Genomic DNA, 72,089 nt, shown 5'->3' on the forward strand with positions numbered 1-72,089 from the left:
AATATCACGCATTCCAAGGAAGAAGGTACGTCATTATCTACAGTATTCTAACCAGCCGAATACGATACCCCACTGACTTGAGCGTCGGAGTGCCATCTGCAGGTACCCCACCAGCCTGAGGAGTCGTTCAACGAGAAGGACCGAAGGAGGAAGTGAGACACGACCGATTGAGTGACATCCGAAGACAATAGTTCTCCCAGTCCCCGACCTAGTTCGAGAACACAAATAACCAAATAAACAATGTTAAAAATTAATAACATAAAAAAATTCAATGTGATTATGTTATTTCACTAAAATTAAAAAAAAAATAGAAAAAAATGTAAGTGGTGCTAATAATAAATCATATTTTGTATTGGACCAAAGCACTGGGCTCAGTGTTCGATGATCGGACATCGACGCCTGTGTCAAGTAGATCAGGTTGGTAGTTTGGTCGAGTTGATGGCCATTGAAGTGGGTCTCAGGTATGTGTGCGTTGAGGTTCATTTATATACTTAACGCGTATAAGGCCCGGTTAGCGAAAGAATGTGGATGATGTGTTTAGTATATTCGGGTCTAGAATAGTAAAACATTCTTTATAACACCTAAGCCTGAGAGTGCTAGTGTTTTGGGGAATACCATTTCTAAGACTGAAAGTACTTACTTATTGTTTCTATGAGCCATGTACTAACTTCATCGTTGGAGTGCAATCAACAAGTAGGATCCCTTTTGTTTCAACGGAGCCGCATTCAAAGGGAAACACATAATCCACCACAAATAGGAGGAGTCACCGCTTGTTTTTGAAGTCAACCGACAATAACATATTCAATTATTTAAATGAATTAAATATTTATTTAAATTAAATAATAAATTATATTCAATTAAAAATAACTAAATAAACAATTTTAAAAATAAATAACATAAAAATTAAATGTGATTTATGTTATTTGACTTGTTCTCGAACGAGGTTGGGGACTTGGAGAACTATTATCTTCGAACGTCACTCGGTCGGTCGCGCTTCACTTCCTCCTCCGGTTCTTCTTGCTGGATGATCCTTCAGGCGGGTGGGGTACCTGCAGATGGCACTCCAACGCTCAAGTCAGTGGGGTATCGTATTCGGCTGGCTGGAATACTGTAGATAATGACGTACCTTATTCCTTGGAATGCGTGATATTTATATTACCTTGATGGGCCCTCGCTGTTGGGCCGGATTAGGGGGTTGTTTAGCAATTAGGGTTGGATTAGGCCGTTTCCTAACCATGGGTTAACCTTCGTTAATTGGGTCAACCTTTGACTTGAGCACTCGGTGTCGGTCGGCCACGTGTGACACATGGTCGACCTCGTACCTTAAGTATGGTCCTGGCACATGGGTTGACCGGGTCAAGGGACCGGTCGGTCATCCCAGTACAGTTGCCTCCCAGGCTCGAGAGGTGGTACAGCCGAAGAGTCTGAAGAATGGGCCTCGGGCGGTTTGTGTAATGATGAATGAAGTGATGTTTGGGGGCGTCTGAGCGATTGACATGACGCGCATTAATGAGGGGTTTTTCTGAGCGCGAAGCGATGCGAACCGTTGGATTAAACGAATCCAACGGTTGGGATTCTTGTGACGTTTGGAATTCCGAGGCCCTCCCGGGCTATAAATAGGGGCTGGGAATAGTAGCGTTCCACGCGTTATCTTTGCTTGAGCTCCGACACCTATTACCAATCCGACCGTCTTCTGTTGCTTCCCTCGTCCATCTTCAAGTTTAGTTATGTCTGTCCTTGCCGAGTCTCCCCCGGCTTGTTCGTCTTCGTCTTCTTCCTTTTCTTCTTCTTCTTCTTCTGGCCAGGCTTCCCCGGTCGGGGAAGTGGAGAGGGTCCCCTCTCCAGGCTTGGTGAGGGAGGACGCTGGTAATGCGTCCGACCGCTCGGCCCCTTTTGAGGGGCCACGCCCCCATGTAGGGCCGGCCTGGGTAGATCCCCGGGTATGTGAGGTGTCGTCCTCCTTTCTTACTGACGCCTCTGTTGGCGCATTTTTGGATGAGGTTCTTGTTTTGAAGGCTTCGGCCGAGGAATCTTTGATGGCGTTCGGTCCTTGCTCTTTGGAGGACCGTGTGTATCGGGAGCGGTCATCTACCGAGCCTCCTTTTTTCTTCATGTATGCTTGTCTTTTTTCAGACTTGCATGCGTCTCTGCCCTTTGATGCCTTTACGGTCGGGGTTCTGAAGGAGCTGAACGTGGCTCCGACTCAGCTTCACCCCAACTCGTGGGCGTCGATGCAAGCGTTCCGCATTGTTTGCCGGACGTTTGGGTTGCGCCCTCTTCCTTCCTGCTTTCTTCATTTCTACTCGTCATACCCGGCCAAGCTTGCCAGTTGGCAATCGTTGGTCAGCCGGGCGGGTAGTGTTTTGTTTAAGCCCTTCACGGCCTCTTATAAAAACTTCAAGGAGAAGTTCTTTAAAGTGTACGTGGAGCCGGCCGGGACACGCTATTTTTTTGATGAGGTTGACCGGTCCCGCTTCCCCCTTTTTTGGTCGAGGAGTCCGACAAAGATAACGGATTGGCCGAGGCCGGCGCATCCGAGCGAGCATGAGCGGCTCGTTTTTTCTTTATTTGATAGTCTCCCCAGGAAGCTCCCCGCACGACCGCTCATGTCGCTGTACAATGCGACCGATCGCGCGGAGGCTTTCGAGGGTATGTTCTTTTTCATGCACTTGGTCTTATTGTTTTTTTTTTTTTTTTTTTTTTTTTTACTATGTTCCGACTGACCGTTCGTCGTTTGTTTGTAGAAATCGCCAAGAGAGAAGCCCCCCAGGCCGTCGGGATGCTGCACTCATTCAAAAATAAGCTGAACGAGAAAAGAGGGGCCACCAGTGCTAGGCCCCGGGCGGAGGAGGCTGGCCCCTCCAAGAAGCGTAACCGCGAGGGCGGCAACATTGCCCGAACGGTTAGGGCGGCGGGTCAGATGCCCACCCCCCCTCCTGCAAGGTCCGCTAGGCCGACTCCCCCACCGACTGATGATTTTAACCGCCCCATTCCGACGGGGGTGGCGATCCCCTTGGCCACTACGGGCGGCCCGATGCTCGCGCTCGGGGATGACCGGTCCTTCTCCAGGGCCGTGAGCTTTAAACTGCCCTCCAACATTGAGGGTGAGATCCGGTCGGTCCCTGACGACGACCTCCTGGACGGCGGCATCGAGATGATCTGCCGGGGTCTATTCTTGGCCCGCCGGGGTGCAGACGCTCGGAGGAGCCGGGTCGAGGACATATCGCGCCTCGAACACGAACTCCAGGAGGCCGGCCATAATCTGAAGCAGGCCATGGAGGCCAACACAACTTACGAAAAGAAGTTGTGTGCTCAGGGGGCCGAGCTGGAGCTGCATCAACAGAGGGTGGTCGAGCTGGAGAGGGCCGACGCCGAGAAGACTGCGGAGGTTATACTCCTTCGCAAGGCGTTGGAAGATGCCGACCGTCGGGCCCGCTTGAAGGAGGAGGAAGCTGTGGCCGAAAGCGAGGCCAGGAGGGTGGCAGAGGCCGAAGTTCTGAAGACCATGGAGGACATCATGGTGCTCATAGGCCAGAGCTTCGATCTCGCCGTCCGACAGGCTGAGGTGCTGTATGGCGGTCCACCTCCATCTGGTCAATTTGACCAAGACATTGAGGTGGTGGATGGCCGTATGGTCCCTGCAGCGGCCGGTCCTCCTCAAGTTGAAGAAGTTGAAGCTGACCCCTCTAATGAGGTGTTGAATATCGTAGATTAGGCGGTCAGCTTTACTTTTAGACCCTTGGGGCCGGGGTGTGGCCCCCACCTTTCTTCAAGTTTAATATAAGTTCTTTTCTTTAATTGTTTCTTCATTTTCTGGCCGAATGGTATTGAACCTTTAAACTTAACTCGTAACATTAACGGAGTAAAAAGAACGGGGCAACCGGTCGGTGTGCGTAACCAATTAACTTGATAACTAAAATCAACCAAGTGATTGTAAAGTTCGGTAGGCGGACTTGTGCCGATCGTTGTGTATGTCTCGGGAGGTATGCCGATTAGGGCTACATCCTGGCCGAGCGAGTTCGGGAGGGTATGCCGGTTAAGGCTACATCCTGGCCGAGCGAGTTCGGGAGGGTATGCCGGTTAAGGCTACGTCCTGGCCGAGTGGGTACGGGTTCGGGAGGGTATGCCGGTTAAGGCTACGTCCTGGCCGAGTGGGTACGGGTTCGGGAGGGTATGCCGGTTAAGGCTACATCCTGGCCGAACCGTTATTGTCGTTCATTGTATACACTTGTATATGAAACGCCTCGTTAAAACCTCTCCGACCGATAGACAGGCCGGGCGAGGAAAGAGTGCGTACATTTTATTCATGTTTAGCTGAAATAAAATTTTAGGTGCGTGGCATTCCACGTCCTAGGTACAATTTTTCCCGATAGGTGCTCTAAATGGTAAGCTCCCCCTTCTCCCACTTCTCGGATTCGGAATGGTCCCTCCCAATTTGATGAGAACTTGCCGTCCGACTTCCTAGCGTTGCTGCGCATTCTCCAGACGAGGTCACCTTGCTGAAAGCTTCTGGGCTGGACCTTCGAGTTGTATCTCCTTGCCGCTCGGAGCTTGCACACCGCTTCTCGTATCTTGCTCTTATCTCGAAGCTCGTTCAAGAGGTCGAGGCCGACCGCCAGACTTTCCTTGTTGAGGGATAAGTCGAAGAGTTGGCGTCGGATGGATGGCTCCCTGACTTCTACTGGTATCATGGCCTCGGTGCCGTACGTGAGGCTGTAAGGGGTTTCTTGTGTGGTGGATTGTGGGGTGCAGCGGTATGCCTATAAGACCTCGGGCAGTTCCTCCGTCCATCTTCCCTTGGCCGTGCCGAGCCTCTTTCTTAGCTCGTTCAACAGAACCTTGTTGGCCGCTTCAGCTTGTCCGTTCGTCTGTGGGTGCTCGACTGAGCTTGTGAGGGATTTGATGCCGAGGTCGTCGTAGAAAGTCATGAGGCCTTGATCAATGAACTGCCGGCCGTTATCGGATACTATTGAGTGTGGTATGCCAAATCGGCATACTATGTTTTTCCACACGAAGTTTTAGACGTTTCGGGCGGTGATCGTGGCTAGCGGTTCGACCTCTATCCACTTGGTGAAGTAATCCACCGCGACCAGCAGATGCTTTGTCTGGCCTTTGCCTGGTGAGAATGGGCTGATGATGTCCATTCCCCACATAGCGAACGGCCAGGGTGACGTTATGCTGTGCAGTTCCTCTGGTTTTCGGTGGTGGAGGGGGCCAAACTCTTGGCATTTTTGGCAATTCTTGACGTAGTCGGCACTGTCTCCGTGGACGGTCGGCCAATAATACCCTGCGCGGATTATTTTGGCTGCCATCGTTCGGGCTCCGGAGTGGCTCCCGCATGTCCCTTCGTGGATCTCTTGCAGCACATATTGGGATTGCTCCTTGGTGAGGCACTTTAGGAGTGGCGTGGAGTACCCCCTTCGGTATAGATCCTGACCGATCATGGTGTACCGGGCGCACTGCCGTCTGATATTCTTCTCTTCCCCCGGCTGGCATGTCCCATGCTCCAAGTACTGATTGGGGTCATCCATGTGTGGGTCTCGGTGACTGTCATGCACTCGGCGTCGCCCACACTCGGCTGTGCTAGTCGCACCTGGACGACCGATCGATGGTGGCTTTGTTTTTTCGTGGATGCCAGGCGAGAGAGTGCATCGGCTCGCTCGTTTTCCTCTCGTGGTATGCGTTGGACCGCCACCGCGTCGAACTTGGCCATGACGTTACGGACGGTGTGGTAATATCGTTGGAGGAGGGGCTCCTTGACTTCGAATTCTCCTTTGATTTGGCCGACGACCAGCTGGGAGTCGCTTTTGCATGCGACCTCTCGCGCGCCCAGGTCGTTTGCCAAGTTGAGGCCGGCCAGTATGGCCTCGTATTCTGCCTGGTTGTTCGTTGCCTTGAAGGAGAACTGGAGGGCTTGCTCAATCAGTAAATCCCCAGGCCCTTCGAGGACGACCCCGGCCCCGCAGGCCGTTTTATTGGAAGAGCCGTCCACGTAGAGGACCCATTTGGTTGAGACTTCTGTGTTCTTGGGGAGCTCGGCTGCGAAATCCGCTAGGCATTGGGATTTGATGGCGCCCCTCGGTTCGTACTTGATGTCGAACTCTGAAAGCTCGACCGACCACCCTATCATTCGTCCTGCAAGATCGGGTTTAGATAAAATTTTATATATTGGATAGTTGGTCTTTACCCTGATTTCGTGGTTCTGGAAGTATGGGCGCATTCTCCTTGCTGTCAGCACTAGGGCCAGTGCCACTTTCTCTATCATTTGGTATCTGGTCTCGGCTGCATGGAGCGTCCGGCTGACAAAGTATACCGGGTGTTCTTCGCGGTCTACCTCCTGGACAAGGGCGGCACTAACCGCCTCCTCCGATACCGCTAAGTAGACTACTATGGGTAGGTCTAGGCGGGGCTTTTGGATGACGGTCGGCGAGGACAGGAATTCTTTGAGCTGGCCGAAGATTTGCTCGCACTCCTCGTTCCAGCTGAATTTCGAAGTTTTGCGGAGCATAGCGGCTATCGGTCTGATCCGTTCGGCGAGGCGGGGTACGAATCTGGACAGTGCTGTGAGTCGGCCAAGCAGCTGTTGGATTTCCTTCAAGTTTTTTGGGCTCCTCATCTCCGTTATGGCTTTGCACTTGTCGGGGTTTGCTTCGATTCCTCTGTGGGTCAGCATGAAGCCGAGGAACTTGCCGCCTTCGACGCCGAATGCGCACTTCTCGGGGTTAAGGCGCATGTTGACCTTTCTTAAAGCGTCGAAGACTTCTTGTAGATCTTTGATGTGTTGGCCGCACGAGTCGGACTTCACCACGATGTCGTCCACGTAGACTTCTACGCTTCGGCCAATCATCCCCTTGAAAATTTTGTCCATGAGCCTCTGGTAGGTAGCTCCGGCGTTTTTTAGGCCGAACGGCATCACCTTGTAGAAGTAGTTTGCACCGTCCGTCGTGAAGGCCGTTTTACCTCTATCGCTATGGTGCATGCTGATCTGGTTGTAGCCGGAGTAGGCGTCCAAGAAGCTCAATATCTTGTGGCCGGCCGCTCCGTCTACGAGCCGGTCGATGTTGGGAAGGGGATATGAGTCCTTGGGGCACGCCTTGTTGAGGTCCTTGTAGTCTACGCACATTCGCCATTTGCCGCTCGGCTTTTTAACCATCACGACGTTGGCTAGCCAAGTGGAGTATCGTGCCTCGGCTATGAAGCCGGCTTTCAAGAGCTTCTCGGCCTCACTTCTGGCGGCCAGCCGCTTGTCTTCTCCATGGTTCCTCTTCTTTTGTGCGACCGGTCGAGCTTCTTTATATACAGAGAGGCGATGGGTGATGATGTCCGGGTGGACGCCAGGTACATTGGCCGTCGTCCACGCAAAAAGGTCTACGTTTCTCTTGAGGGTTTGGTGAACGAAGTCTGCATCGGCGGCGGCCATTGTCGTGCCTATGCTTATATACCGATCCTTCCCATCGAGTTCGGCTTGTCGTAGCTCGTCCTTGGCCTCAAGTCTCGGCTCAATCTCCCTGGGATCCAGGTCTGCCATGGTGATGCCTTTCTTGGGTTGGGGTGAGTGTCGGCGGGGGCTCCTACCACGGCCGGCTATCTTTCGCCTGGGCGAGCGGCTGCCGCTGGGCCCCTGTTGTGTGGGCTCGACCCGCAGGCTTTCGGCGTAACATTCTCGGGCGACCTTTTGATCTACATGTATGGTCAGGATGTCGCCCGAGAGGGAAGGGAACTTCATTGCCAGATGGGGTGTGGAGACGATCGCTCCAAGTTTGTTGAGGGACGACCTGCCGAGGAGGATGTTGTAAGACGTGTTGGCGTTTATGACCAGGTATCTGATTTTGAGGGTTTTGCTGGCCCCTTCCATGCCGAACGTCGTGTACAACTCTATGTACCCCCTTGTCCCCACGCGCTCCCCTGAGAAGCCGACCACATGATCGTTGTAGGGCATCATTTCCTCCTTCGGTATTCTCATGGCTTTGAAGGTCTTCCAGTATAGTATGTCGACCGAGCTCCCCTGGTCCACGAGGGTCTTTTTGATCGTGAAGTTATCGATGTCGACCGATATCACCATGGGGTCGTCCTGGGTTGGGTCTATCCCCTTGAAATCTTCATCTGTGAACGTGATTGGTGGCATCCTTGGTCGGACGGAGACAAGATTTACTTGGTGGACGGCGCGGAGGTGCTTCTTGCGCGCGCTGTTGGTACTGCCTCCGCCACCGAACCCTCCGGCTATGGTATTAATCACTTATAGGCCGCTGCGGGTGTCAGTTTGTGGGCGGTCGTCTCTTCGTCCCCTTCGGTCACCTCGCCTCTCGCCATCTCGTGGGCCTGGGGGGGTTCGGTCTCGTCTCCTGACCGTTTGCTCCTTGCATGGGGAGTGGCGCGTTTCTCGGGTTCCGCGCACGAAGCGCCTGAGGTGCCGACTTGGATAAGTTCCTCAATTTTGTCCTTCAGGGCTTGGCACTCCTCGGTTGAATGGCCGGTATTCTTATGGTACCGGCATCGTTTGTTGCGGTCGGCATTTTCTGGGCTCAAGGCCCTTCGGGGCGGTGGTATTAACTCGGCGCTCAGGGCCTCTTGTAAAATTTTGCTCCTCTCCGCGTTCAAAGGTGTGTAGCGGGAGAAACGGGGTCCGCGACTGTCCCTTTTCTGGTCCCGACCGGTTCGGGACCTTCCTGGCCGCTCTCTATCTTCTTTCTTTTCCCCGCTTGCCTCGGCTCGGGCGTTGTTTCTGAATTCACGAAGTTCCTCCAGCTGCATGAACTTGGCCGCTCGGCGTCTAAGGTCATCTAGATTGATAGCGAGCTGCATGCACAGGATGTCAGCGAACGGGCTGGGTCTGAGGGCGGTCAGCATGTGGTGCATCGCCACCTCAGGGCTGAGGTTGCGAATGCTCATAGCGGTCTTGCTGAACCGGTCGATGAACGTTCGGAGGGACTCTCCCCTCTCTTGACGAATGCCGACCAGGGCTATGGATGTTAGATGGTGGGGGCGGCTGGTTGCGAACTGGATGTCAAACTTAGCTACCAGTGTCTCGAAGCAATCTATTGAGTGTGCTGGGAGTTTGGTGAACCAGCTCAGAGCGCTGCCCTTCAGTGAGGTTGGAAAGACTCGGCAGAATACTGCGTCGTCCGTGGTGTACAGGCTCATATGGGTCGTGTACGCGTCCACATGTTCATCTGGATCGGTCGTCCCATCGTAACGGTCCCTGTTAAAGCCTTTCCATTTGTCTGGCAAGGGGGTTTCCATGACACGGTCAGTGAAGGGATGGCGTCGGTCCGGGCCCGCTGGGGCGGTGGTGTTGATGGTCTTGCTGGGGTGGGATTCCCCATCCATCTCCAGGGTGAAATCATTCTTGGTGTCTTTCTCGACCTGGACGCCGGCCCCGGTAGCGTGGGACCTGCCGGCCTGATTAGTCACAGCGAGGGATGGCACCCCTTCGACCAATCTTTTCATTCGCTTGTTTTCTTCTTGGAGGTTTTTGATCTCCTCTTCATTCTTCTTAGCCGTCTCCTCATGTGCCTTCTTCATCTCTGCTAGCTCCTTCTGAAGGGCCATCATCATTGCTGTTTGGTCTGCTTCGGTCATGCTTGCCATGCTGCGGGTTGATACCATCTACTGCTGTGGTTGTTGCTGGCTCTCCTCGGCCCCACGGTGGGCGCCAATTGTTCTCAAACGAGGTTGGGGACTTGGAGAACTATTATCTTCGAACGTCACTCGGTCGGTCGCGCTTCACTTCCTCCTTCGGTTCTTCTTGCTGGATGATCCTTCAGGCGGGTGGGGTACCTGCAGATGGCACTCCAACGCTCAAGTCTGTGGGGTATCGTATTCGGCTGGCTGGAATACTGTAGATAATGACGTACCTTATTCCTTGGAATGCATGATATTTATATTACCTTGATGGGCCCTCGCTGTTGGGCCGGATTAGGGGGTTGTTTAGCAATTAGGGTTGGATTAGGCCGTTTCCTAACCATGGGTTAACCTTCGTTAATTGGGTCAACCTTTGACTTGAGCACTCGGTGTCGGTCGGCCACATGTGACACATGGTCGACCTCGTACCTTAAGTATGGTCCTGGCACATGGGTTGACCGGGTCAAGGGACAGGTCGGTCATCCCAGTACATGACTAAAATTAAAAAACACTAAAATTGAAAAACAAAAAACAATAAAAAAATAAAAATATATTGAAAATAGAAAAAATATAAGTGGTGCTTAATGTGTGGTATATTTTTATATATTATATGAGCTGGTGTATATTTTTATGTTTCTGTTATTGTGGTTTAGTGAACTTTTGTATGAATTTATTAGCTATAAAACTTGATAATTTTAAAATAATGATAGCAGTGAACTTTTTTTGATGGCTCGCTTCCTCATCTGAGTCAATGTAGGCATAAGTGATAAATTCATAATTTAAAATGTCAATACAATCCAATATCTTGTCATTGGGTAAATTCTCATTACGATTTCTGATGTGTAAAATTCTGTAATTTAATGCATGAAAAATATTTTTTTATTACTAATTATAATACCTAAAGACGATTTAGGTAGAGTTTGTAACACAAAACAAACTCTTACATGTTCGTTTCTAACACGAACTCTTAAATGTTCGTTTATAGCACGATCTTTGAAAAAATTATTGACTTTTTGTCAGTTACTTTATGAACAGAACATGGATCAGTTTCCATCAAATCGTGGATGGATGTATGATAGGTGTTATAGAGGAAGAGGTGCTTTGAAAGAGTCTTTTATATTGGGAGTTGAAGAGTTTATAACCAAAGCTTGCCAACAAGAATGTTATATGAATGATGGGGGAATACGATGTCCATGTACTAAGTGTGATTGTACAAGAATTTTGGAGGAAAGACTTGTGAAGGTTCATCTCTACAAACATGGTTTCAAATATAATTATTGGATTTGGAGTGATCATGGTGAAGACATGGTAGAAGGTGACTTGGATAATAACGATAATTGCATGCCTTTGGGAATAATTGGAGGTGCACACCTTCAGTCACAAGATGACCAAGTTAGGTTGATGGAAGACATGGTGTATGATGCTCTTAGACAACAAGAGTCATTTCGAGTACCAAATGTAGATTACATGGAAGAGCCTCCGAACGAAGAAACTCAAAGATTTTATGACCTTTTGTTGGATGCAAATGCGCCATTATATAAAGGGTCATCTGACTCCAAATTATCAATGTGTGTCCAACTATTAGCTTGCAAATCAAATTGGAATATTCCTAACCAATGCTTAGAGTTTATTTCAAAAATTCTTTTAGATGCAACACCTACCAAAATAGGTTTGCCTAAAAGTTATTATGATGCAAAAAGGCTAGTGTCGAAATTAGGATTACAGGCCAAGAGGATTGATTGTTGTGTGGATGGTTGCATGTTCTTCTATGATAACGAATACGGTAAAAATGATGGAGCGTTGCTTCAATGCAAATTTTGTCACAAGTCAAGGTATCATCACCAGAACACCGAAGCAAGTAACCAAAAACCAGTTCCTGTAAAGGCAATGTTCTATTTGCCAATAATTCTAAGGTTGCAAAGAATGTATGCTTCAACACAGACTGCGGGACAAATGACATGGCACTATGATAACAGAAGCAGTAATGGTGTTTTGCGTCATCCATGTGATGGCGAGGCTTGGAGGAACTTTGATACAATATATCCCGATTTTTCTGTGGAGGCACGCAATGTGCGATTAGGTTTATGCTCTGATGGTTTTAATCCATATGTGCAAGCATCAAATGCACCCTATTCATGTTGGCCAATAATTGTGACCCCGTATAATCTTCCTCCCGAAATTTGCATGTCTAAACCTTATATGTTTTTGAGTTGTCTCATACCAGGCCCATTCAATCCAAAGGCTGGTATTAATGTATTTTTGGAGCCCTTGATAGACGACTTGAAGAAATTGTGGAGTGGTGTCCCAACATACGATATTTCAAGGAAAGAGAACTTCATGATGAGGGCAGTGTTAATGTGGATGATTAATGATTTTCCTGCATACGATGTGTTGTCTGGTTGGGGAACTCATGGTAAATTAGCATGCCCACATTACATGGAGCATTCAAAGGCATTTAGATTACATCATGGGGGAAATTTTTTTTGGTTTGACTCGCATCGTAGATTTTTACCGAATGATCATGCATTTAGGAGGAACAAGAATGCGTTCAAGAATGGGGAAGTTGACATGGATCCTCCACCACCTAAGTTCACACCTACACAAGTTTGGAATAGAGTAAAGGCTTATCCTAAAGTAACTGAAAGTGGTGTGCAAAGAATACATGGTTACGGGGAGTGGCATAACTGGACAAAAAGAAGCATCTTTTGGGATCTTCCATACTGGAAAGACAATATATTAAGACATAATCTTGATGTTATGCATATTGAAAAAAAACTTCTTCGATAACATTTTTAACACTGTCATGAATGTGACTAGGAAGACAAAGGACAATGACAAAGCACGAATGGACTTAAGTTTGTATTGTAGGTGAAGAGACTTGGAACTGAAGTCACATCCTAATGGAAAGATGTTGAAGCCAAAAGCAAATTACACACTTGCAACAGAGGAAATTAAACATGTGTGTCAATGGTTAAAAGATCTTAGGATGCCTGATGGATATTCTTCAAATTTGGTTAGATGTGCTGATGTGAATAAGGGAAGGGTGCTTGGGATGAAAAGCCATGATTGTCATGTATTCATGGAATGCCTACTTCCCATAGCATTTAGTTTGTTACCAACTCATGTTCTAAATCCCATTATTGAGGTAAGTCATTTTTTCAAAGATTTGTGTTCTACAACACTAAATCAGGATGATCTTACTAGGATGGAACAAAACATTCCAATAATTCTTTGTAAGTTGGAAAGGATATTTCCCCCGGCATTTTTTGATTGTATGGAACATCTCCCTGTCCATCTAGCATATGAAGCCAAACTTGGTGGACCTGTCCATTATAGGTGGATGTACCCATTTGAAAGGTAATAATAAGAGTAATTAGTCTTTATTTAATGCGAAATATAACTATCAATCATAACATATTTCTTTGATTATAGATTCATGGGATATGCTAAACGATCAGTGAAGAATAAGGCTAGGGTAGAAGGATCTATTTGTGCATCTTATTTGCATCGTGAGACAACTCACTTTTGTTCACATTATTTTAACAACTTCATGTTAAGACCACAACATTGTAGAAATGAAGTGGACATTGAAAGTGAAAGACTTCCATCAATCTTATCTGTATTTGACCAACCTGGATGTCATTCTGGGAGCAAGATCACTCGTTGGTTAACTGATGAAGAACTGAGCTCAGCTCATGTTCATATTTTTATCAACTGTAATGAAGTTAAACCATACCTCGAGTAAGCCTCATGCAAGATATTAGTTTAAAACACTGTTATTGATTCATTAAGTTATCGCTAACCAAATGCATTGACACTTATATATTCACAGCTCTTTCTTACATTGTAATGAAATTTCTGAATCACATGCCTCGGCTCGTATACATACAAATTTTCCTTTGTGGTTTAGGACACAAGTATGTATCAACAAATTATATAATTTACTTTTTTTTGGACTTCTTTAACCATTTCATAAAAAATAAATGACATTGATATATTTATAGGTTCATAAAGACCCTTTAAATGTGAAGAACCAACACTTAAGAGATTTATCACTTGGTCCTTTAAGGTGTGTAAAAGAGTGGCACACCTTCTTTGTGAACGGGTACAAATTTCACACTCATGCATGGAGCGAGGGAAAGAAAACAATAAATAGTGGGGTCCATGTAAAGGGTCTTACAGAAGGAGGTGAGGATGATTTCTACAGTGTGATTCAACACATATATGAGGTGGAGTACAATTCTTTGACCTCAGATAACAAAGTTGTATTATTTTACTGTAATTGGTTTGATCTATCAACAAGAGGTACACGAGTGGACTCCAAATATGGTATTGTGGATATTCAAATGGATAGAAGATATGTGCCATTTGATCCTTTTATCAATGCACATAATGTTCGACAAGTTTATTATGTACCATATGCAACATCATGCAAAGACAAACGTGGTTGGTGTGTTGCAATCAAAACGAAGCCCAGAGGTCGTATTGATTCTGATGATGTAGAAGTTGAAGTGCCATATCAAGTTGATGAAATGTCACATGTTAATGAAGTGATTGAAGTTGAAAGGGTTTCAGGATTACAAGATTTAGAGGCTGAGCTTGAAGAAGTGGACATAAACAATGTATCATCATTTGAAGATCAGATAGATGAAGAAACAAATGAATGGGAAGAAGACAATGAAGAGGGAGAAAGTGAAGATGAATATGGAGATGACTTTGACATCTCTAGCTCTGAATAGACTTAGGAAGCCAATGTTAACAAAAATATCTATTGTACGAACTAGTATTGTATTGTTGTTGTTAACATACTGTTTATTACTCCAATTAATTTGAGCTTTATGTTTGCTGATGAAATTTTTACATGTTTATTTCAATTTTTTTATTAAACTATATTCAACATATTTTTCTCCATTGATAAACTTATATAACCTTCATTATCATTTCATGCCATATATATATATGTCATCAGGAGGTTCTGATCAACCATCACCGAGTAACAACCAAAAAAAAGGGAAAAGAAATTATGTGATAAAATTGTTATCATGATTTAACAACCAAAATCCATCATCAAGTCAACCCAATACACCTATTCCTTCTTCAGTTCATGGATCTACCCTACCAGTACCAGATGCTACCCAATCCACCCCACCAGTACAAGATGCTATTGCATCAACACCATCTCCACGTGTTGGTTCTAATGCATCAACCCTACCAGATATTACACCATCCCCATATACACATCTTGGAGGGACGCACTCAGCTTCTGCAGCGAATAACTTAGAGGACGAGGTCCTCTCAGCTGGTGATCGACCTCTGATTCAGCCTATTGGGGGAGGGTAAGAATATAACAAAATTCAATTTATATAATTTATTATTATTGTTTTATAATTTTGACTAACTTTGTTTTGGTATTTAGGTTTTATCCATCAAAAATTGCATCAAAGGCCATCACTGCCACCATCAAGCAACAATTTGGTGAGCCATGGCCAACATGGGGGGCAATCCCAAAGGGTGAACGGGATATATTTTTTCAACGTTTTAAGGTACTTGTTTTTTATTCCCTTTAAATATTTTATATTTTACAATTTGGATTGATGATTCTTGTTGTTTTGCAGAGGAAGGTCACATGGAGGGCTGAGGACGAGGAAAAAGTTAAGAAAAATTTCCATACAAAAGCTTCTCACACCCTTTCACAAATGTTTAAAGATGCTCGCCAAGAAGGTAAACGACCAAAATGGATTGGCAATAATGTTTGGAACAGCCTCCAAGAACACTGGAACATGGCTGTGTATCGATCCAAATGTGATACAGCTAAAAAGAATCGTTTGTCTGAAAAAGATGGATGTTTGCACACTAGAGGATCTATTAGTGTTCATGAACACGCTATTCGTTTGGTATGATTTCCATATAATTTTTTTTATATTAATCTATGATTAATTATTATCTTCTTAATTTATGAAATGTTTTCTTTATAGACAGAGGAGCTTGGCCGCTCGGTCCATGTTGATGAAGTGTTTCAACAAACACATATACGGAAGAGCACTGGAGATTTTATTGATGATAGATCAAGGCGGACTCATGTTAGTTTTTTTAAACTTTTTTTTAAACTCTTTTTTTCATATACATTAATTGGTATGATAACAAATATTTTTCATTTTAATAGGAAGATTTTGAAAGTAGATTGTCTCAAGCATTATCTAAGTCACAATCTACCTCAATATCTACTCCATTAGATCCTGCTGAGGAGGAAAAATTGAGAAGCCGTTGTTGGTTAGAAACTGTAGGTCGAAGGTACAAGGGACGAGTATATGGGGTTAGACGTGTTGATCGACCGGACGACTGTGTTGGTCGCTACTTACAAGAAACACAACCATCTTCTAGTAATAAGAAGACTAATTCAGAAGAAATTGTTGAACTTAGGCAGCATATTGAACGCATGGATGCAAGGTTTCAAAACTTTCAAAATTTCATGATGCAATATCTACCACCTGAGGCAGCAGCTGCAACACAACAGTTTTTTCAGCAGCCAAATACCCCGCCACCAACTCAACCGAATCAGCAGTCAAATGAAGTGCAACATCATAGTACTCATGATGAACAACAAAATTCACCCGGTGAAGAATATAATAATTATTAGCTTCTCTAGAACTTTGTTTTAATGAAATACATTTTAGATATTTGAAAATAGTAAGTATTGTATGTATGGATAACTTTGAATGTGATGAATATTTGTCTTCTGAAAACTAGAATGTTGATGGATATATGCAGGTGTAGAATATGGGGTGCTTCCAAATACAAAAAATATAGGCTGCTTCCAAATACAAAAAATGGTACTGTTGTGTACAATGTTACATACGGATAAATCCGTATGTAAGTCTGCCTGTTAATTACATATGGATATATCCGTATGTAATTACATACGGATTTATCCGTATGTAATTACATACGAATTTTACATACGGATTTATCCGTATGTAATTACATACGGATTTTACATACAGATTTATCCGTATATAATGACACACGGATTTTATATACGGATTTTACATACAGATTTATCCGTATGTAATTACATACAGATCCAAAATCCGTATGTAACAGTTACCTATGACAGTTTTATATACGAATTTTTGTTCGTATATAATCTGTATGTAACTGTGTTTTATATACGGATTTTGTGTGTTACATACGAATTTTAGCTGTATGTAATTTGAGTTTTTCTTGTAGTGTATAATTCAGAAACCTATGCAATCCAAAATCTATGTCATAGTACGTAAATCAAAATGATTGAAAAAAATCTACTGGATTATATAATCTGAAAACTAATTAAACAGTACCGAATTATATAATGTGTACCTGCGTTACATGATGTAGAATGATGCTGAACTAAAGACAAATATGCAATGCTTTAAAATAGTTCCTCCAACAATAGTTACAATAAAAGAATCCAGAATTACAATCAAAGAATCGAGAAGTAACCTCTTTGAATGTTTGTGCTGCATAAAGAGGGTCATTAAAGAGTGATTGCAAGAGAGAGTTGAGAGTTGGAATATGTAGTGGGAGTGGCGTTGCTGGTGCTTTAAAGGGGAGGGGTGGACGTCGCTTGTGCTAAAAGAGCGAAAGTGAAAAGATAAAAGTTAGATTTAGTTTTAAATTTTTAATATTATTTATTAAAGGGTATAATGGGAAAATCAAGTTTATTATGGGGTGGCGGAAGAAGGGATGAAGTTACAGGGAGAAGCAGTCTATATATCAAGGTGTATGGGTCCAACTTTATAAGCCCAATTATCCTATATCAAGGAAGAAAAGTCTATATATCTGATTGATTGATGTAAGGCTTGTTGCTTCGTGTACTCAATAAATTCTAAATTATTCTTCTAGTATTAAAAATTCATAATTAAAAAATATATTTTAGAAAAGAAAATTTAAAATAATTTTTTTGCATTTTAATAATAAAACTCACGAATAGAATTGGAAAAATCAAAATTCTATTTCATAAAGAAAAATCTATAATAGGAATAATACATCTTGGAAAAGAGATTTTGAAAAATAAAATCTATAAACATATTACGAAATAGTGATTCTAGAAAACAAAAAAATCCAAAAACATATTCTGGAAAGATCATTTCAGAAAAAAAAGTTCTTGAAAGTCTAATCTAAAAATGTTTTAAAAATTCAAATATAGAAATGTATTATGAAATACTAAATCTGAAATACATTTTGATTTGCACACTCACTCCTATTTAAAACCTAAAGAGAGCATGTTGGTCATTTGCATCAATGATAGGGTGCAAGTTTAAATTTATTGAGTGCAAGAAGACTTGATATGCATTCTTTCTCCACTTCCATAGTTTTCATGTGTATCTTAAAAGACCAAAGAGGTCATTTCCTTGGAGTCACGTCACGTCCCATTTTCATCATTGTTGCCCTTATTGGTATTATATGGAAACAAATATTTTAAATTGTATAATTTATAAGTCATTTTTTTATATATATTTTTAATTTTTGTAATCCATAAGACACTTTTAAATTACATAATCAAGTTATTTTGGCTTTTAGATAGCACAATTCAAAACATTTTTTTAAGAAAAAATATTTTTAAAATTGTATAATTTTAAAAAAAAATCATGCAAAAAAATATTTATGAATTACATAATTCATAAGTAGGCAAATTGAAAATTTTCAATATTTATAAGATGCTGAAGGAAAATATGGAGGTGAAAAAGAAATTCCCCTAATTGATTAATGTTTTTTTTTCTGAACCTCCCAAGTTTTTAAAATGGCCAGTCCTTCTCTTTCTCTCCTCAAATAACAATGAGTTTCCATTATTGCCTTTGTAGGTGGTAACACTTTTGGCTTCCCATGGCTAATAAAGAATGTTAATAGAATCCAAAGTGTTCAAGGTTTTCACTATTGTTTTGAATATCACTATTTTATCTTCTAGATGGGGTCACTATTTAGCAAAAACACATGTACCTATATTGTTGAGAATATCAGATAATTCATTATAAAAATTACAGAGAAAATATGAATATTAAAAATAACAATAATAAAATATTATTTGGTGTTATAGAGTATTTAATTTTAGATAAATAAATATTTTGTCATATATTTTAATTCAATATTTGATTTCGAATTAAGGCACTATACAATTGTGTTATTTAATTAATCAAATTCTTTCAATTAAATTAAAAAAGAAAGTACAATTGAATAAATATTCTCAGAAGATAATTTCTTATGAACGAGATCAGGAAGAACGTAAAAAGTATTGGAAGAAAGATCCGTAGCTAAAGCATGTGGAAGGTCACATTGATAAATTGACCATTAATGCTCCTGGCGGAGCTAAGGCACGGTCACTCTTGGGTCACTTTGCTCCTGATAAACTAGGTGGAGTGGAGGATGATTTTGCTGATATGCCTCCTCTTGAAGATGCCTCAGATCATGAATCCAGGCATAGATTGCCCACTCACACTTCGGATTTCCCAGAAACTGGGACGTAAGGAATTCACCTGCTGTTATGCAAGCCAAGGGCTCCGAGTCTCGTGCTCCTTTTGATGTTCATCATGTGGAGGTCTCGGCTCCTGTGGTGGTATCACCTCAGTTGTGTCCCATCTCTCCTTAGCGGGTTTAATCACCTGCCCATACTACAACTCTAACAAATACTCCAATTGATGGTCATCATGAGGAGGTCTCTACTATTGTGGCTATACCATCCCCGTCGTTGGTCCTGAAAAATTACTTTTCCTCTCTTGATGGTTTAGACACTACAGATGTGGGAGGTGATCCTTATATTGGTACGTCTACTCCCATTGTTGAACCTCAGAAGGCTAAATCTCTTGGGGATGTTAAAGCACTATCGTTGGTCCTGCAAAATCACTTTTCCTCTCTTGATGGTTTGGAAAATACATATTTTCTTTCAAAAATTTTGACTGATCCTAATGAGATGGAGGAGGATGCCAGTGATACTGGGGAGGAAATAGTTTGCACTAAAAGAAAACTAGGAAGACCACCTAAGAGGAATGGTAAATCCAAAAAAACTGCTAAGGCAGTTCTCTCCACAACGTCGCAATGAAGGTCTCTTCATTTTTTCTGGAATGTTAGAGGATTGGGAAACCACAAAACTGTGGAGATGTTGATTAGTTTACTCAAACTACATAAACCTCTTCTGGTTTTTCTTGTTGAACCTATGGTGACGTACACAGATGCTTTTGAAGTCTTTTTCAAATATGTTAATATGCATTTGGTGGCTACGTCTCCTATTGTTAATAAAGCTGCTAAGCTTTGGTGTTTGTCGGTTCCTAATTTGGTCCGAAATTTCTTGGTAAATGAACAATTTATTTCTGTAACTTGTCATTTGCATGATAAATGTTTTAGCTTTGCAGGTGTTTATGGTGCTACCACATACATGACTAGACGATTTTTATGGAGGGATCTTAGTTCCTTCATAGGGCTTTGGTGTATTATGAGAGATTTTAATGTTGTGCTGTTGGCAGATGACTGTAAAGGAGGGGTGGCTCCTAATCAAGTTTCTTGCAATGAATTCCTTGATTGGATTAATACTAATGATCTTTCTTGTATGCCTTTTACTGGAACTTGCTATACTTGGTGTAGTGAAAGGAGAGGGTTCCATAAAATTTATAGAAGATTGGATAGGGCGTTATGTAACGGAGTGTGTTTGGATGAATGAAATTCTTGTACTTATCAGGTTATTGTTAAAAATTGTTTGGATCATTCTCCTATTCTTGTCAGTCTTGCTAGTAATTCTTTGAGGAAGGTTAGCAATTTTCGTTTCTTTTCTATGTGGCTTCAAGATGATTCTTGTATGAAGCTTATTCATGATTCTTGGGCTAATAAGGTTGTTGGTTGTCCTATGTTTATTTTACAACATAAGTTAAAAAGGTTGAAAGTTGAGCTCCGTAACTGGAATAAAATTTCTTTTGGTAATGTTCACAATGCAGTTCTTCTTAAGCAGGGTCTTCTCCTTGGTATTCAACAAACCTTAGAGACTGCTAGTATGTCTGATATTGATGGGCTTCTCTGTCAAGAAAGGATCGCTAAGGAGGAGCTTGATCAGGCTCTTCACTGTCAATATTTGTTTTGGAAAGAAAGGGATAAAATGCTTTGGTTTAAAGATGGGGATAAAAATACTTCTTTTTTCCATGTTGTGGTCAAGAGGAGAAATAATTCTAGTGGGATTCATCGTCTACGAATTGATAATGTGGTTATTGAGGATCCTACACTCATTGAGGAACATATTTTGGACTTTTATAAAACTCTTTATGCTGAGTCTATTTCTCATGTTCAAGATACAAACAATATGAAAAATTTTATTGGTACTTATATTCCTGAGTTGGTTATGTGTTGATTAAGTGTCCTGATTTTTTGGAAATCAAGAATGTTGTTTTTAACCTTAATGGTAATAGTGCTCCTGGTCCTGATGGTTTTGGTGGTGTTTTTTTTATCATTCTTGTTGGGATATTATTGGGATAGATGTTTGCAATGCAGTCCAACAATTTTTTAAACAAAACTGGGTTCACCCTGGAATGACCAGTAATGTGGTATCTCTTATTCCTAAGATTCAGGTGCTAAATCCATTAAAGATTACATGCCAATTGTTGTTGCTAATTTTAAGTTTAAGATTATTTCCAAGATTTTGGCAGATCGAATTTCTCTTGTGGCTTCCAAAATTATTTCTCCTAATCAGTATGGATTTGTGCAAGGCAGACAAATTCAAGATTGTATTGATATTGCTTATGAAGCTATTAACTTGCTTTCTAAAAGGCTTCGCGGAGGTAATGTGGCTTACAATTTGATATTCACAAAGCCTTTGACACTCTGAGTTGGAAGTTTTTACTATTAGTTTTGTCACGCTTTGGTTTTCACCCCTCGTTTGTCGGTTTGATGAATACTATTCTCTGTCAGCTATGCTTTCTATCAGAATAAATGATAGTTTGATGGGTTTTTTTCCTTGTAGTAGAGGTGTTAGACAAGGTGATCCTTTGTCTCTTCTACTTTTTTTTTTGTCTCGTAGAGGAAGTTCTAAGTAGAGGTCTCTCAAAGTTTGTGAATGATAAGAAGATTCTACATATGGCTAGTCCACAAGGTTTTCTCACTCTCTCTCATATTTTATATGCGGATGACATTTTTATTTTCTGTAGGGCGGATAATAAGTCTCGTAGAAATTTGAGTAATTTTCTTAAAACATATGGTGATTTCTCTGGTCAATATGTTAATAATTCTAAGAGTAGTTTTTTCACCATGGATAATTCTACAAGATTTGTCACCAAAATTCAGCGTATTCTTTCTTGTAGTCATGGTTGTTTGCCTTTCACTTATTTAGGAGTGCCTATCTTTGTTGGTGCTCCAAAGGGTCGTTTTCTTCAACCTTTGGCTGATAAAGTCAAATTGAAGCTAACTTCTTGGAAAGGTAAATCTCTTAGCATGATGGGAGGGGTTTAGTTGGTCAATACAGTGATTATGAGTCTTCTAGCTTATAGTTTTAATTTGTATAAATGTCATGTTTCTCTTCTTAAGCAAGTTGAGCAATGGTGTTGAAATTTTATATGGACTGGTGATATTCTGAAAAAAGGTATATCTACTGTTAATTGGGATACGATTTGTTCTCCCCTTGAGAATGGAGGTTTGAAAATTATTAACCTTCACCTGCATATCTTCTTAAGCTTGCTTGGATCTTTGCTTATAACAACAGGCCTTGGTTTTTTCTCTTGAAAGTCAGGGTCCTTAAATCAAAATACGAGTTTCGAATGGTTTATAGATCCTCATCCCTTTAGTCTGGAATTAAGCAATTTTATTCTACTATACTTGATTATACTTCTTGGACTGTTGGTACAGGTTCTTTTATTAATTTCTGTAATGATAAATGGTATGATACTACTTCTTTAGCAAATATTGTAGGATTATCTGATGGTGTTAGTATTCCGAATACAGTCTCTCAATTTTGGACAGGTGGTGATTGGAATATTCCATTGTCTTTACAGTAGATGCCTAATCTTTTTTAGTCATATCATGGTTGGGGCGGAACAGGATATTCCTAAATGGATTCTAGATGAGTCTGGTCGTCTCACTCTTAAATCAGCTAGGACTTTTTTCTTGGATCCAGGAGTTTCATGTGGTTGGGGTAAATTTATTTGGTCTTCATATATTCTACCTTCCAAAACTCTTGTCCTTTGGAAAGTTTTTCATGGGAGGCTTCCTACAGATCAGCATATTCAAAATAAAGGTCTGTATATTTGTTCTATGTGTACACTTTGTGAAAAACACGAGGATTCTATTCAACATTTATTTTTTGAATGTGCTAATGCTTTGCGTATTTGGAGTTGGGTTCGACACATTTTTTCTACTTATCATTTCTCTAATAAGGATGATCTTCTTTCTTTTATTAAGAGTGATGTTAGTTCGTTGGTTAAATTGATTAAGCTAGCTGTGATAACTTTTTCTATTTGGATGATATGGCGTATGAGGAATTATGCTCATTTTCAGGATAAGATTGAGGTTTCTAGGGCTATTTTGGTTATTAAAGATTTAACTTGTCTAGTGGGTAATTCGTCTAAAGCTTCAATGAAGAATGATATGTTCGATTTTAATGTGCTCAAGTTTTTTGGTATTAACACTTGTATTGGTAAAGTTCTACGTCCTCTTCCTGTTAGATGAAAGTTTCCTTCACCAGACTAGGTTAAAATTAACACTGATGGGGCTGCTAGGGGATATCATGGTCTTGCTACTTGTGTAGGTATTTTTCGTAGGAGTATGGGGGAATTTATTGGAGCTTTTTCTATGTTTCTTGAAGTTCAATATGCTCTAGTTGTTGAGTTTTATGGGATTATACGTGCTATGGAGGAAACTCAAAAGATGGGGCTTACTAATGTTTGGCTGGAATGTGATTTTGCTTTGGTTTGTGCTACGTTTACTGCTAGGACAAATGTTCCTTGGATGCTTCGTAATGGATGAAATACTTGTCTTAATTACTGTGGGAAAATTAAGTTTATGGTTACTCATATTTTTCGTGAAGGGAATGTGTGTGCTGATAACTAGGCTAATTTAGGTTTTAATCATAGAGAAACTTTTCATTGGTATAATATGCTTCCATCTTGTCTGCTCTTAGAATTCTTTATGAATATGTATAGTATACATATGTATCGTTTTTGTTAACATATAGGTTTTGGTGTAGTCCCCTGTATTTTTATATTTTCTTTCTTTTTTCTTTTTTTAATAATACTTTTTTCGTGTGATGACAAATGATTATTGTTACTTGAGGTGTCAGCATAGCTGAGATCTTAAGTTGCATAGTGATGAAAACTTTTATTTAAAAAAATCATAACCATTTACTTTAAACTTTGTAAATACATAATTTAAATTTATATTTAAAAAAAAACTTATTGGCAATTATCATCTTATATTTTTCATATTATTATACCAGTTTTCCTAAAAAAATCATTAAATTTATCTAACGAAATTTAATAATTAATATCTTATTCAACTTTCTTAAAATAATTTAAGCCTCCCGTTTCAAACAAGTTTTTTATTTTGGAATTTAACATAAGAAAACCAATTATTAAAGTTAAAATAAATTATATACAAAAATAATTTTTAAATAGGAATGAAATTTATCCTTTTTAAAAGTTTTAATGCGAAATTTGTTCTTTACCATCATGCTAAAAATTTATAATTATAGTTTATATTAAGGATACAAAATGATAGTTCATAATAAGTATAAAAAATGATAGTTTATGATCATTGATGTAATTCTAACTGAACTGGTGGTAGGCCAAATTATCTAAAGACTAAATGACTTTTAGTAAGACTTATTAAAACAACTATTAATATCATGTTTTTTCTTGAAACAATAACACATAAATATGGTAAAAAAAATTATTATTAACTAAAAACAAAATTATAAAATAAAGTTTGATTATAAAAAATAATTAATTAACATATTCTGGAATGAAGACAAGATAATAAATCATTAATAGTTACTAGAAATAACAATGCATTTAATTTAGTAATTATATAATTAATGAACACTTAAGAATCAAAATTAATTTAAGTATCACTCTATATGTGTCATATCGAGAAGAGAAGTTGAAAACTCACATATTACCAAAAGGGAAGGTCAAATAGCGTGTTGCCAAAAGAAAAGTTAAATAACTAAAGAATAATTTGATGATAATAAAATAATGGATGGATAACGAAGACTTAGCTGAATACATTCTCTACATTCTCTCTTATATATTGTATAAGAACACTAAGTAAAACTGATTTCTAATTAATCAATTCATCAAAAAAATTTAAAAAATTAGAATGACATAAATTAATTTTCGAATAGTTTTTTTTCTCATGGATAGCAATTTGTTGTATTACTTAGGAAAATAAAAGCGATGTGTTATTGGGGATTTTTTTATTAAAAAAAATCCAATTTTCAACTGAATATTATATTTATAAGATTTTTCAAATAATATATCCCCTTTAAAGAATTAGTTATGAACAATAAACTCATCGATAATTTCAAATTTTAAATATTTGATTAAATTTATTTCAGAAAAGAAAAATTAATACATCATTTAATTACAAAAGTTCTTATAAAGAGGAAAAATATTTTAAAAAAAATGATCTTATAAAATATGAGATGGAGGGATATACAATGCAACAAAATATGTGATAGGTGAATGTGACTGCTCCAAAATCAATTTGGTTTGGGCCACCAGTTAGAGAGAGCTGTCAAATAAATACCGTAGAAGAAAAGCAACTCTAGCTTCCTCAAACAACCCACTGTAATACCAATAATCATATCAAATACAGAACTCTATAATTTATCTACATTACAAATTCTCAAATATATAGCTATAATTTTCATGAATATATTTAATAATTTATCAGTGATAGTCTAAAGAAATTGTATTCATAAAATATTTCAATTCAAATTAATGGTAAATGTATTTTAGTTTTTTTGTTCTGATACTGGTGTGTCTTTCACACAATAGTTGCAGAAAATTGTAACTCTGTTATTGTTGGACTTTGAAAAAGTTGAACGTGTCATTAGGTGAGTGGCTGGTTGGAAAGTGGACAAAAGAAGGTTTCAGTTTCAGTTTGAGACTTCACAGTGTGGATAAGCTTTTCGATCTGTTATGCCTTGTTTCCATTCCAACACAAACGTGCGTTTGAAAGCAATGCAATGCAGGTCTCCTTTGGATTTTGTCCTTCATCTCTCTCTCTCTCTTTCTTGCTTTCTTCTGTTCGTTCTTTTCCAGTTAGTTTCCATTCATGGCGGCTCTCACTTCTCTCTCTTTCTCTGCAGTCACTCATTGCCCAGAAAGAAAAAAACTGACCCTTTCCTCCACTCGTTTTCTCACCTCCTCTTCAGACTTCTTTGGCCTCCGCACCCATTTCTCCTACCACCATGTTCGCCTTCCAGCGTCCAACTCCACTTCTAACATGGTTTTTCAATGCATGTCTTCTGTCACAGGTTCTTCTCTTTCTTTCGAACTTGCTTTGTGTATATGTGTTATATAGAGAAAAACTCAAGTTATTTCTGTCATCCCATAAATTAAAAATGAAAAGGTATATGAGTATATCCCTCACTCTCTCTTTCTCTCTCTCTTCATACACACATTTTTGTGTTTGCATGATGTGCAGATGCTCCCACTGTTTCGGAGACAAAGCTAAATTTCCTCAAGGCATATAAGCGACCAATCCCTAGTATCTACAACACAGTGCTGCAGGAGCTAATTGTGCAGCAACATTTAATGAAATACAAGAGATCATACCGCTATGACCCTGTATTTGCTCTTGGTTTTGTCACTGTATATGATAAACTCATGGAAGGGTATCCCAGTGATGAGGACCGAGATGCCATCTTCCAAGCCTACATTAAGGCATTGAAGGAAGATCCACAAGAATACAGGTTACAACATTGCGTAGTTCTTGTTTTCTTTATTTGTTTTGTGACTCCTGTTCCAAAATCATTAGCAGAAATGGAAGCACTGATATCAGTGTCATTTCTAATGATTTGCATTGGACTTTCATTTTTAAGTGGATTTTATAAAGATCAATAAACTTGTTGTACATGTTCATTTATGATTCATATGATTGAATAATAGTATCTGCGCAAGGACTACTTTCTCTAATTTTGATGTTATATTAAATGATGATATATGCAGAATAGATGCACGGAAGTTGGAAGAGTGGGCTATGGTTCAAAACTCAAGTTCCCTTCCTGAGTTTTCATCCAAAGAAGGAGAAGTTGAAGGGATTTTAAAGGACATAGCAGAAAGAGCAGCGGGGAAAGATGAATTCAGTTATAGTCGTTTCTTTGCAATCGGACTCTTTCGTCTTCTTGAGTTGGCAAATGCTACGGAACCAACAATTTTGGAGAAGGTTAACCAATTCATTTAAGACTTGTGATTTCAATTTAGATCTGTTTAGATATACTTTTGTTAAGAACTCATGGGAAAAGAAAATAGAAAGGTAAAACGGATTGAATTTTTGTCACAAGCTAAATCAACATATGCACATTATAAAAGTTGAATGAGAAAACTTTCTGCATAAATTCAGTGTGGAAGCTGATTTTAGCTCATGACACAGAAACTGAATTTTTGCATTCGTAGGGAAGTCTGTTCAAACAATTATTTTGCATTTGCAATTTGAAGTTCAGGCTACCAAGCCTAGTTCTCATTTACATGAGTTCTAGAAAATTGTAAATCAAGAAACTGTGTCATATTTGAAGAGATTAACCTTTTGTGTCTTCCAACCAGGTTACAAAAAATTCTATTTTGTGCATCCGTTAATATTTGTAGTTCTTATGAATTCATCTTTGGTGTCAACTTAACAGCTTTGTGCGGCTTTGAACATCAACAAAAGAAGTGTTGATCGGGACTTGGACGTGTATCGTAACCTGCTCTCAAAGTTGGTTCAAGCAAAAGAGCTGCTGAAGGAGTATGTTGACAGGTAAAGACCAAACCTTGTCATTCCATTGTCTCTCTCTGATCTCATGGTTTTCACTTGAGATATATAATTGGTGAATGTAAAAGCTTAAAAAAAAAAACATAAAATCCAGACATTGCCACAAACTTGGATTTGCAATTATATTAATATTATTGACTTTACAGCCTTAAATTAACATATGTATTAACATGTTAACATATAATTTAAATTTGAGATATTTGGCTTGATCTATTTAAGTTTGTAGTTGTAACTCTACTGAGGGTGTTCATTTGATTTAGAGTTTGGTAAAATTGATTTTGAAATGTTGAATGTGATTGAGATTTGTACTATTAATCTAACAAGGACCTAGGAAGATTTCAAAACTTTTTGTAACTAACTGAACTGAGAAGTGATATCAATAGTCTGAAGCTCACATCTTATTTTACTTCAAAGTCTATGTAATAAATGTGACACATTTTTGCACTTATAACTTGCTTGTTTTGCTGAGCAAAGTTTTGATTAGTTGAAATGATATTTTGCCTCAGGGAGAAGAAGAAAAGGGATGAAAGGGCTGAACCACAGAAGGCTAATGAGGCCATCACAAAATGTTTGGGTGAACAACTTCCAGGTCTGTAGTCAAGTTCATCTGAATCAATCTCCCACTCAAGAGACTTGTTATCTTTGACATGTTTTTTCAGTTGATCTTTGAGTTGGATAAGCAAAGTAGAAAGTTGTATCATCTTGGTTTTACAGGGTACACTTCAAAGGATAAAATGTAATAATAAAAATTGATAATCAATGATTGAGATTTTAATAAAATGCATACATGTGTGAAAATAAATTTATTATAGTCTCAATAGTTGATTAATCAAAAATTATTATTCCCTGCTTTATTCTATACAGTGTACAATTTAGAGTAAAACAAATCCTTGATTTTTGCACATTGTACTTATTGTAAACTGTAATATTCGATCACGATGATCCACCTAAATCCTTGTAACCATTCTCTCTACTGGTCTAACTTGGACTTGGAAACTACCACACCAAAGGAATATTTAAACTTTGCTACTATTTTTTTTACCACCAACAAATTTACTAGCTAATCTGAAGCTATTTTTCTATCCATTAGTTACTACTAGTACTAATAATAATCAATTGTAGGAGTTGAATAATAATAATGTTTATAAGCAGACAAAGGATTTGTATAAAAATTTATCAACTTTATCTAGAAGCAGATCCTTGTACGTCTTCGTGATTGGTTTCAAGCTTTATTTCAGTCTTGTTAATTATCCTTCAAAATTCCTATTAGAAATAACCATAAATATAGTAGGATACATTAATTTGACAAAGACTAAGTGGTAATATTAATTTCTAAAAGAATCAATACGCATATTAATTTCATATGTAAATTAAAACATTAAAATAGTACAAAAATTCAAATTACATAGGATTTATGTTGTACACGCGAACATTTTTTTAACATTGCCACAACAAATCCAAACGATGAGAAAAATGTAATCCTAACTCTGCCTAAAAACCAAAAGTTGGAATCTTTCGACTATACTAAACTAATCTAGAAATGAATGCAAGATTAAAATGTTAACTTAATCAAAACAGAGAGAAACTTACAATTCTACCTAATTTTATGAATTTCGACTGAACAAACGGTTATAACAAGAAGTAACATTTCTCCTTCTTAAAGGTATGAATTTATTTAAAGTGCACATACGTTTATGTTAAAGTAAAACAATTATTGCATATCACTTATAAATTACAGTTAAGATGTTTACAGACATAACGCTGCTAGAATAGAGCAAAGAGGTGAATGTTTTGACAAGGGAAACGGCAAATATTTATAAAAATCCTATGAATAGCTAGGCAGGCACAGTTGTCAGCTGCATAACTTCAAAGAATGGCTTTCACAGTGAAAGATCTAACTAAGATGAGAAAGGTCTACGTGATCTGGGATTTTAAGTGTTGCTGCCGCACCAAACTTCTTGAATTCATCTGATTTAGAGTCTTCGTCATCACTATCATCTTCTTCCACATCATGGTGGTGTGGAGATGACGGATCATTCACACTTTTAGACTTGGATTCATGAGTTGCCAGCATGTTAACCTGGCCATGGTGAGAAATTTCCACCAGAACAGTATCATCGTCAACTGGGAGGGGTTGCTTCCAAGGTTCCCCATCAATCCTCATGAATGTCTCTTCTGCTGCACCTTTGTGAAACTCGAAGCGGATTCTGTGTGCCTAATGCCAAGATAATTTGAAGCCATTTAAAATTAATATAAAATGATGAATAAAAATCCGAAATAAACTTTTAAATTTTTTTAAAAGTTTGATTTAGAAAGAAGAAAGTGGCATGAGTATCAAAGTGTATAAATTCAAATGTGCACCCACATACCTGGGCAAGGCGGGTTCCATGTCCATTTGGAGAAAGCAAAACAAGACCATGCCAAGCATCCCTAAAGCCTACCACCTCTATTAGGCCATCATCTACATATGGAGGTGTCAAATCTCTCTGCAATGTATTGAGTCAAGAAAATATACTCAGAGTTTTGGTTGTTCAGAAAACATGTGCATAAAAATATTATATATTAATTATTATTTACTTCCCCTAGTATTTGGCCTTAAAACTAACAGCGGAAAAAGAATTTTCGAAATGAAGTATTTCAGAATTTGCGTATGAAGTTTACATCACGCCTCTTGTGCTTGTTCGGTGTACCCCATGGATTCAATCCACCAGAAAAGCTAGGCAAGTTGAGGCATACAATGGACCTGATGCTGTATATAAAATGGAAAGAATGTTAATAAAACATATCTTTATTCCAGAAGTAAACTGGAACAGAAAGAACAGAAGATGGATAAAATGGAAGTGGATTAAATGGACATTTAATCCCAAAATATCCATACTTGATAAGTCGCCAAGTAATCACCAAATAATGAAAATAGACAGCGATAAAAGCAATGAACTTCTGAGAAACATGAATAGACATGGTTTGCAAAGCAATACAATTGGATAGCTGTCAAGCATAGTTAAGTGTGTCTTCGGATCTTTGGTAATTCGAAAATCCAGGAGTTTTTCCCCTACTGAAGTAACACAACAGCTTATACCTCCATATGACAAAAGAAAAGATCATATATGAGTATAGAAAAGGATATACCTGGACGGAATCGGCAGGTCTTGCCAATGACCATGCCTCTTCATGACTTTTACTTTTGCAATATGTGCTATGTTTCTGCATTCAAAGATCAAAATGCATTTACTTAACCGGTTAAGTAGCAAATATATATGAAAACAATGCTTAGATGGATCAATGAAGAATTGATATTGTGTGTGTGGCTTGGGCATATGCACGTACAACTTGCCAGAACTACAGATTGAAAGCAACAAAAAGGCCAAAACGAACCATCTGGCTCAACTGGAAAACTGGTGAACAAGCCAGTTTGTCACTGCAAAAAACTCAACTGGTGAAGTGGAGCAAATAATTGCTCACATAAGGTCCATCCGTGTATATTATTAAAAAGTAACAACTGTAGGTTTTGGATCATGATGCTGAATAAAGTACTTCCAAATTAACTAACGATAACAAATTCATGGTTGGATGGAGAACTCTGCATTCAGAAGACTCATAAGACAAAATAACAAAACTAAATACAAGATATACTTATATTCAATTAGAAAACCAGTGCAAGGCCCATTCAACTAATGTTCATAAGCAAGTTTTCAATATGTTTCCTGTAGATTATATTACGAGCATGAATTTTAATGAATTTACATGGTCCCCTGACAGATACCTAGTTACATAGTTAGCTAATTTGGTCAGTTGGATGAAAAAAATAAGGAAGGTTTGCCATAAATAGGAAGAGTCTTGGATCTCTCAATAGCCACGGAGTTATTCTTTCTGCTAATCAATAACAGTTTCTTGGTGCGCTAAATCTGAACCAGTTTCTATCATTCTCCTATATTAAATGGTTTTTTTGCAAATTTACTGCCTTGGAAGAAAAACAACCTAAAAAACATAGGAAACCTTTGTCCAACCAATGACAGATCTACACAAACTGACCTGGAAGGAGGGTGGAACAGAGGAGCAAAAAACCATCCTTGTGTGCATCCAAGCTTAGCATAAGTGCTCTGACACGATTAAAATCAGAATAAAATTAATAACAAAATAGTAGATGCAATCACATCTTCGTGGTCTAAAAGACCTATACTATATAGACTTTTCAATCAAGAGTGAAAATGTCAAAATAGTATTGTTATTATTTATGTCTATGCAATACTTTCCACGTATATACCATGACTACTACCAAGTGCAAAAGTAGGCATACCTGATTGACCAACTGATTTTTGAACTTTTCAGGATGCAATTTCCGTTCAGAATGAAATGCATACGAGATTTGAGCATCCATTCCTACATTTTGGAGTCATAAGAGTTGAAGTAGGATGAATTGATGGAACGAAGAAAAAATGAAGTCCTCAAAATATACTATTTCCATGATCTAAAACTATTTCAAGAGATGCTAAGAATAGTCACACCAATGAAGGTAGTCAAGGAATCTCAGTAACTAGCATACTTATTTAACATGATACAAATCAGTCTGCATCATTGCAGATTCATACTTTTTTTTTGTTTCCCAAGACTTCACCTTAGACTAATCTTGCTGGGACAGGAGGTAACTAAAGCCTGATCAAGGATTATTTCCACTAGCATTGCCCTTTATACAAATTCATACTTTTAAGCTGATGTAATGTAAGTTTTATTTCTAAAATTAATATAAAATGGATCTTATATAGTCAAAAAATAAACTTGTATATATGTATACATACACACACACATTATAATGAAGAGTAAATCAAATCAACTAATTCTTATGTTAGTGGAAAATAAAATTATGAAGTCATCTAAGGTAGTTTATGCATAAAAGAACCAAAGAAAAGCAATTCTTACCCATGCTGAAGTAATTCCAAAACCCCCCACGAAAAGTATGGCAGCCTTCCTGAGGAGCAATAAGAAAACCAGTCATGTAAGTAGAGTGAGTACAAAAGAAGCTAAAACTTGTGTAAGCAAAATAGTTTTGAAGAACTACTTTCAATAACCTCACCCCACCCACCTCCCACCCCCAAAATAAAAAGATTAAAAGCAAGGATAAAGTATTAAATACTCAGACCGAAACACATCATCTCTAAGTCAGTGCAATTTAGTTTTATCTTATAAAACCTATATCATCTAGTCATATTTACAGAAGTTTCCAATCAAATCACAAAATAGAGCACATGAAACTCGACGTATCTTTCCGTGAAATTCGTTAAGTTCCAAAGTATATCTTCTAGTCACCATGAAGATGTAGTATTAGATTGAAAAATAGTAAATAGTATAATCTTACCATACTAAGCTCATCTGCCTCAGATACACGATGGAAGGCATGCAAAGAGTGTGGTAGCTCAAGAGGTGGAATTGGATCACAGTCACCTACTTTTGGAGCCCTCATTCTCATAAGAATGTGCCAGCTGAGGGTTTGGGAAAATAAAACATAGAGAATCAGCAATCAACATTTGCCAAACAAATGAATTTTTTTTTAATAAATATCTAGAACAATAGTCATATATTCACTGTGAATTAAAGGGCCATAAGGATGTGGGAAGTCAGCAAGGGACACAACTAAAGCTCCAAAGCTAAAAAAAGGACTCTTACAAAACTAGAAAAAAACCACTAATATACCCCCTAAGAAAATAAAATAATGAACAAAAAAGAGTAAGTGAAAATAATAATGCCGATAACAGCTAGCATGATAATTTACGATTAACAAGGTTTGGGAACACATGACAGAAGAATCTCATATTGAATTGATTCCCAACAAATGAAAATTAAATTAGTAAATAAAAAAGGAAATCATAAATTTTCAGTTTGAATATCTGAACTATAAATTCATTTTACATTGGTTGGTACTGCAGCGAGTCCAACTAAAATGCTTTTAATCCACAAAAATTCAATCAGGATCTCAATCATAACCTAGCAACATACAAATTTATTACGCTCAATAATATGCGCGCCTGAGGTTTTCGCAGTAGAAGGCGGGAAATGGAACTATAGATCAATAAGCGAGCCACTGAAGTAGCAGAACAGCAATTAATTGTAATATGAAAGAATAGAACCAAGATTCATTACTTGTCTATTTTCATTTCCTTAGCTTTCATTACTTGATGCATAAATGACTTGACCGACTGTTCATCTGTTCCTGGGTTCTTCTTTCCCTGCAATAAAGCAGCAGAAAAAATGAGTTCCATCGGCTTCTTTACTTTTTATAAATATGAAAAATCTGATGATGTTTATCATCAATGTCACAACATATACCAAAGTGAAGAAAATTTTCTCGACTTCCACTCAAAAGCGAAGGACGTAGTAGGAACCACAAATCTTCATGTATAAAAGGGAACAAGAGGATGATTAATTTTTTTTAAGTAAATGCTAGGCATTTACAGCTCTAAAACTACCAAATCATGGCAGAGGCAGCATATCATTTAACATGTACTTCAAAGTCCCATTAAAAGCACACAACATAGAACTGCAATTTCCTACCCAACCAAATGCAAACGGCAGATTATTCCCTGTGCCCAATGGAACCGTGGCAATGGGTGGCGGATGAGACAATTCGAGATCACAAACAACTCCAAGTAGCCAGCCAGCTGTTCCATCACCCCCTGCAACCTAAAGCCAAGCAACATATCACCATAAAAGGGAAAAAACTGTATATATAATGGCGTATAAAACAAGTATATAAAAAATCATGGAATTTTTTTCATTTGCGTATAAAACTGCTTCCAAAAACGTATCCACGACGTTGCAGTTCTGATTGAAACATTAATTCATCAAAAATAATTTCAACTCACAATTAATCTCAATTTCTCCATGACCTTTATGGCAATTCGATCGCCCTTAAGCTTGAGATTTTCCAAATTCACATAGATCCTGCTCAGAACCTTATCAGGAGCCTCTTTCCCCAAGTCGAAAACCTTAAAACCACACGCTATATTCAGTCCTGCATAACGAGGTTTCCTACAATAATTTAGAAAAATTGCACAGTAACAAGTAACAACAATACCTGATTTTCGTTAAGAAGCTCCTGGTACGTTTTCAAGAGGTCTCCTCCCAGCTGACCACCACTCTTGGAGTTAACGAAAACGAGCACCGGACAATCAGGTCCGTCGATATCAGTGTTGCTACCTTCAACCACGGATTCCGGCACCAGCACGTAGGCCGGGATCAAGAAGTTTTTCATGAAATTGCCGTGAGAGGATTGAGAAGCCATTGCCGCATTCAGCTGAGACACCCGAAGCAAGTTTGCGACAGATAGATTAGAAAGTGATTTCAAAAGCACATGCAGTGCGAGGCGATGACGAGAGTTATTGGAAAATGTTCTCAGATTGAGCAATGCGAGTGTTTGATCTGTGAAATTGCGTAGGTGAAACGTGATTAATTTAGCTGGATCAGAGTGGCGTGGTGACGCAGAAGCGAAACTGAGATTATTACCAAACGGAGAGAAGCGAGTTGTGTAAGAGCGAAGCGGAATGTGATAGAGAAGTGCGTTTTTATTGGCGGGTCCCTTGCCTAAGGAAAAGAAGAAGGAAAGTGAATACTGAGGTGTGGGGACATTGGTCCTCTACCGTCGGAATTTAACGCGTTAACGTAGTAGGCTAATTGTGGGGGTGGTGATATGTTAACAAGTAGAAAGCGTACATTTACAAACTAATAAAATAATATTTTAATTATATTATTATAATATTTAAAATTTAAAAATAAATTAAATATAATTAAAATATTATTTTATTAGTTTATGAAGTGTATGTTTATGTACCAAAAAAAATATTTTTCTAAATAAATCGTGAAACTAGAATATACCTATAAACCTTAATCATAACAACATAATAATTATTTTTGTTCTCTTGATTTTTATGTTTTTTATTGTTGTAAATTCAACCATTAATATTGTTTATTAGAATCAGAAAGAAAGTAAAAAACATATCAAAGATAATCTATAAGTTTTATATCAAAAAGTTTTCTCTTGGAAGATAAAGATGAAAATTATCTTGATACAATTATAAAGTATTAATAAAGAATGAGACAAACATCTTATTTTATTTGTGATAAAAGAAAAAAATTGACATGATGAATAAAGTAAGAAGTATTATAATATTGTGTCTTACTAATAAGGTACTAATGGAAGATGTAAAGGAGAGAATTCTCATATCAATATAGATAAAGTTTGAGTTGTTGTATATAAATAAATCTCTAATGTATAAACATTATTTGTAGCAACAATTATATTCATTTAAGATGACAAACTCCAGAATAATAAATGGAAAAACTAGTAAACTTTAACAAGATTATGGATGATCTTGAGAACATTGAAGTGAAATTTGATGATGAAGATAAGGTTTTGCTTCTTCTTAATGCATTAATTAAAATATTTGAACATTTCAATGATTTTTTTATTTGAGAAGGAATAAATCATTACTCTAAAAACCTCCATTCAAACTAAGGATCTTCAAAAACTTTAAGAATATAAGGAAATGATAAAGAGATTGGTTTAAATGTCTCAAAGTTCAAGAGCAAGAAGAAGAAATGAAAGAGAAAGAAATTCAAGAAATCACCAGGGAGAAGGCAAATGAGAAAAAAGGGCCCAAATAGTACTATAACTATTAGAAAAGGGATTACTTTAAGAAAGATTGTAAAAGAGAGGATAAAAGGTAAAAGCTTCTAATTCTCATTAGAGTCTATAAATGTTGTAGTTGTAACTGACAATTACGAGTATGAAGAGGTGTTAGTGATATTAATTTCAAATACAAAGATGATTTTTATCATGGAATTGGATTGCCTTTACAACATGTGTCTCTTAAAAGAGAGTTTTAGAACTATAAAATAGAAGGAATGAAATGTGATTCTCATTAGGAACAATAAAGTATGTAGATTACAAATCAAGGGGTTAGTCAGATTGAAGATGTTCAACAACTAGGAGATGTTGTTGCAAAGTTTAAGGTATGTTCCAAAGTTGAAAAGAAATCTTTTGTTAACCAACTTGTTTAATCTTCTAGGTATGTCAATCAATATTGAACATGGCATGATAAAGATTTAAATGGAGCATTTATAGTTTCTAAAGAAGTCAAAATAAACAATCTTACAATCTAGATGGCTCAACTTTTATTGTGCATGAGTATGTGGCTAATTAATTAATGCAAGAGAATATGAAGTTAAGAATATAGGACATTTGGGTGAGAGAGGTTTGGTAGAGTTGGAAAATAACGTATTGGATGGTGATAAGTTGGAGAAGTTGAAGTTTTGTGATTTAATTAGTGCACATAAAAAATCTCATAAATTAAATTATGGGCCTATAAACATATGTTTGGTAGGTCATATGAGTATGTTTTATGTAGATCTTTGGAGTCCAACACAAACTTAGACTGATGAATGGGTGATGTAAATAAGGAAGAGAAAAAGCTTCTTGAAATAGAGAAAGAGGAACAAAAAATATACAAATATAAGAAGCTTGACAAAGAAAAATAAAGAGAAAGAAATAAAAAGAGAATATTCCAAAGAAGATGTAGAAGAGGGAGACTTAAAGATTTAGAAAAATAAATAAAAAGTTATCAATTTTTTAAAACTATTAGATCATAAAATATTCTTCATTCTCTTATAATATTTTATAGTCCAAGAGTTATCAAAGACAAAACGTTGGACCATTTTGGATTAGAAGAGTCACATGAAGAGTTTCAACCAACATATGTTACTTTTTCATAAGTGTAATGATTGATTATAATTTCTTCACATATGTCTTAACACCTCTTGTCTTGCTTATTGAATGTCTTAGAAGAGTCATCATGATTTTTTCCTTAAATCAAGGAATTACTTGAAATTTAAGGAACTATCAATGTACTTTTCCTAATTTCAAGGAACTACCATGTGTTAATCTAATTTATGAGCTAACTAAAGAGTAAATTGTAAGATTAGGCAATTTAACTCTATATTAATGTTTAATTTATTTAAAACTTGTCTTTTCTTCTTCCTAGGCCAATATATATATATATATATATATATATAAAGAGGTCTCTTTTACTCATAAATTCACTTTTGAATATTGAATAAAATTCTCCTTTTGTGAGTTTAACTCTGAGAGTCTTAAGAGTTCTCTATTCATTACAAAAATATTTAATTTTAAGCGAGGTTTGTCAAGAAAAGTTTCAATAACTTCTGTCAAGATAGGTGTCTACTGAGATTTTTCTAAAAGTCCCGACTGAGTTTTAGGGTTTTATAAATAACCAAAACAAAGTTTCATGATTTCTCTCTTTATTTTCATTTTCCACATGTTATAACATCATGATTTCCACTTTTAACTAAAAGTGGTCATGGATTTGATTTTGGGTAATCCAATCCACATATTTATAATCCAAATCCATATATATTTTGTAAAAACATTTAGAAATCCAAATTCAAATATTTGGATTGGATTTTAAATCCAAGTCCATATATTTCATAAAAAAAAGTGAATTGTATTTTAAATCAAAATCCATGTTTTCTAAAAAAATTAACGTAATATATTAAAAAAAGTTGAATATTATATAAAAATATTAATATATAATAAAATTATAATTTAATAATACAAAAAAAATTAAAGATAACATAATACATAAGTTCCTAACATTCAAAATACACATACCCTATAATACTTTAATTGAACTTGAAAATATTATATCCATTTATTATGTATACAAAAACTTACAAATATTGGAGTAAATAAAATTCTAAAAATGGATATCTGATATGAAAATATTATAAAATATAGATCAAAGTAAAAAATAGATTTAAATAAATAGATTTTTAATGGATTAGAACAGTGAAAAAATGGAGCAGTTTGACAAAACTAGATTTTTTGTCCACCCTTACAACAGAGAGAAGGAAGAGAAAGAGGATAGCTGGAACCGTGCTGATATTAGAAGCTATAGGAAGTTTGTGAGGAGGTTCAAACTTTCCAAGAATGCAAAAATGCAAGGCTGGTGTGGAAAATGGGTGCTCACTATTATTGTACCTAAAGAGGAAGAGAAGAGGCCTCAGCTGAAGTCAATTCAAATCTCTAGTTAGATATCTCTTGCTTTTATGTTGTGTTGTGTCCTTGTATTTCTATATTGTATATCTGGGGTTCCTTTGTATCATCATGCATTGCACTTATGTGAAGTTCTCATGTTCTAGTTGTGAATTTTTTCTTTACATGTTTGAATAAATTGTCACTATATTTCTTAAGTCATTCAAATGACACTATTCAATTTTCCGAAATGAAAAATATCAAATCATTCTAAACTCAAACAGATATTATACAATCAATTATTTACAAAAACATGATATTCCAACTAGTTATGACAGAAACAAGCTTTTATTCGTTCGGACCTATCCTGCAGGTAATCATCACTTGCTACTATCAACACTATTTTTTCTCAATGTTTATCAATCATGTAATTAATAAACAATATTGCTAATTAGTAGAAATTGGAGTTTGTTTTGTTTAATTTTTTGTACTTTAACTTGATGATAATGTCGTGGTTATCTATTTTGTGAATTTGGTTGATGTCTTTAATGTTTAATGATAGAGAAAATTTTGACAACCATTAGTCAATTTGTTGTCTGGGGTTAAAAACCAAATTGACTATTCTGTACAGAATTTGGGTATTAAATTGATACCAAAGTCAATGATTATTTTTCTTTAATGATCAAATTCATAGGTGGTGAGTGTGAGTGTGAGTGTGAGGGATTAACATTTTAGTTTGGGGAGAAGGTAATTGTTATTAGCAGCAAGTAGGTGCAAAATATGTAAATATAGCAATTAGGATGTATTGTTTTGTTGTGAACTTGTGACACAATCTTAGAAATTCAAGTTGAGTTAGGTCTCTGTTTTGATTATTGATTCAACTTGTGAGAGAGTCCTCACCAGGTGTTTGTCAAATTGTTTCACACATATTTGCTTATATATGTTGTTCTAATATAATATCTTATAATATTATTTATGTTAGATTTATTACATGACACTTTTGTTTTTAGGACAATTAGTGAAGTGAATTGAATAACATTTGTTGTTGGTTGCCACAATAATTACAGCTACTTTAGTTGATAAAAAACATGATTGGATGAGGTAGTTTTGATGTATGGTAGTATGATGCCAAATTTATGTTGGCTTCAAGTTTGTCAAATATGCAGAGTTAGGAAGGTTTTTAATCTAGGGAGTTTTGTTTGTTTATCATGCCATATGAGAAAAAGTAAAAATGAGTTTGTCAGTGCCAGTAACCATCCAATAACCATATACAGTTGCTCTATTAGGCCTCACATTGGGATACTTCCTGACCCTTGGAGTAAAGAAATACCATTCATCCTCTCCAAACAAAGCTTAACACTACTGTGTTTTAGGTTCTCTTCTTTTCTTTTTTTCTGTTATCTTCAGGCTTATTTTCTATTTTTACTCTCCTTTTTTAATATTCACTTCTTATATGCTATTTTTCTCTTTATTTCATTCTCTCTTTTCCATATCTAATTCTTCTAACTGTTTCCTACGTTATTTCCTTCAATCCCTTCTTGAATCAATCAAAGATATACCTGCTTGTTTTACTATTTTCATGGATGAAATATTCATTTATTTAATGGAAGATCGTACTGTAAAAATGATATTTTGATATTCCAGTTTAATACTAAACATATTTCATATATTCAACCATTACAACGGTCATTACTGCAAGTTAATGTTGATCTTTTATATAAATATTTAAAATTGAAATTTGTTCCCAATTTTAACTGCAATATAATATAGTAGGTTGTCAATAAATTAAATATTAGAATATTTTAGTATATACATCAATTGATTGAATTCAATCAATATTTTAAAATTAATATATTATTATTATTATTAGTGCTGCAAATATTTTATAAAAGTTAATTCCATATTGTTCTATGTTGTGCAGATTTAAAATAATTTACTGCACATAAATTTATATAAAGAAACTATTATTTTTTTTATCAGAAAAAGAATACATATAAACTAAAAAAAATATTTCAGGATTATCCCAACCCTTATATATGAATCAAAAATTACATTAATTTCAGATCATCAACAACGAACCAGAAGAAAAAAAATAAAGGCCGTTTTCTGCATAAAATGCAGAAAAAACTGCACCAAGAGGCACCCTGCTACTAGTAATCTGTTATAAAAACTTCAACCTGCAGCTTCTGAATTGGCCACTCCTAAACACCAAAACTCTCCAAAACTATAGAATTCTATATTTCTATATTTTTAATGTTGTAACAGTTTTAATTATGTGGTTCCCTTCCACAGCATTCCTCATGCACCTTTGACTTTGGTTCACCAAAACACCATGCCAGACCACCATCTTTTCATTGACATTCCTTTGGCATCAGTACACTTCAATATCAATGCTCTCACCCTCCACAGTATCATCGAATATGTAACTATGCTTGCTCAAAACCAGAACCATCCAATATAAACTACATAAACTACCAATCCACCAGAAAAAAAACCTTCCACCCTTTCAAACCACAGACTTTCAGCAATACAACTCTTTTTTAAGCACCCACCCATCAAAGTCAACCAATTTCAAGCCTTTTCAAATTCTTTTCAAAAACACTAAGTGTAAAACAACCGGTTGAAACGACAATTCAACATGTTGATTTTCCATTTTCTTTAGAAAACATATTTTTTCAAAGGAACTTGAATTAAACAACCTTGGATCAAATCTATGAGTGGATTTACAAATTCAAAATACACAAAACCCACACACACAAGCAACAACAAAGTTTTCAAGCAAACTTGTTAGATTTGAAGACATCAAAGCCTATTTTCAACAATCTCCCCCTATTTGATGAAAACAAATCTTTGGTTTGCTTGTGTTGTTCTGTTTGAATTTGAAAGAACCTGTAAAACATAAACTGTGCATGTACCAGATAGCAATAATACCCAAGTTAAAACAACACCATTGAACCAGTTTTCATCATATGATTTCCAGCAAGAAGGCCATAAAAATCAGTGTGAAAACCAATGAAAGAGGTGCAAAATCAGAGCAAAACAACAACAACAACTATATACCAGATATAAACCAGATAAAAGTAGCAACAGTTCAACACTGAAAACCACATAATTCTCCCCCTATTTGTCTTCACAAATAGAGTAAGACAAGTGATAAGAACAAAATTAAGAAAGAATTTGAGAATCAAGAATACCCAACTCATTTCTTATGAAGAAAAACTTGTCCTTAGGCAGTGGCTTGGTGAATATATCTGCAAGTTGTCTTCCAGTTTCAATAAACTGAACTTCACAATCCCCATTGCTCACATGATCTCTTATAAAATGGCTGTGAATCTCAATGTGTTTTGTCCTTGAATGTTGAATCTAATTTTTGGTGAGATTAATAACACTTGTGTTATCACAAAGCAAAGACACCTGGTTGACCTTCAAGCCAAAGTCCTCTAGTTGTTGTTTGATGCAGAGAAGTTGAGCAAAACATCTACCAACAACTATATACTCAGCTTCTGCAGTGGAAAGGGTCACACAAGCTTGCTTCTTGCTATGCCAAGATATGAGACTTGAACCAAGAAGATGACTAGTCCCACTTGTGCTTTTTCTATCTGGCTTACACCCTGCAAAATCACAATCAAAATAATCAACCAAATGAATAGGAGAGTGAGATGGATACCATAAACCAACAATGGTTGTGCCCTTGAGATATTTCAGAATTCGTTTTGCAGCTTTGAAGTGAGATTTTTTTGGATTGGATTGAAATCTAACAGAAAGATAAACTACAAACACGATGTTTGGCCTGCTAGCAGTGAGATAAAGCAAAGAACCAATCAATGCTTTGAATTTTGTTTGATCTACTGCTGTTCTAGCCATGTCAGCATCCATATAACAACTTGAGACATTGGTGTGGATGCCTCTTTGCAGTTTTCCATCTCAAACGTCTTGAGAATCTCCTTGCAATACTTGGTTTGGTTAAGGAAGATGGCATCCTTTGATTGCTTGACCTGCAACCCTAAGAAAGAAGGATAACTCTCCCATCATAGACATTTCAAACTCCCCCTGCATTGCTGCCACAAATTCTTCACATAAACTATCATTAGTAGCACCAAATATGATATCATCAACATAAATTTGAAGAAAAATGATAGCATATTTGGACTTTTTAATGAAAAGAGTCTTATCAATTTTGCCTCTCTCATAGCTATGAGACAAGAGGAAATTGTTAAGTCTCTCATACCACTGTCTTAGAGCTTGTTTGAGCCCATACAAAGCCTTCTTCACCTTGTAAACATGATTGGTATGTTGATGATCCTCAAAATCGGGTGGTTGTGAGACATAAACCTCCTCATTGATGAACCCATTTAAAAAGGAACTCTTCACATCCATTTGGAAAAATTTGAAACCACTCATGCAGACAAAGGCAAGTAGCAGTCTCACAACTTCCAATCTGGCCACAGGTACAAAGGTTTCATCATAGTCCATGTCTTTCTCTTGATTGTAACCTTTGGCAATCAACCTAGCTTTGTTTCTTGTAATCACTCCAACTTCATCTAGTTTGTTTTTGAATACCCACTTGATTCCAATTACATTCATGATGTCAGATTGAGGAACCAGAGTCCACACTTCAATTCTGGTGAATTGATTCAGCTTTTCTTGCATAGCAGCAATTCAACTCTCATCCTTAAAAGCTTCACTTACAAATTTGGGTTCAATGTGAGACACAAATGTCATATGTTTGTAGTAATTAGAGACAAATGTTCTAGTACAAACTCCCTTATCAATATGCCCAATGATATTCTCCACAGAAAGATCACTAGGAATCCTCCATTCTTTGGAAAGATCATTCTGCTGCAGAATTTCAACCGGTTGTTTTGCAGAATCAATCGGTTATTTTTCTGGGTAGGATTCCAGTTTCTGCAGAGTGATGTTCTGATCATCTTCTTCTGCATAATTCTTCATAGATTCTTGTTCTGCATGGTTAGTCTCATCAAATACAACATGAACAAACTCTTCTACAGTCATAAGCCTCTTGTTATACACTCTATATGCATGACAAGTTAATGAATAATCAAGAAAGATACCATTATCTGCTTTTTCATCAAACTAGTCAAGGTTTTTCTTTCCATTGTTTAAAATGTAACACTTACAGCCAAACACTTTTAGATGACCAATGTTGGATTTTCTTCCATTAAACATTTCATAAGGAGTTTTATTCAAAATTGGTCTAATGAGACCCTATTAATCACATAACAAGTTGTGCTAACAGCATCAACCCAAAAATATTTTGGCAAAGAGGACTTACTTAAAATGGTTCTAGCAAGTTCCTCAATAGACCTATTCTTCCTTTCCACAACCTCATTTTGTTGGGGGTTCTAGGAGCAGAGAAGTTCTGAAAGATTCCAAAATTTTCACAAAAAACACTAAATTTTTCATTTTGAAATTCACCTCCATGATCACTTTGAAGGGCACAAATCTTACTGCTTCTCATATTTTGTAATCTCTTGGCAAGCTTTTTGAATGTAGAAAATGCATCACTCTTGGATTCCAAGAACAATGTCCATGTGAACCTAGAGAAATCATCAATAATGACAAGAGCATAGTAGTTTCCACCAAGACTCATGGTTCTTGAAGGACCAAATAAATCCATGTGGAACAGTTGAAGGGGTTTTGAAGTAGAAACTACATTTTTCAGTTTGAAAAATTGTTTGATTTGCTTCCCTTTTTGACATGCCTCACATATTTGGTCTTTCTCAAACTTGAGTTTGAGTAAACCTACCACAAGATGTTTAGATATCAACTTATTTAGATGATGCATGTGGATATGTGTTATCCTTCTATGCCATAACCATGATTCCTCATGTTTGGTGAGAAGGCAGCCAATAGATGCAGAATGTAAGATATCAAGAAGATAAACATTGTTGATTCTTTTACCAATTAACAATACTTCCTGTGATTTGGGCAGCTGTATCTCACACATGTTGGGCTTGAAGGTTAGTTGATAACCTTTGTCACATAGCTGGCTTATGCTAAGGAGACTATGCTTGAGTCCTTCCACAAACAACACATCATGAATCAAGAAAGAGTTCTTGTCACCAATGGTTCCTCTTCTATGAATTTTCCTTTTGTTGTTGTCAACATAAATCACATGATCTTCATGCTTAAAGGAGAAGATTGAAAAATTTGGTTTTATCCCCTGTCATGTGCTTAGAATAACCATTGTCTAGGTATCACATGTGTTGATTTTCCATCAAGGAGCCCTGCAAGAGAAAGGATCAAGTAGCAAGGTTTGGTCCTCTAACAAATTTGGGTCCATTTGCATTAATTGGATCATTAAAAGCCTTAGGATTCTTAGAATTCTTCAGAACCCATTTTAAAATACCTTTAGGAACAGAAAATTTCCTAACTCGCAGAATATAACAAAGTGACCCTTTTCATACAATAAAAGCATGAAACAACCGGTTGTTTCGACTTTTCAATCGGTTGTTTTTCACATAAGGTTGAAAAAGGATTTGAAACACCACTTTTCTTGCTTTGTGGATTAAAACCAATCCAGCTTTTCCAAAAATACAATTTTTGAGAAGAAAGAACAATTTCAAAATTTGATTTTCCTTTTGAAAGCTTATCCACAGTTTTCACAAGATAGTGAACCTTCTTTTCATGAGATTCACAATTTTCACAAAAACTTGAGTCACATTTGCAATAAGACTTTTTGTAAATCAGTTCCAGATTTTCAAAATCATTTTTCAAGTTATTCAGCTCTTCTTCCAATGCTTTGGCTCTATTTTCCAACCAATTATTCAAGCCTTTCAACCGGTTATTTAAAAGAGCCAGTCTATTAGTTTTTTCATGAGTTTCTTTAAAAGCATTAAGAAGTTGGTTGTAGTCTTCAAAATTGATTGAAGTGTTGTAACTTACACTACTTATGTCAGTTTCTCCCTTTGCCATTAAGCAAAGATTTGCTTCTTCATCTCCTGAAGATGAGTTAGAGGAAGAAACTTCATTATCTTGCCAAGCAATGTAGACTCTCTTGGTTTTGCCTTTCTTTTCACCTTTCTTGCTTGCTTCTCTTTCTTTATTCTCATTGTTGGGGCAATCAGCTTTAATATGTCACTTTTCACCACATCCAAAGCAGGTGTATTTATTAGTGTTAAAATCATTAATTTTCTTGTTGTTATACCTGTTGGATGGTTGATTCTTGTTGTTGTTTTTCTTCAAGAATTTGCTGAATTTCCTGGTTAGCAAGCTAAGGGTTTCTCCATCAATGTCATCACTTGAGTCTTGACAGTTTTTATGTCCAACAGCCTTCGGGGCAATGTTTCTCAAATGCTTATCTTCATTTTCTTGAACATTCATCCTATTCATCTTCAATTCATTTCTCTAAGCTTCCCAAACAGTGAATTTGTTGTCAAGGATGTTAAATCTTTAGATTCATAAATGGTTGTGACCTTGGGTTGCCAAGATCTGTCTAGGCATTTGAGTATCTTGATGTTGAGTTTTTCTTTTTCAAACATTTTTCCAAGACTCATAAGGTGGTTGACAATATGAGTAAACCTCTTTTGTACTTCTGCAATTGTCTCCCCTTTTTGCATTCTAAAAATCTCATATTCTTTGACAAGAGCATGTTTCCTTGCTCTTTTCACGTCATTTGTTCCTTCATGAGTGCCTTCAAGAGTATCCCACATTTCCATTGTGGAGGCACATTGTGATACCCTGAAAAACTCATCAGAATTTAAGGCAGATGTAATAATATTCTTTGCAATACAATCATATTGTGCCCTTTTGCTTTCATGCTCAGTCCATTGGGACCAAGGTTTTCATAAATCACTTTATCATTTTCAAGCATAGGAAGAAAAGGACAATTTTCAATTGCATCCCAAATTCCTTTATCAATTGATTCTTCTAAGATTTTCATCCTTACCTTCCAAAACTAGTAATTCAAACCACAAAACAGAGGTGGTCCGTTAATAGATGCACCCTCCCTAGAGGGTAGTTTTTCAGCCATGAAAAAAAATTTAGGATAAAAAACTTGAATGACTTTCAAGAACCTAGCTCTTGATGTCAATTGTTAAAAATGGAGGCCTTAAACAAGAGGGGGTGAATTGTTTATGCAAGATTTTCACAAATATTGAAGGTATAGTGAAGGCCAATGAGAATCCATCAATCAGAAATCTGTTCAGCTGATTTAAAAACAGTTTTCACTCAACAGTAAAAAATCAATCGGTTGTTTTTGCGAAACAATCGGTTGTTTATAGCAACAATTATAAACTCCAAGCAAAAACATATTTAAAGAGATAAGGGATAGAAAGATTTGTTAGAATATATGGCCTTAAACGAGAGGGGGGAGGGGGGGTAAATTGTTTAAGAAAGGTTTTTGAAAACTTTTTCAGGTTTAACAAAATTCTTTGTGTGAATCCAGAACAGGAATCAAGTTTGCCAAGAATTTCAGCAATAAAACAGCAAAGCAACAGAAAAACAATCGATTGTTTCTTCGAAACAATCGGTTGTTTATACCAGCAAAGCTTAAAACAAAAATTAAATGAGTTCAGAGTAAGAGAGAGATACACCAATAGTTTATACTGGTTCACTCTTAAACCAAGAGATACATCCAGTCCCCAGAAAACCACTGGGTAATCCACTAAGCAATCAAACCATATTACAAAACACAAACCACCAAAGTAGTGACCTTGAACCCTTCAAGAAACACACTACCTTTGGCAAAACACACCAAGAGTATTGATCTTGACCACCTCAAGAACATACAACACTCCTTGGCAACACAACACCAAAAATACAGTAGGTTTAGAAAGGATTACACATGTTCACAGTACAATCTGAATTCAATAATACAATTGTAATCCTATTCCACTCTCTTTGAAAACCCAAAGCTTGATGTGAATGTTTAAATCTTAGAATCAACTTTGTCACAACTGAAAAACTCAAACCTGTTTCTCTTCTTTGTTTGAAAACATAAACAAACCATTTATATTTTCCAAATATTGGTCAAAGCAATTAAGGAAGGAGCGTATTCAGTTGAAAAACATTTAAAGCAGATTCATAATTCAAAACTGAATTTTGTTAGGATTTTCAAAGAAACAATCGGTTGAAACCACGAAACAACCGATTGTTTGGCTTGACAATTAAGTCAACCAAACTAAAACAGTTTTCAACCTTTTCAAAACTCCTAAGAGTAAAACAACCGGTTGATTCGATAAAACAACAAGTTGTTTTTCACTTAGTTGAAAAAACACTTGATTTCAAAAAGGTTTTAAATCACATCAGTTTTAAATTCAACAAAGGAGTGGATCACATTCCATTCTACTCAGATCCCACCCAGAAACAACAACAACACCAGTCTTTCTTCAAACACTTAAATTTGGATTCTTCAAAGCACTTGATCACTCTTGATCAACAAGATTCACACAAGAAATTTATATTGGTTCAGTCTTAGTCAAGAGCTACATCCAGTTCCCAAAAAACCTCAGAGTATTCCACTAAGCAATCAAACACCTTGATTACAACACACACACCAATGTGGTGATCTTGAAACCTTCAAGAACACACACCACCTTTGGCAATCACACCACATAATTCAGAAAACCCTCTGAATTTGCACACCAACAGTTCTTACAGAAATACAATAGTTAAGAGAGAAAAGGAAAGATAATACCTAATACAATCACAATTAAATAGAAGAAGTACACAACAATCCTATTCCACTCTTAGAAAGAATCCACAGCTTGAAGCAATCTTGGAAAAACTTGATTTGAAAGTATTCTCATGAATCAATAACAACCAGTAGCGTAAAACAGATTATATAAACTCCAATCAGTTGTTAAAAGCATTTAATGCAAAAGCCAAATGAGTTTTAAAACAAACATGACAGATTAAAGCAGCCCAACTGAATTCTATTAAGAATTTTCAAAAATCAACCGATTGAAAACACGAAACAATCGGTTGAATTGGCTTGACATCAAAGTCAACCAATTTAAAGCTTTTTCAAATTCTTTTGAAAAACACTAAGTGTAAAACAACCGGTTGAAATGACAATTCAACAGGTTGATTTTTCACTTTCTTTAGAAAACATCTATTTCAAAAGAACTTGAATTAAACAACCTTGGACCAAATCTATGAGTAGATTTATAAATTCAAACTACACAAAACCCACACACACAAGCAACAGTAAAATGTTCAAGTAATCTTCTTGGATTTGGAGACATCAAAACCTATGTTCAAGATTGCTTTCTCAAAATCATGGTAGTGGGATGTAAGTAACACAAACAGCTCCACAATGAGGAACATTGTCTTTTCACTTGACTCCTATACTAAAGCAATAATATCTATTGAGTGCTTATAAATATTTTCTTTATTCATTAAGCAACTTGATGTTATGTAAAGTTCTGAAAATGTTATCATGAATGAATGTTGTAAAATTGCAAACTCTCATTTTTCCAATTTGTGTCAATATGTTCCCAAACTACAATAAGAACTAAAAAAAAATTAGTATGTCGAGCACGGTTAAACTTTAGTGAAAAGAAAAAAATGGACACATAATTATATGCACTGAGCATTAAAAAATGCGGGGGATGTTGAATATGCTCTAAAACAAAATGGATTATTTTTTACTTAACAAAAATTTAATTTATACTTAATTTCACACTAATTAAGAATGTTAGTGGTAGTTAAATTAATTTCACCATGTCACCATTTATCGATAAAATTAAAATATAAAATATAACAATAGAGAAACTAAAACGGTAAAAATATGGTCAAATGATATATAAAGGAAAAATTATTAACATATTTAGACCACATATAAACGTGACACATAAAAATATAAGTTCTATTAATGTTTTGTTGTAATATGACATAAGTTTATGATTAATTTAAAAAATATAGATACACAAATGATCAAATTAAAAATTATGGATACAAAGTTTATAATAAAATTAGAAAATATAGATACATATAAATTTATGATAAAATTGAAAAATACGGATACACATAAGTTTATGATAAAATTAAAAAATACATATACACAAAAAGTTTATGATAAAATTAAAAAATACATATACACAAAAAGTTTATGATAAAATTAAAAAATATGGAGACACATAAATTTATGATGAATTTAAATATTACAATATAAATTTATAGTTCATTTTTATAAATACAAATACACATATAGTAACGATGAGAATAAAAGTACAGATACACATTAATGATAAAAATAAAACATGTGGATACTCAATGATGATAAAAAACAGATACACGATAGTGATAAAAAAATACAAATACACAATAATGATAAAAATAAAAAAAAATACAAATATACAACAATAACAAAAAAAATGTAGATACATAAGTACGACATGACCTATGTTTTAGCTAGTATTTATAATAATAATAAAAACATTAAATATATTTCAAATAAAAAAATTATTATATATTAATAAAAATAAAATAAAATAAATTAATTATATTATAAAATTTATATACATAATTAATTATGTATAATACTTTATTATAATCGATTAAATAGTATTATACATAATAGTATAAATAATAATATAAATTCTCTAACATTTATATATGTTATATATATATTATTATTATTATTACTATATATATATTATTATTATTATTATTACTATATATACTATTATTATTATTACTATATATATTATTATTAATAATATTAATAATAATGTCATTAATAATATTTATATTATTATTATTACTATTAATAATAATAATGTTATTAATAATATTATTATTAAAAAATTTTATTATTATTAATAGTATTTATATTATTGTTATTATTATTATTAATATTAACATTATTATTATTTTAATTAATTTAGGGGAGGAGAGTTGATATAGTTATTGATTTTCTGACGGATTTGTGATTAATTTTGTGACTGAAAAAGTTACACCTTTAAAAAAATTACAGTAAAAAAAAATTTGGTTTTATTATTATTAATAATTTTGAAAAAATATTTATCATCAACTATTATTTTTTACTACTATTATATTGTTATTGTATCATAATTAAAGGTATTAAAATTAATATTAACATTTTGCTCTCACTAAGTACAAGAGCTTATAGTTAAGATTTTATTATTATTAATTCTGATTTTATTATCCTTAAACTATTTTACCGTTATTATTGCATTAATGGTCAGTTTACAGGGCTGTTAGTATTCCTATTTTATAGCTTCCAGTAATTGTAATTTTATTATATATATTATTGAAGTAAATCAAAATAAATGAAATTAGTTCAAAAATTTTGCAATTTTGTGCAATTACGTTCAATTAGTTTCTACAACCTTTTACCTCTTGTTATTTCCTTCAATTAGTTCCTACAACTGGTATTAAAGTCAGTCTGTTATCATGAGCTCTACCCAATTATCAGTCCCTACTTTGATGGAAAAAATTACAATTGGTGTTGTGTGCAGATGAGAGTTTTGTTTGATTATCATGAGTTATGGGATGTCGTTGAGAGTGGAGTGTCTGCATTAGGTGATAATGCAACTGAGGCGCAACGAGTAGCGCATCGTGACCAGAAGAAGAAGGACAATAAGGCTTTGTATCTCATCCATCGAGTGATGAATGACGAGACGCTTGAGTAGATAGAAGGAGCAACAACTACAAAAAAGGCTTGGACCATTTTGTCAACCAATTATAAAGGTGATGACAAGATCAAAATGGTGCGTCTTCAAACCCTAAGACGCCAATATGAACTGTTGCAGATGGAAACCACATAGACTATTAATGTCTATATATAAATAAAGTTCTTGCCTTGTTAAATCAGATGAAGACCAATGGTGACACACATTCGGAGCAGGCAAAGGTGGAGAAGATTTTGAGGTCTTTAACTCCCAGATTTGAACATGTTGTTGTCGCAATTAAAGAGGCCAATGACATTTCAACAATGACAGGAAGGTTATTGTCCGGTTCCCTACAAGCGCATGAGCAGCGGATGAATGACAATAAGATTGAAAAACCAATTGAACAGGTTTTACAAGCACAAGCCTCAATTGGTAGCTCTTATCATAAACATGGCACTTATTGTAGTAAAGGTCGTGGTGGCCAAAATCATGGAGGCGCTGAGCAAAACAACATTGGTTCCAATCACAATCCAAGTTCAAATAACTCTTGGCGCAAAGGACAAGGAGGCATGTATAATAAATCAAATGTGGAGTGTTATAACTGCCATAAACGCAACCATTATGCAAATGAGTGTAGATCAAAAGGTGATAATCACGTTGCCAATTTTGCTCAAGAAGATAGTAATCACGAAAAAGATGAAGAGGATCATGCAGTACTAATGGCAGCCACATTAAATGAAACTCCAAATAATCAGACTTGGTATTTGGATACGGGTTGCACAAATCATATGTGTGGCCAGAAGAAGTTGTTTGCATATTTGGATGACTCATTTAGCACAAAAGTGAAATTCGGTGATGGCAGGTTCGTTCCGGTGACTGGAAAAGGGTGAATTCTTATCACATTGAAGAATGGTGATCACAGGTACATCTATGATATTTTCTATGTACCTGATATGAAAAGTAATCTGTTGAGTATGGGACAGCTGGCCAAGAAGGGTTATGTGATGCACATAGTTGAAAATAAATTCTCAATTTTTGATCAAAAAGGTAGTTTGATTCTTAGAACCTTTTTATCGAAAAACCGCATGTTTCCAGTAGATATTCATAAGGGTGATTTCAAGTGCTTGAATGCAATATTGAATAATGAATCGTGGTTATGACATTTACGCTTTGGGCACTTAAATTTTTAGAGTTTGGAAAATCTCTCCAAATAAAATTTAGTGAATGGTTTACCCCATATTCATCACCCTGATCAATTGTGTGAGACTTGCATATTTTGAAAGAATCACAGGATACCATTTGTTAAGGAGCCTTAGCGTGCAAAATTTTCTTTGAAGCTTGTTCATACAAATGTTTGTGGCCCGACGAATATATCATCAATTGGAGGTAATAAGTATTTTTTAACCTTTATTGATGATTTTTCAAGGAAAACTTGGATTTATTTATTGAAAAGCAAGGATGAGGTATTCCACTACTTTAAAATATTTAAAACATTTATTGAAAGAGAGTGACAAACTAATTAAGATGGTGCGTAGTGATGGAGGGGGTGAGTACAAGTCTAATGAGTTCAAGAGGCACTGTGAAGAACTTGGGTTGTAACATAGCATAACATGTCCCTACACACCTCAAGAGTTGTTGAGAGAAAGAATAGAACAATCATGGACATGGCAAGGAGCATGCTTAAAGCGAAAGGTATGCCAAATTATTTTTGGGTTGGGGTCGTAACATGTGCGGTATATTTGATAAACAGATCATCCACTTGGAGTGTTCCTAACACAACTTCGATTGAGGCATGGAGCGTATTCAAACCCAATGTGCAACACTTGAAGGTATTTGGGTCAATTACTTATGCTCATGTCCCCAAGGCAGCAAGATCGAAGTTGGATGATAAGGCAGTGAATACCATTTTCATTGGATATAAGCATGGAGGATACAAACTGTACAATCCAATGACAAAGAAGGTGATTGTCAGTCGTGATGTTACATTTGCCGAAGATGAGGAATGGTAATGGAATGAAACAACTGAAATGGATTCGAAAAAACGATATATTTACGTTTTGAACGATGATGTGGAAGATGAAGTCACTCTTGAAGCACCTACAGTTCAACCTGAAGTTGTAGTTCAACCTGAAGCTGTAATTCAACCTGAAGTTGCAACTCCAATTGCAATTATGATGGAGCGACCAAGAAGGCAGCAACGACAACATGTACACCTTCAAGATTGCGAAGTAAATCTTGATGATGAAGTTGATGACAATGGAGATTTAATTCACTTTGCTTTTCTTGCAGATTCAGAACCCGTGAGACTTACAGATGTCATTCAACACCCCAAATGGAAAAAAGCTATGAATGAAGAATTGATGGCGATTGAGAAAAACAATATCATGACTCAAATTGGTTTTAATATAGATATTCCAATTAAGATTTATGTTGACAATGTCTCTGCAATTAATCTTGCAAAGAATCCAGTTTTTCATCGAAGAAGTAAACATATTGATATTCGATATCACTTCCTGCGAGACCAAGTTGAGAAAAACATGATCAAATTGGAATACTCCAGATCAGAATATCATATTGCAGATATTTTCACTAAGCCATTGAAGATCAATGTTTTCATCAAGTTAAGAGATTTGTTGGGCAGGAACGTGGTTCCAAATTAGAATTAAGGGAGCATGTTGGTTATTAATTCAGATTTTATTATTATTAATTCTGATTTTATTACCCTTAAACTATTTTACCATTATTATTGCATTAATGGTCACTTTACAGGCATGTTCGTATTCCTATTTTATAGCTTCCAGTAATTGTAATTTTACTATATATTATTGAAGTAAATCAAAAAAATAAATGAAATCGGTTCAGCAGTTGTTCAGCAGTTTTACAATTTTGTACAATTACGTTCAATCAGTTTCTATAACATTTTGCCTCATGTTATTTCCTTCAATTTAGTTCCTACAATTATAATATCATAATTAAAGGTATTAAAATTAATATTAAGATTCTGCTCTCACTAAGTACAAGAGCTTATAATCAGTCGATCATAAACTTTTTTAATGATCAAGTGATTATTATTATTTTTATTATTATTATATATTTATTATTTTTATTATTACTATTCTTCTTCTTCTTCTTATTATTATTATTATTATTATTATTATTATTATTATTATTATTATTATTACAATGACTATTATTATTACTATTATTATTATTAATAGTATTAATAATAATAATAATAATAATAATAATATTATTAGTAATACTATAAATAAATAAAATATTATTATTAATAATACTATCATTAATAATATGTATATTGTTATTATTACTATAATTAATAATAATAGTAATATTATCATCAAAAAATTTAATATTAAAATTAAAATAAATGTTATTTTAATTATTATTAATACTATTAATATTAATATTATCATTTATATATTTATTATATTTATTAATATTATAATATTAATATTATTATTACTAATATTATAATATTAATATTATTATTACTAATATTATGTGTTAACATTATTATTATTAATAATATTATTCAACATTCTCTTGGTTCTCTTTATACAGGCTTGTAAAGATGAATGTTAATCTTAAACTTTGTTTCATCTTCTTAAAATCAAATCTTCAATAAGTAGATGTCAAAAAGAAAGCTTTTAATTTGCTTATAAAAACAATTTAAACATATTCAAAATATATTGTAATAAAAGCATATGAATTAGAATTAACCAAAATGAAAAAAACATCTTTATCAGGAAACTATTTTAAAAGTTAAGTTTTGAATTCTTTCCAAATTTATATAATTAGAAGTAAATTTTGATTGTAAATTCTTTAAGAAAATTAATATAAAGTTCGAAATTAGCAATTCTGGATAGGTTTAACTTAATATATTGTCTAAGATTTGTTACACTACACCATTTTTTACTTTAGGCAACATTGAAGTAGGTCACACTTATATAACAATTGCCTAAACAAAGAAAAGACAATGATTTTAGGAGTGTGGTTTAAGGACTATCAAATACACATTTGTAAAACTGTTGCTTATTTATAGCTTTTTTTTAAGTGTTATATTTAAAATGTGTGAGTTAAACAATAAAATTGTGGCCTAAAAATGACCACTGACCTACAAATGTTGCTTAAAAGTAAAAAGACAACAATTTTACAAATATAATCTAAACGGATATGCAACATTTAATAGACTGTTGCCTAAAGTTTACAATAAATATTTATTAATTATTAAAAAAATATTTTAATAATTACGAAATTTTTTTATGAAAAAATGGACACAAGTGCAGTTACTTATGTGTTTCTCATAGTGTATATAGAGAATACTCATTTAATATTTCTTTTTTATTCTTAATTATTTCATAATGTGATAGTTACATTCAAATATTTATAATTAACTTACATAAATATTTACCAAGAAATATTTTTTTATTAAATTAAAAAAAATTGATACTAATTTTTTTTATCCTCAAAATCTCATATACTACTTATATACATAAAATAAGTGACTAGACCATCTAGTGTCTCAATAAATCTAAACATAATGAGTCAAATATATTAAATATATTAGTGAGTGATATATATTAAATACGTGACATATATTAAATACATAAATAATTTGATGCAAAATAAAAATAGTAATTTAAAACAAAAATATTTATTTTAAATGTAATATAAAGAGTAGTTGCGAGTTTTGTTTTTAAATGTCACCTAAATTTTTACAAATTAACTTATTAACATTTTTCTAAACATACATCTATGTTCATTTTCTAATACCTCTTACGAACTAGGAATTATTAAATAAAAAAAATATTAAAATAAGAAAAATTTACAGTTAATATCTATTATCTCTGTTTAATTTTTGTTCATTCCTATTGAATTTTAATTAAGTGATATTCATTATCATTATTTTAATTCACTATTGTATTCAAATAATATCTAAATCAAAATATAATAATACGTTAATAAATTTGTTCACACATATTTGTTAATATCAATTTATTTTTATATTAAATAAATGTTCTCATAAATTTTTTTTCTATAGTAAAAGTACATAAACTTATTTTTAAGAAATTATAAAATACTTATCCTTTAAACCATAATACAAAATTAAAAATATGAAATCATACAAATTAAAAATGATTCAAAAAAAAATTGTGCTATAAGAATATGACGGTTCTAAAATATATCAACTATGTAAATAGAAATTAAATGTAGTAAATAATTTAGATAAAGTAGATTTTAAATTTATCGAAACTTAATTTTCACAAGAATATAAAAATTAGTACTACATATCTCAATAGAAAAAAAATTAGCTAACATTCGTTGAGAAAAAAATTCACCATATAGTTGAATTTTTTTCTCACAAATAATAACCAGAAAATAAATTTAACCTACGTTGACATATAAATAATATCAGTTAAAAAATAATTAATATTCATGTCGACTAAAAAGTTCTCATTTACATCAACCGAAAAATAATGTTATTGGTGTTGGTAAAAAAAGTTCTTATTTATATCAACTGAAAAATAATGTTATTGATGTTGGTAAAAAAAACTTATCGACATTACTGAAAAATAACATTGTCAATATTAATCAATAATAAATAATAATAATCTTATTAATGTTGTTAAGGAAATAACTCTTACTTACAAAACAGTAATGTTAAGTGAAAAAAATGGTGTTTAGCGTTATAAACAAACATCGGTGATTTTGTTAAAAAAAGTTATAACTAACATTAATTAAAATCAATAAAATATTAATGATGTCTTTGTTTTTATTTCTTGTTCACGTGGAAAGAAATGTGTGGTTCGTTATTATTTGGATAACCAGATGTGTAGGGGGAGTGATGAGGGTGAGAAGATGTTGGGGTTGTATAAGGACGGTGGAAGGAGATACTTGATTCAAAATATCTTGGATGGAGAAGCCTGCGAGAGGGTGTGAACTTTGGTAGGACCTCTTTATGGTGGAAAGATTTGGTGGAGGTTTGGGGGTCAGAAGGATGGGGAAGGAATTTTGAAGATGCTTTCAAATGGAAGATTGGCAATGGAGATAGTGTTTTATTCTGGGAGGATAGTTGGGCGGGTAATGGAGCTCTAAAGCGTGTTTATTCGTGGTTATTCTCCCTGAGTTCTTGCAAAGATGCTAAGGTGGATGAGCTTGAGAAATGGATTAATGGTTCTTGGGAGTGGCAATTAACTTGGAGGAGGAGTCTATTTGAATGGGAAAAGCCTTTGGTGTGTATTTTTTTCCAGGGTCTTCAAGGGTTGAGTTTTGACATGGAAGAGAAGGACAGTTGGGTTTGGAAAGATGGGGAATTTCCTATTTATACGGTTAAGTCTTCTTACAATTGTTTAAGGAGGGCACGCGAAGGGGAGAATGTATTTGTGTATAAAATGTTTTGGAGGAGTAAAGTCGTGCCTTCTGCACTTGTCTCTGCTTTTGTCTCTACTTGGAGGGTACTGGAAAATAAGATTGCAACTAGGGCCAATTTAGAAAGGCGCGGAATTGCGGTTGAAAGCCTTTAGTGTAGTCTTTGTGGGGTAGAGGAAGAGATTTGTCGTCATTTATTTTTTGAATGCAGAATTGCTTGGATAGTATGGAGTCATTGTTTGGCTTGGCTTGGTGTAATGTCAGTGAGTCACAATGATCCACTATTAAATTTGTTTTCAGTTTAGGTTGTGTAACGCCTCTAATTCTGTCAATGATGTTTGGGGAGTAATTTTGATTGCAATAGTTAGCGAGATTTGAAAGCACAGGAATAATGTCATTTTCAAAGGGGGGGGATTGAATTTTTAGAAATGTTTGTTATGATTCAATTAAAGGTTTGGTCTTGGGTTACTTTTAAGTCACATTCTGTTTTTTTTTCCTACTCTAACTGTTGTCTTGATCCATTGGTTTGTAAGACGTTGGTTAAGTGATGTAATTTTGTCGCGTAGTTCCAGAATTGGTGTTGTGAGGATTGTCGATTGGATCACCCCTGAAGTGGTCCATATTTAATTTATTGTTTATTACTGATAAAAAAATGTTTTTGGTTTCTCTCTCATGAGCAGAGAAAAAAGAGTAAAGCCACATAGACCTTATGCCTTTTACTTAAATGTCTTTCGTTACATTGTGCATGCATATGAAAATTGTGTGAGAACTGCGCATAGAGACATGCAAGAGGAATCCATGTAGAAGAATTTTTGACTAATTTTGCAATTTTTTAGTTCAAATGCTTAAACCCATGAACATCTTTTTTGGCACCATTTCAAAGCATTCCAAAGGTGAAGGTTATCTGTACCATTTCAAAGCATTATAGAGAGCTTGTGTCGTTGAGCTTTTTTCCCTTGTCTAGAGAGTTTGCATGTGATTTCTTGAGCCCATTTTAACTGTGTTGTTTATGAGGGAGGGGTTTTGTGGTTGACATCAAAATAATGTTTCTGGAAAACATAGAAACTTGGATACAAAAGGTTAGTGAAATCGATAAAGATAAGGAATAATCGATTATGTATTTTGTTTAAATTGATAATGATTACCATGAACCTTATATAGAAGATAGAATTAAGGTGTATTTAAAGTTTAGAATCGATTTTGTGGTGTGTTGTAGTGCATGCAAACACACCCTCAAATTTTCACACATTTCCTCCCCAATCCAAACACACACTAAATATCACTAGTATCAATAGAAAAGACGATGTTGCTGTTTTTATCTTTATAAAAAACCGAGATATCTTGAACAAAACTAACCTAACATATCTCAATTGATATTGAATTAAAGAAGAAAATATAAAGAAATTAAATGTAAATTTGAGAAAGGATAGAAAATTCTTATTTTGTAGATATAATTTAAAATAATTCAATGTAAATAATTAAATTAATCTAAAATATTCTATTAAAATTATATATTTTATCAGAAAATATTTCAAATTCTTTATAAAAGTGTGCTCTTTAATTAATTCACAATCTAGCTAATCCAACTATGGTCATATTGTTTCGATTTTTTCTATTGTACTTTTATATAACTGTTCAAATACTTTTAATTTGATTTCTACAAAAATAAAATACAATTATAATAATTCGTGAAGACACTTTCCATCAATTTACGTATCAAAATAAAAATAGAGTAATATAATAGTTACATTACACGTAATTTATTTAATGGAAAGTGTGAAATATGATTTTTGTTTTGAAAAGTTTTGATGGAGAACCATGGAGTTACCACATCCGAGTTAATAAGATTGAAGAAGATAGAACTTTGATTAGAACATTCATTTCTAAGAGACTTTTCTTCATTTTCTTAATTTTGTAAATTTGTAATTTGGTAATTTTGTGTAGGATTTAATTAGACTTGTATTTGGGATTTATTTGGACTTGTACTTGGACCATGTATTGAACTTATTTTCATGGATCATATATATTGGATGAATTAGAGTATGATGTAAATAGAAAAATAAAGTCTAGCTAAAGTTACAATTGAATTTCTTTAATCCAATGCAGCTCTAGACCATTTAGGGTGAACAAATAAATGAATAGAGTGCAAATATAAAGCATGAAGTGAAAAATAAGGCATGAAGGTTCACATGACATCCTTTTAATAGAAAGGATTTTCACCAACTAAGAATGGTCACTTGCCAACCTCTAATTTAAAAATATTTGCTCCAATGAGATAAAGCCTACACTTGTCAAGTTGAGTGAAGAGTTTTTAGATTAATTTTTTCTGAATTTTGGCACACTGTAAATAAAAGTGTCAACTCTCTTGTAAAGGATTAAAATTGAAAAGAAATTTACTCACTTTGTTTTAGCACTAGTTTTGTGTTTAGCTTAGAATTACTTAGGAATTGGCCTCATCTCTTCTAAGTCTCTATATTCACTAACCAAATTTATCTTCTTCATTCAATTTTCTTCATCCATTTAACCCAATCAGACATCAATCAAATCATAACATATGAAAAATTACAAAGAACTACGTAAACATAGGACTACATTAAGTTTCTTCATTGACTTTCATCTTACAAAACTTTTAAAGGTTAAACAATTCTATAATGTTTTCTTCCTTCCTTGCTTCCTTGTGGTAACTCCAAACGAAAGTCATATTTTGATATCTCTATCTAATAAACAACCACTTACAAGTCATGCAGTTGGTCATTGAGCTGAAAAGAAAGATAAATATAAAATATGTAGATGGAAGAAAGAATCACTAGTTTCCTTTCTTTTTTATACGTAGAGGAAGGGAAGAAACATGGTTTCCTTTCTTATTTTAAATATTGGAATTCTTTATTTGGCAAGTTAGCATGTTACTTTATTTTGTTAGTGTAGATGTTTAATTGGTTATTTATAAGTTTGATTTTACATAAGATTCCCCTTTAGATCAATCTGTTTGAAATTCGTGGAAAAAAGTCACCCATTTAAATCCATATATAGTATATGGCAGATTCATGAAGACCTAATCCAACCTGGTTTTAACCATACCTATAATCACATCTAAAATTTCAATGTTTAAGCTGTCCAAATGACCTAAAACGGTAGGTTTAAACACAACAACAAACCACTATAAGGCATCACAGAAACACTAAACAGAAATAGAGGTTAAACGAGAATATATTTTGGGTTCACTTACAATTTATTAATATTGTGGAGTTGCTCTTGTAAGATGTTGGTGAACTTATTCATGAGAGTCCTTTCAAGAGCCAATCCAACCTCAATTCCTCCTTTTTCGTCTCTACATTCAGAAAGAGAAATTGATCGAGACGATTCAATATGCACTGCTTCACATTTCTTAGGCTTTCCCCAACCAAAATCAGTCTGGTACACACCCAATTTTGGTGAACCTGCAATAACCAGCACAGATTTACCTGGTTTCGTTAGCTCTCTGCAATCTGAGATCAACGTTTCAGCATTTCTCAAAGCATCACTCTTCAAATCTCTAACTTGTCTTTCAATGGCGTTTGCTGCCCCTACAATACCACTTTTTCCCACTAGCTCACTCCACCTTATTGCCACAATGCGAAAGGTTAAACAATTTCCAAAGTACGTGGAAGGTAATGAAAATTCAGGAAGATCACGGCAATCTGCTGGAAACACCAAGTGGCAAAGTTCATCACACTCTTGCGAAAAGCAATTGGCCTTTTCCTCTTCCGACCGAATCTTGCAAACCCAAATTGTAGAGCACGCAACAACAAAGGTTGATATGTGTAATGCCCCCGAATCGTTAGTGGCACATTTAAGAGAGACCCATTTCTTTAGTTTCTCAACTTGTTCAAGATCGAGTACAACATTGAAGCGAACCTTGTTAGTGGAAAGATCTCGCACGAGCCCCGCGAACTCCATGATTTTCGAATCACAATGTTCAAGTTCTTGAAAGTAAATGAACTTAAGCCCCTTCGGGTCTTTAACTTTGTCTCTCTCGTGTGAAGGAAGAGACAGAGAGGTTTCAATGGAAGCCAAGTCCCCTTTTGCCTTGCAAAGAGAAGCCCAAAACTTGATGAAGTGATGAAGTGATTTGCCATCCCCAGCAAAGTGGTTGAAGGTAAGACATATGCTGAAGCCGGAGTTTGGGAAAACCGTGACTTGAATGGCCATGAGAGGAAACACACGTGTGCCATCTTGCTCCAGACGAGGGGTAGGCAAGGTGGGAAGAAGAGGGTGCCAGTTTCGAACGTCTTGAGGTGAATGAGAAGTGAGGAGAGTGAAGTCTGCTGTGGACTCTGCAACCGTGAAGGAGAGAGAGTCGCCATGAAGGTAACGGATGTGAGAGAGATGGAGTTGTGGTGGAACGATAAGATTGGAGGCAAAGGGGAAGAAGTGTTGGAGAGAGAGGGAAAGAGAGTGTTTGAGAATGGGAAGTGCTGTTTGGAGGAAGTGGTGAGTGGGGTGGGGAAACTGATAGAAGAAGATGCGTTGGATGGAGTTGCAGAAGAACCATGGAATATCGAAGAAAGTGAGGGGAAGGGTGGTTGAAGGAACACAATTTGGTGGCGGAGAAACTTGACACCGCTCTATCATCTTCAATGAATCAAGTTCTCTCTGGTGAGCCATTTTTGTAGCACTCTGGCTGTGAAATCAAACTCTAATGGAAAAGAGAATAAGGGATAGTTGAGGTTGGCTGCAATACAGAGAAACATGAATGACAGAAGGGAAAATCACACATTAATTCTTATAACCTTATCTTTTTGTCCTCAATATATAATAAAAAATAATTAAAACTATTTAATTTTTTTAAACATATTTTCTAATTTTATCCCAAAATAAACTATACATGCCTTAAAATTATTTGATATATTTATAATAATAATAAAAAATTAAATATATTTCAAATAAAACAAAAAATATTATATATATATTATAATAAAAATAAAATAAATAAATTATATTATAAAATTTATATGCATAATTAATTATGTATAATACTTGATTATAATCGATTAAATAGTATAATACAAAATCATATAAATTCTGTAACATAAATTATACATGTTATATATATATATATATTATTATTATTATTATTAATATTTATAATACTATCATTAATAATATTTATATTATTATTATTATAACTACTATTATTATTACTACTAGCGAGAATACATGTTTTCTCGCGTCTGTGTATCCGTATTTTTTTTAATTTTTTTATTATTATATGTATATTTATATTTATTTAAATGAAATATAAATTTATGTGTATTCATATTTTTTAATTTTTTTCATAAACTTATGTGTATCTGTATTCTATAATATTTCACAATGCATTTATATTTTATAGTATTTGTCATTGTCTGTGTATCTGTATTATTTGAGAACGATGAGTAGTAAATATTTAAATATTTGACAACACTACACTTGTGTATCTGTATTTTTAAATATTTGACATCGTCTGTGTATTTATTTTTTTAAGATTAATAAATGAGAATACACAAAACACTGTCAATTGTTAAAATATATGTATATACATATAAAATACCCATATACATATTGAAAGTAAATTAAACAATTTTTTATTGTTAGTAAAACATCATCTCAAAAGAAACAAAGATTTAAATATGGGATACCCGAGTGTTATTAAATAATATAGATACAAAAATATTGTCAAATATCAAATATTATAGAATGTAGATAAATATATATGAAAAAAATTAAAAATATAAATACATAGACATTGTCACACTTGTGTTTTCACTAATTTTATAATAATTGTGTTAAAAATCATATTAAAATTTAAAATTATTAACAAATCAGTTTGATTTGAAAAAAAAAAATCAAATCAAATATAAAAATCAATTATTTAAGTTAGTTATATTTTAATTAAAATAAAAATTTATTCAGATCAAATTAAATAATATGTAAAACTTTTAATAAAATCAGTTCGATTAAGAAAAAAAAAATTGAAATCAAATATAAAAACTGATTATTCAATTTAGTTTTATTTTAATTAAATATAAAATTTAATTAAATTAATAATATTTTAAAATTCAGTTTCACACTAAACATTGGATGGACACTAATAATTAAGATGAAGTGGTGATTTTTTTTTACCTATTTATTTATTCTATATTTTACTGATTCAGGCATTAGTATATATGAGAAAAAGAAAGTTCCATTAGTGTCTTTATTTTAATTATTAGTATATGTTGGTTCCTGTTATTAATAGGATTTAGAAAAAACATGAGTTTAGTCCCTATACAACTTGACGCTTTAAAACATTAATTTAGTCCCTCATCTTATAATATAAAATATTAAAAAATAACTAATCATAATTGACCAGTTAAGAAAATTAAAAAAAATTAATGTTTACAAAAAGATATGTCTTTAATGTGATAATAAAAGTAATTTCTCAGCGAGTAATATTTTATTTTTCATTTTCCACTGGAATTAAGTTACAAATGAATCATTCATCATTAAATCTATCTCACACAAAGACTAAAAAGAAGGGACAAAATTTTCTAAGTTGGTCTACCATTGCTTAAAATAAAAAAGAAATATTTTGGGAAATTGGTATTGGTATAAAGTCCTTGACTTGGAAGAGATAATAGAATTGAAACTTTGATGCTCCATCATTGTTCACCATTTACCTTTAATTTCGCAAACCAGAATGAGACATGCTATGAATGGTCGTAAGCCACCAAACAAGTACTTTACATTCCCCTTAAGCCAAAAATTTAGTAAGATAAATGCAATGTACTAAGATAAAAAAAAACATGTCTCCAACTACAGTACCAGACAACAACATGACATGATTATATATAGTTATTGTGCATCATGTATTTCTTTATTTGAGTGAATATTTAAAATATATAAATTTTTAACAAAATAATAATATGTAAAAGTAAAAGTGAATTTACTTTACACCATAAAATGGAAAGACCAATCTCGGTAATATTGGTAGCATGTCCATTTTCATTGTAAATGTTGTTATGATTCTACAAACAACTTTTTCGCCCAAACATCTTCATCTCAATTTGGTCAGTTTGGCTTCCATCACGAAGCGCTGCAATCAAGGTCTTTTCAAACACTGAAAAGCAAGTAACTACAATGAATGCACACCAAATTAGTTACAACAAACAAATGCACCTTTCACGATATAAACAATATTAAAGTAGTCAAAGTGGAAGGAATGAATAGGGTGCAGATGTTGTTTTGTGTTGAGAAGAGTTGGTATAATAAACTTAAAAGATTGAAGGAGAAGTAAAAGTATGAGCAGAGAGTGACGAAACAGAATGAAGAAACTACTAAAGAAAACGGAAAAACGACAGGGAAGGGAAATCAAAGGGTTAAGGGAAAACCTGGGTTTTGTAATAAGCGATGCGGTGAACATATGATCGTATTACTGTTGCTCTTATCCCAAAGCAAACAGTTTCAAAATCTGCACATCAGAACAACACAACAACACATCTTTATCTTAAAAGCATAAAGCTCCAATTCAGTCCACCCATAAACCCCATTTTTGGTTATGTACATTATTCGAAACAGAAAAAGCTACCAAAGTGGTCATGTTGTTACTATAGTAAATACATATACAATAGTAATAGAAAACCAAGATCAGAAACTGCCATCAACTTGCAGTAACAAACATCACATTCAATGAAATATACACATTTCCTGCAATCAGGAATTTAGCACGCACACACAATCAGGTAATAACGTTGGATGAAAATCAATCGGATCATATCGTAACCCATAAATAAAACTAAAAATATGCATATGAAATTTGCACTAAACATTGAAATCATTCAACCAACTCGCAATTTGCACTCTATAATCCCAATTGTAAAATCAACAAAGCAATTATCAAGCACAATCACATAAAAAAAAGAGAAACACCTTGTAATGAAAGAGTAAACCTTGAGAGAAAGATCTTACGGGATGAGAGGAACCAATTCAATGTTTCAAGGCCTCACCAGTGGCCTTTTTGATTGAAGAGAAAGTAGGGCACCCCTCGATCCTTCACCCTGGTGGTGTTGTACTTCTCATCCTTGTACAAATGTTGCATTTCCCAAATACTCAAAGAAAAAATAATTAATGTATTACAGAAAAAGATCACATTTTTCGTGAATGTGGGTTGTGAGGGAGACACATGAAGCTACTTGGTACTCATTGGTGGGATCGGAGGGTGCAAGGATAAAAAGTGACCAATGCTTATTTCTGTTCCTTATTCTTTTTTCTTTCAACACTTCCTTCGTATCTTCTTTGTTATTTTCTCTAATGTTTTTTTTCTCTCAGAATTTGAATAGTTACTTAGTTACTCCCTTTATTTATGCAACTGATTTTGAAAATAAACTCTGATCTTGAAAATAAACTCCCTTTCTTTATGTAACTGATTTTGATTTTGGAAATAAACCATCTCTATCAATTCATAACCGCTCCTCCACCTCTCTTTCAATTCAAAACCGCCCCGCTATGTATACCAAATATTGTAGAAAAAAATAGAAATGACACAATAACTATAATACAATAATAAAATTAAATATTAATATAAGGATAAAATGGGAAAAAAAATTAAGAACAGTTAAAGAGGGGAATCCCCTTTATATATATGTATAGATTAATAATAATAATAATAATATTAATAATACTATCATTAATAATATTTATATCATTATTATTACATTTAATAATAATAATATTAATAATACTATCATTAAAAATGTTTATTATTATTAATAATAATGTTCTTGTATGAGGGTTGGAGCCTAGAAAACTATTGAGAGGAATCTTCTTCTATCGGTCGATCGTATAATCCTTAAGTCCCCTTCCTTGCAATCTCCTCGCTCTTTCTTCCTAGTCTCGACTCTCAGTCTTCTCATAATCCAGACTCGGAGGGTACCTGCAAAAGGCACTCCGGTGCTCAAGTCAGCAAAGACGTTCGATACTTGGTTCTCAGAGAACTGTATATGATGACGTACCTAAATCTTGGGATGTGTGCTATTTATATTACCTTTGGTAGCCTTTTCTTATTGGGTCAGGTAAAGGAGTTGGACTGTGTTTAGGGTTGCATTACCTAGCTCCTAATCACGAATTAACTTCATTGACCGTGGTTGAGCGTAATTGGAGTTGAGCTATCGATCGACCCAACAAACGTGGCCATTGACTACATTCGGTCGGTCCAATGATGGAGACCAAGGCGTGATATCAATCGTACAACCCTCACTGGTACACTTGCCACCTAGGCTCGAGGATGGTTAATCGGAAGAGTTTTTTTAGAGTGATGTGTCGGTCAGGCTTCTGAGCTTGGTGTGACGATTGGGGTTCTCGATGTTTGACGTGACGTCAGGCGGCGCTTGACGCGAGACATGACCCGCATTGATGAGGGATTTTTTGGGCGCGAAATGACGAGGACCTTTGGATCAAAAAGATCTAACGGTTGAGATGGTTGTGACATTTCGCCTCCCGAGACCCTTGGGGGCTATAAATAGTGGTCCCAACAGTGCTGAAACACTGCACTATTACCCAAACATTTGCTTCGAGAACCAAACAGCTTTCATCCTTCTAATTTGTTGTGTTTCGACTTTCATAAGGTTAGTCATGTATTCTCTGTCTCGGCCTACCTCCTCTTCTTCTTCTTCGATTCCCCGTTCTCCTCGTCCCGTGTGTCCTTCTTCCTCTTCGTCTTCATCTTTGTCTACATCTTCTTCTATTTTTGACTCCTCCATGACCGAGCCTTTATCGATCGGTGTGATCCAAGTATTGCACCCTATGGAGGAGGTGGTTAAAGGGACGACCCGGGCGGTTCTGTCAACCAGTCAAACTTCCTCGAGCAGGTCACCTCCCCCCCGGAGATTGACTGGGTGGATCCTAAGGTAACTAGGATCACCTTTGTCTTTACGAAAAGAGACCTCTATCACAGATTATTTTGACAAGTTTCCGATTTTGAAGGTAGATGCTAGCCTTAACTTTTTTTGAGTCGAGTTGTGTTCACCGACCGAGACCATATGTCTTAGGTGGTCTCTCAGCGAGTCACCCTTCTTTTACATGTATTTTTGTCTTTTTTCAGACCTGCATGTTTTCTAATTTTATACGAAAATAAACTATACATGGCTAAAAAATATTTGATATATATACCTATATATAAAGGGATTCTCCTCTTTAACTGTTCACAATTCTTTTCCTATTTTATCCTTATATCAATATTTGGTTTTATTTCAGTATTATGGGCATTGTGTCACTTCCTATTTTTTCTTTCTAAAACATTTGGTATACGTGGAGGGGCAGTTTTGAATTGAAAGAGCAGTTTTGAATTTTAAATTTTGGAGATTCATTCTTTCTCTTTGCCACATGTAACATTTTCTTTTAACTACTGCTTCCCACTTCTTCATTAACCTCCACGTATTCTCTTTAACTTCTCATTTTAACATTCTTGAGAGAAATTGTTTCTTAAGAATAAAAGGAATGCCAAAAGAAAGAGAAGCATCCTTCTTTTTCTTTGTAGGAATGTTTTCTTTCAAGCGCAAAAATGATTCTTCTGTAAATGCTCAACCAATACTTGGAGAGGAACAAATACTCAAGACATGATGAAGATTAACGCCCATGTCTCATCATTTCACCACCACATCTGGCTACCACTCGTGATAACTGACCTATTCGTAGGAAGTGCCACCGCGTTCACGTAACCATCATGTCCAGGGGTGGCAAAAACGCTTCAGCAACGCGCCATCATTGCCAGCCTCGGAGATCACAGAGTCATTGGAGAGCATGACAGAGAGGACATGATAGGTGTGTTCGACAAAACGATGCGTGTTAAAGTTGCTGGCCATGGAGAGGGAAGGGGGTTTCATTTATTGAGGTTAACACGATAAATATAGTGCATTCTAGTTTTGGTGGTTTCTTCTACTTTTGAAATTTATTGTTACTTCTCTCTCCCTCTCTCTTTAGGCATTATCCTGTCCCAGGACTCTTGCTTTTGAATTAAGGATTTTTTTATTATTTATTAGCTACTACTGTAAAAGCCTCTGCTTTGCCATATGGTCCTCAAGCATTATTTCATAATTAAAATTTATGGAGTATTTGCTTTGTCTCCATGTAACTGTATATAACTTTGATAACTTAAAATAGAGAATTATCCAAGGATGGCTACGCTAAATTGAAAATTTTCTTGGAACTATATTTACTTCCTTTCAATATAATTTATGCTAACAAAATATTAGATGGGTTTTATCAATTACAGTGAAACAACTTTTGCTTGGTAAGTTTTGAAGGATTAATGTTTAGTGATATCCCTGTTAAGTATTATGTTATTTATCATTAGACGGTTGGAGATCGTACCTTATTGGTCAAAGAGTAAAATAATTGTCATATTCTCATATAATTATAACCGATGTAACATGGTGTTTCTGAGGTGCCTATAATATCAATTATTAACCTCCATATTTTGTGAGGAATTGAGACATGAGAAATTGAAAACAATGTGCTTCAGATACAATTACTCAAGTTTGGTGGACAACATCATGCATTTGCTTTATTATAACTGTACCTTGATTTAAGGTTTGCCATTTTATGACCTATTTTGTTTTTTGTCATTTACAATGAGAAAATGACTATTTCCCCATTTTAAGATTGTGAAGCAATTAGGTTATGTACTTGCTTTGGCTTTCTTTTTCCAAGCAACTTATAAGATGTCTCTACTCTTAGTTATACCGTATAGTGAAAATTTACTTCACTCCTATACTAAAGCCGTAATATTTGTTGAGTGCTTATAAATATTTGTTTATTCACTAAACAACTTGATGTTACGTAAAGTTCTGAAAATGTTATCATGAATGAGATTGTGAAAATCATATAGTCTAGGATCAAACAGATAAAGAAAAACCAACATATGGTATCAAAGTTAGGTTTAAGAACGTATGATTTTCCATTATTTTTGTCAATTATTTCCACTAATTGATAACCCTAATTTTATTGATGTGAAAATTGATAATTTTATCAATTATATATTTTTGCTACTTAATGGACAAACCTTTAAGGTTTGCTTTATGTCTCCCTTCTTTACTATTTTCGTCAAATTATTAATTTATTGCATTTGAAAAGTAGATTATTCTTCTTTATGATGATTCAAGGTTGGTTTGATTTCATAGATATAAAAGTAATAAATTGTTCTTCAATAGTATAGTATGAACAAGTTATATATAATAGCACTAAAGATTAAAGTACAATTATAAAAGTGGAAGCATAAGGAAATATACTCTGTTATTGGGAACAATGACATCAAATTGGAGTCATACTATGTAAGTTTTATTATAGTTAGTGTTGCTTGTTAGAAATGGAGGCCTTAAACAAGAGGGGAGATGAATTGTTTATGAAAGATTTTCGCAAATGTTGAAGGTATAGTGAAGGACAATGAGAATCAATCAATCAAAAATCTGTTCAGCTGATTTAAAAACAATTTTCACTTAACATCAAAAAATAAATTGGTTGTTTTTGCGAAACAATCGGTTGTTTATAGTAGTCGTTATAAACTTCATGCAAAAACAGATTTAAAGAGATACGGGACAGAAAAATTCACACAAGAAGTTTATACTGATTCACTCTTAGCCAAAAGCTACATCCAATCCCCAAAACACCTCTGAGTATTCCACTAAGCAATCAAACACCTTGATTACAACACACACACAAAGTGGTGATCTTGAACCCTTCAAGAACACACACCACCTTTGGCAATCACACCACAGAATTCATAACACCCTCTGAATCTGCACACCAACAGTTCTTGCAGAAATACAATAGTCAAGAGAGAAAATGAATGATAACACCTGATACAATCATAAATTGAATAGAAGAAGTACACAACAATCCTATTCCACTCTTAGAAAGAATCCAAAGCTTAAAGCAATCTTGAAAATACTTGATTTGAAAGTATTCTCATGAATCAATAACAACCAGGTGCGTAAAACAAATTATATATACTTCAATCAGTTGTTAAAAGCATTTAATGCAAAAGCCAAATCAGTTTTAAAACAAACATAACAAATTAAATCAATCGAACTGAATTTTGTTAAGAATTTTAAAAAATCAACTGATTGAAAACACAAAACAATCGGTTGAATTGGCTTGACATCAAAGTCAACCAATTTCAAGCCTTTTCAAATTCTTTTCAAAAACACTAAGTGTAAAACAACCGGTTGAAATGACAATTCAACAAGTTGATTTTGAGAATCAAGAATACCCAACTCATTTCTTATGAAGAAAAACCTGTCCTTAGGCAGTGGCTTGGTGAATATATTTGCAAGTTGTCTTCCAGTTTCAATAAACTGAACTTCACAATCCCCATTGCTCACATGATCTCTTATAAAATGGCTGTGAATTTCAATGTGTTTTGTCCTTGAATGTTGAATCTGATTTTTGGTGAGATTAATAACACTTGTGTTATCACAAAGCAAAGGCACCTGGTTGACCTTCAAGCCAAAGTCCTTTAGTTGTTGTTTGATGCAGAGAAGTTGAGCAAAGCATCTACCAACAACTATATACTCAGCTTCTGCAGTGGAAAGTGTCACACAAACTTGCTTCTTGCTATGCCAAGATATGAGACTTGAACTAAGAAGATGACTAGTCCCACTTGTGCTTTTTCTATCTAGCTTACACCCTGCAAAATCAAAATCAAAATAATCAACCAAATGAATAGGAGAGTGAGATGGATACCATAAACCAACAATGGTTGTGCCCTTGAGATATTTCAGAATTCGTTTTGCAGCTTTGAAGTGAGATTCTTTTGGATTGGATTGAAATCTAACAGAAAGACAAACTACAATCACGATGTTTGGCCTGCTAGCAGTGAGATAAAGAAAAGAACCAAACAATACTTTGAATTTTGTTTGATCTACTGCTGTTCTAGCCATGTCAACATCCATATAACAACTTGTAGACATTGGTGTGGATGCCTCTTTGCAGTTTTCCATCTCAAACGTCTTGAGAATCTCCTTGCAATACTTGGTTTGGTTAAGGAAGATGGCATCCTTTGATTGCTTGACCTGCAACCCTAAGAAAGAAGGATAACTCTCCCATCACAGACATTTCAAACTCCCCCTGCATTGCTGCCACAAATTCTTCACATAAACTATCATTAGTAGCACCAAATATGATATCATCAACATAAATTTGAAGAAAAATGATAGCATATTTGGACTTTTTAATGAAAAGAGTCTTATCAATTTTGCCTCTCTCATAGCTATGAGACAAGAGGAAATTGTTAAGTCTCTCATACCACTGTCTTAGAGCTTGTTTGAGCCCATACAAAGCCTTCTTCACCTTGTAAACATGATTGGTATGTTGATGATCCTCAAAATCGGGTGGTTGTGAGACATAAACCTCCTCATTGATGAACCCATTTAAAAAGGCACTCTTCACATCCATTTGGAACAATTTGAAAC

The 72,089-nt window shown here is 35.0% G+C and overlaps 6 protein-coding genes across 9 annotated transcripts; 4 read left to right on the forward strand and 2 right to left on the reverse strand.

Annotated features, from left to right (window-relative positions):
• Window positions 1–10,659: 10,659 nt before the first annotated feature.
• On the forward strand, window positions 10,660–12,408 carry LOC137834342 (uncharacterized). The gene has a single exon (XM_068642400.2). The coding sequence runs from the start codon at window positions 10,660–10,662 to the stop codon at window positions 12,406–12,408; it is 1,749 nt and encodes a 582-aa protein (XP_068498501.2).
• A 472-nt stretch (window positions 12,409–12,880) lies between these two features.
• Window positions 12,881–14,360, forward strand: LOC150027586 (uncharacterized). Its single transcript, XM_090302488.1, has 4 exons — window positions 12,881–12,978; window positions 13,054–13,362; window positions 13,454–13,538; window positions 13,626–14,360. Exons 1-4 carry the CDS (start codon window positions 12,896–12,898, stop codon window positions 14,358–14,360), a joined length of 1,212 nt encoding a protein of 403 aa, XP_090158614.1. The 5' UTR covers window positions 12,881–12,895.
• An 885-nt stretch (window positions 14,361–15,245) lies between these two features.
• Window positions 15,246–16,258, forward strand: LOC150027587 (uncharacterized). Its single transcript, XM_090302936.1, has 3 exons — window positions 15,246–15,515; window positions 15,597–15,701; window positions 15,785–16,258. Exons 1-3 carry the CDS (start codon window positions 15,318–15,320, stop codon window positions 16,256–16,258), a joined length of 777 nt encoding a protein of 258 aa, XP_090159062.1. The 5' UTR covers window positions 15,246–15,317.
• A 9,448-nt stretch (window positions 16,259–25,706) lies between these two features.
• Window positions 25,707–28,399, forward strand: PSB29 (photosystem II reaction center PSB29 protein). 2 transcript variants are annotated; one of them, XM_090302835.1, is made up of 6 exons: window positions 25,707–25,816; window positions 25,934–26,101; window positions 26,272–26,539; window positions 26,796–27,012; window positions 27,467–27,582; window positions 28,104–28,399. In XM_090302835.1, exons 2-6 carry the CDS (start codon window positions 26,071–26,073, stop codon window positions 28,192–28,194), a joined length of 723 nt encoding a protein of 240 aa, XP_090158961.1. In that variant the 5' UTR covers window positions 25,707–25,816; window positions 25,934–26,070; the 3' UTR covers window positions 28,195–28,399. The 2 variants fall into 2 exon arrangements, with proteins under 2 accessions (XP_090158961.1, XP_068500129.1); XM_068644028.2 differs by lacking the exon at window positions 25,707–25,816 and having other exon boundaries at window positions 25,823–26,101.
• Window positions 28,400–29,288: 889 nt separating this feature from the next.
• LOC137835496 (diacylglycerol kinase 5-like) lies at window positions 29,289–35,275 on the reverse strand. The gene is made up of 12 exons (XM_090302834.1): window positions 34,667–35,275; window positions 34,455–34,577; window positions 34,144–34,272; window positions 33,733–33,818; window positions 32,951–33,074; window positions 32,515–32,563; window positions 31,895–31,977; window positions 31,630–31,697; window positions 30,727–30,801; window positions 30,259–30,346; window positions 29,967–30,083; window positions 29,289–29,812 (listed from the first exon to the last, which is right to left on the reverse strand). Exons 1-12 carry the CDS (start codon window positions 34,871–34,873, stop codon window positions 29,492–29,494), a joined length of 1,470 nt encoding a protein of 489 aa, XP_090158960.1. The 5' UTR covers window positions 34,874–35,275; the 3' UTR covers window positions 29,289–29,491.
• Window positions 35,276–58,329: 23,054 nt separating this feature from the next.
• Window positions 58,330–62,363, reverse strand: LOC137835497 (coumaroyl-CoA:anthocyanidin 3-O-glucoside-6''-O-coumaroyltransferase 1). 3 transcript variants are annotated; one of them, XM_068644030.2, is made up of 2 exons: window positions 60,854–62,363; window positions 58,330–58,676 (listed from the first exon to the last, which is right to left on the reverse strand). In XM_068644030.2, exons 1-2 carry the CDS (start codon window positions 62,269–62,271, stop codon window positions 58,622–58,624), a joined length of 1,473 nt encoding a protein of 490 aa, XP_068500131.2. In that variant the 5' UTR covers window positions 62,272–62,363; the 3' UTR covers window positions 58,330–58,621. The 3 variants fall into 3 exon arrangements, with proteins under 3 accessions (XP_068500131.2, XP_068500130.2, XP_090158100.1); XM_068644029.2 differs by having other exon boundaries at window positions 58,330–58,692; XM_090301974.1 differs by lacking the exon at window positions 58,330–58,676 and having other exon boundaries at window positions 60,641–62,363.
• Between the last annotated feature and the right edge of the window lie 9,726 nt (window positions 62,364–72,089).

This window comes from Phaseolus vulgaris, chromosome 5 (assembly GCF_051622355.1).
Source record: "Phaseolus vulgaris cultivar YP4 chromosome 5, ASM5162235v1, whole genome shotgun sequence".
NCBI classification, from domain to species: Eukaryota; Viridiplantae; Streptophyta; class Magnoliopsida; order Fabales; family Fabaceae; genus Phaseolus; species Phaseolus vulgaris.

Coding starts and splice junctions, on each gene's coding strand:
- LOC137835496 (XM_090302834.1), bottom strand. CDS start 34,873: ATGGCTTCTCAATCCTCTCACGGCAATTTCATGAAAAACTTCTTGATC. Junction 34,273..34,454: donor TGGAGAAATTGAGATTAATT/GTGAGTTGAAAT, acceptor GCTTGGCTTTAG/GTTGCAGGGGGTGATGGAAC. Junction 29,813..29,966: donor ATGGAACCCGCCTTGCCCAG/GTATGTGGGTGC, acceptor TCTTGGCATTAG/GCACACAGAATCCGCTTCGA.
- LOC150027587 (XM_090302936.1), top strand. CDS start 15,318: ATGTTTAAAGATGCTCGCCAAGAAGGTAAACGACCAAAATGGATTGGC. Junction 15,516..15,596: donor ATGAACACGCTATTCGTTTG/GTATGATTTCCA, acceptor TTTTCTTTATAG/ACAGAGGAGCTTGGCCGCTC. Junction 15,702..15,784: donor ATAGATCAAGGCGGACTCAT/GTTAGTTTTTTT, acceptor TCATTTTAATAG/GAAGATTTTGAAAGTAGATT.
- LOC150027586 (XM_090302488.1), top strand. CDS start 12,896: ATGGAACATCTCCCTGTCCATCTAGCATATGAAGCCAAACTTGGTGGA. Junction 13,363..13,453: donor GAAGTTAAACCATACCTCGA/GTAAGCCTCATG, acceptor ATATATTCACAG/CTCTTTCTTACATTGTAATG. Junction 13,539..13,625: donor CTTTGTGGTTTAGGACACAA/GTATGTATCAAC, acceptor ATATATTTATAG/GTTCATAAAGACCCTTTAAA.
- LOC137834342 (XM_068642400.2), top strand. CDS start 10,660: ATGGATCAGTTTCCATCAAATCGTGGATGGATGTATGATAGGTGTTAT.
- LOC137835497 (XM_068644029.2), bottom strand. CDS start 62,271: ATGGCTCACCAGAGAGAACTTGATTCATTGAAGATGATAGAGCGGTGT. Junction 58,693..60,853: donor CTCCACAATATTAATAAATT/GTAAGTGAACCC, acceptor TTTGTATCCAAG/TTTCTATGTTTTCCAGAAAC.
- PSB29 (XM_068644028.2), top strand. CDS start 25,900: ATGGCGGCTCTCACTTCTCTCTCTTTCTCTGCAGTCACTCATTGCCCA. Junction 26,102..26,271: donor ATGCATGTCTTCTGTCACAG/GTTCTTCTCTTT, acceptor CATGATGTGCAG/ATGCTCCCACTGTTTCGGAG. Junction 27,583..28,103: donor CTGAAGGAGTATGTTGACAG/GTAAAGACCAAA, acceptor ATTTTGCCTCAG/GGAGAAGAAGAAAAGGGATG.